The 65744-nt window shown below is 41.3% G+C and overlaps 3 protein-coding genes across 3 annotated transcripts in view; all 3 read right to left on the bottom strand.

Moving 5' to 3' along the window:
- Positions 1–139, bottom strand: part of LOC148144478 (scavenger receptor cysteine-rich type 1 protein M130-like) — a 25199-nt gene extending 25060 nt beyond the window's left edge. Inside the window, exon 1 of the mRNA XM_087975334.1 lies at positions 94–139. Within this exon, the coding sequence (XP_087831460.1) occupies positions 94–139 (46 nt within the window). The remainder of the gene's footprint in view (positions 1–93) is intronic.
- A 14821-nt stretch (positions 140–14960) lies between these two features.
- Positions 14961–45705, bottom strand: LOC148144477 (scavenger receptor cysteine-rich type 1 protein M130-like). The gene is made up of 15 exons (XM_087975333.1): positions 45574–45705; positions 43658–43730; positions 31546–31578; positions 30512–30826; positions 29644–29958; positions 26796–27110; positions 25148–25465; positions 21552–21869; positions 20053–20370; positions 19513–19830; positions 19361–19402; positions 19109–19225; positions 17639–17746; positions 16258–16371; positions 14961–15070 (listed from the first exon to the last, which is right to left on the bottom strand). The coding sequence occupies exons 1-15, from the start codon at positions 45703–45705 to the stop codon at positions 14961–14963; spliced, it is 2946 nt and encodes a 981-aa protein (XP_087831459.1).
- Positions 45706–51468: 5763 nt separating this feature from the next.
- The window catches only part of LOC122545632 (scavenger receptor cysteine-rich type 1 protein M130-like), a 78883-nt gene continuing 64607 nt past the window's right edge, over positions 51469–65744 (bottom strand). Inside the window, exons 14-23 of the mRNA XM_087975332.1 lie at positions 63818–64135; positions 60245–60562; positions 58722–59062; positions 58205–58535; positions 58053–58094; positions 57752–57868; positions 56296–56403; positions 54915–55028; positions 53594–53725; positions 51469–51521 (exon numbers count right to left, since the gene is read on the bottom strand). Of these exons, the coding sequence (XP_087831458.1) occupies positions 51469–51521; positions 53594–53725; positions 54915–55028; positions 56296–56403; positions 57752–57868; positions 58053–58094; positions 58205–58535; positions 58722–59062; positions 60245–60562; positions 63818–64135 (1874 nt within the window). The remainder of the gene's footprint in view (positions 51522–53593; positions 53726–54914; positions 55029–56295; positions 56404–57751; positions 57869–58052; positions 58095–58204; positions 58536–58721; positions 59063–60244; positions 60563–63817; positions 64136–65744) is intronic.

Genomic DNA, 65744 nt, shown 5'->3' with positions numbered 1-65744 from the left:
CATAGACTGATCATTATATTTTTGCCACATATATGTTGCCAATCATTGACCTATAAATGGTTGCGAAAATGTATTCAAGTGACCATAACTCACAGTTCAATAGCTGCAGAAGAAGTAACTTCACGAGGCTGACAAACATCGTCCCAGCTGGTGATTCCAGATCAAATCGGAACATTTGCTGAATGTTGATCACAGATACAGAGCAGCAGTTAACGTATCAAGTGACTCCTCTATTTCTGTAACAGTTAGTTCCTTCACCTTGTCCAGGGGCTCGTGTTTCTTTCCATCAACCAATAGATTTTGATGTGAGCAGACTATTGAGTAAACTCTGTCTTCTCCACCAATGAGAAATGATGTGACCATTAATGGGTACAATGAAACCGGGTTCCAAACACTAGTTCATCTTAACAGATCAATGACGTTTCAGATTTTGACTTGGAAGCGAGTCCCCACGCCGGAATCCATATCACAGAATCACACAACCACAGGAGGTTATTGGTCTCAGATTCTTTGAAGATACTCTGCAACTCAGCATCTCCACGAGAAGCTGGAGAAAGAGCTCAATTTCCATTTCTTCACTTTACACTCTTCAGGACTAAAAATGGAGACTAACAACTTCTGAGCTGAACCTCTCCCCTTCCTTTAGATTACAAGTAACCCATTTCCTCCTTTATATATTCCTGTCCTGTCGACATTGGTCTCAACACAGCAGACCCACATTAATCTCATTCCCCCAATCCTTCGCACCTATTCTGAGTCATAATTCTGTCTATTACTATAACTATCAGTCCGTTGTCTTATTCTCTGAGCACACAGACCACCTGTTTCAGTCTTTTCTCCTCCCCCGTCTGTGCACAGTATTAAAAACTGTCATTATCCTGAATAATCACATTTGATGCAAAATATTAACTCGCTTTGTGTGTCCACACATGCTGCTCAACTTGTTGTTTTCTTCAAATGTCAGTCTTGTTTCTTTATAAAATCAGCTTTCCGTCATTCTAAAAGTGTGAACCATTGAATTAACTTTTAGAAAAACTTTAAAAAGTCCCCAAAAATCTTATCTTAGTTTTACTACAGTTCGTAATTTCTATGTCTCTTCTGCAAACTTGTTCCCTCGTCTCCATCACTATACCTTCCAATATTTTACTCATCAGGATCATTCGATAGAATTTGTCCAACCCAGGTACGAGAGGAAATAATTGTTTTCTTTTGCTCTTCGTCTGCAAAATCTGCTCAAATTTCAAATCATGTTGATTTCCCTCCTTGGATGGTCAGCTCTTATGGGACGGATAAAGTGCAATACAACAATGTTTTGCAATTATTCAAATTTGCCAAATATCAAATTTCCTCTTGATATGCGAGAGGAAATAATTGTTTACTTTTCCACTTCCTCTGCAAAATCTGCTCAAATTTCAAATCATGTTGATTTCCCTCCTTGGATGGTCAGCTCTTATGGGACCGATACAGGGCAATACAAGTTATTCAAATTATTCAAGTTTGCCAAATATCAAATTTCCTCTCGATATGCCTCATCTTTCAAAATTGCAGGGCCTGACATCATGGCAACTGTGACTGTACATGTAGAGCATAGAACGTAGAATATCGAACATTACAGCGCAATACAGGCCCTTTTGGACCTCAATGTTGCGCCAACTTGTGGAATCAATCCGAAGCCGACCTGTGGAATTAATCTATCCTACAGTAGTCCATTTTCATCCATATGTCTGTCTAATGACCATTAAAATGCCCTTAAAGTTGGTGGGTCTGCTATAGTTACAGGTAGTGCATTCCACGCCACTGCGAATCTCTGAGGAGACTAAGTTATACAAAAATGCAACAAGTTTGTCACTTCATCAGAAAAAGTGAGGACTGTAGATTGTGGAGATCAGAGTCGAACAGTGTGGCGCTGTCTGTTCTATATTCGAGCAAGGGAGAAACAGGGATGTACAGGCTGTCCGGTTAATTGCAATATTCTGAACATGGTAGTGTCCACCATAAACAATGTGATAACAAGCATCAATTTGGGCAGACAAAATTGAAATTATTTATGGAAGAGAAGTCGTGGTTTGAGAACTCCACAATATTTTGATGGGGTAACTGTTATATTGAATATGGGAGAATCTGTCCATGTCGTATCGACGGCTCATTGAACACTTTTGATTAAATCGAGCGCAAGAGGTTGGTGTACAGAACTGAAGCCTCCGCTATCATATGTGACATACGGTCCAGGACAGAGAATTGTCTCACAGAGAAAAAAAGTTGTGCATTTTCAGTGAGAAGGAGGTGATAAACGGAGTGTATGGGCAATCGAAGGTGGGACATTAGCTATTTACAACGCACTTCAACGATTTTGGATGAGGGGATTAAATGTGACTTTGAGAGGTTTGCTGATCAGAACCATACTAACAGGCTTCAAGGCCTTCCGGACAAGTTGAGTCAAAGAGCAAATGCGTGAAAGATGCCGTCTAACTCGGATCAGTGTGAGGTTAACGACATTGGACAGAAAACAGGAGAGAATAGAACACCAGAGAGTAAAATAAATATTTAAAGGTATGTTAGTGATAATGAACAAAGAGAAACGGATGACCCGTTACCCCATTAACTAAAAACAAGGAAACAAGTCCGAGACTGAAAGGTAAGTGCTAATTTGACCTTCTTTGAAAAACGGGTTCAGTCCAAGAACAACGTTTTTTTAAAAAAAACTGCTTCTACAGAACATTGCAGAGACCGTTGAAGTATCATGTGCCGTTTTGATCGCCTTGCCTAAGATATCGTGCATTGCATTGGAATAGTTGCAGTAAAATCCACCAGACTGATTTCTCGCATACCAGATGTGTCCTCTAAGGAAACATTGCATTCATTGTGTCCACAATCATTGGTAAGGATCTCATGGAAACGCAAATAATTCTAACGGCCTTCACATGCAGGATGCAGGTTTGATGTTCATCTGGCTTATGGTATCGAGAAAAATGGGTCATGGTCTTGGGATACAAGTTTGCCATTTCGTAGGGTTGCACAGAGGTTTTGTCACTCAGGGAACTGTGAGTGGAATTCTCGAAAAGATTGGGATGTCATTGGTACATTCAAGAAAAAAAGCATCAGTTACCTACCAGCGTGAAAAACTGTGGAAGTTAAAAAGTAAAGTTAGAACATAGAACGTCGAACAATACAGCGCAGACCAGGCCCTTTGGTCCTCGGTGTTGCGTCAGCCGGTGAACTATTCTCAGTTCGTCCCCCTACACTATCACAAAATCATCCATGTGCTCATCTAAAGATTGTTTAAATCTCCGTAATGTTGCTGAGTTGACGACATTAGCAGGTAGGGCATTCCACGCCTTTACCACCCTCTGTGTAAAGAACCTGCCACTGGCATGTGTCTTAAACCTATCACCCCTCAATTAGTAGTTGATTCTTTCATTGCACTTTGTGACATGTGGAGCAGCAAGAGGGATAATTCAGATCTCCTAGTGTAATCAATTGTGGACGGAAATGCAGATCATGACCTGAACCTCAGACCATTTCCCTGTAACCAACTTCACAGTTCTGTTTAAAATTCTATCACTGGATACGGGCAGCGCTGTCTCTGCCAGCATTTATTACCCATTGCATTTTCCCCCTTGAGAAATTCGTCATGAACTAGGTTCTTGAAACTTTGAACACGAAATGCTGAAGTTAGACTGACAATGGCGTGAGGGAGGTATTTTCCAGGATTTTGACCCAACGACAAGGAAGAAATGTCGACATACATCCAAGTCAGGATAATGAATGGCATAGACGGGAACTTGTTCTGTTCCACATATCTGCCGGCCTTATTCTCTGGGTAGAATTTCTCGTGAGTTTGTAGACTGCTGTCTGAGGAGTCTTGGTGAATTTATTCAATGTCTTTTGAAAATAGTGTACATTGCTGTTACTGAGTGATGGTAGTGGATGTTTGTGGATGTGGTCACAGTCACTTGGCTGCTTTGTTCTGGATGCTGTCAAGGTTATTGAGTTTTGTTGGATCTGCACCAAGTCCGGCATTTGTGGAGTTTCCATCACTATGTTTCTCGGTCCACAGACGCAGCGAGACACGCTGAGATTTGCAGCATTTTCGGTGTTTGATGAAGAGCTAAGTTGCCCTGGTGGAACTCAGACTGGGAATCAGTGCGCAGTCTATTGCCATGTGGTACCTGTTTGACAGCATCGTTGATGACCCCTTCAAACACTGACTGAGAGTAAACGGGTTTAGACAATATTTGGCCTGGTTGGATTTGTCCTGAGGTTAACGCAGGAACACATGTGGCCTATTTCCCGCACTACCTTTGGACATGGAAAGTGCAGAGACATTGATATAAAGGTCATCATGTCAAATTATCCTTTTGCAGGTGAACACTCCTTACGGAAGTGTAGATCACAAAATACGTGAAACAAAATTGGATGATTACAGAATACAACATGAAGTTGTGGAAGTGTGTGTGTTATTTTCTCTCCCTGAAAGTCTGTGATCAATGTTGTTACAACAGCATCAGTGCTGTAACTCAGTTGTTTGTAATATACATAAGTGTTTTGAAAGAAACTGTAGGTGCTCTGATCAGTGACGTTCTGACCGTCACACTTATCATCAATACCGATTTAGAATCCACATCACTCCTTTACTACTATAAGGCCTGTCTCTGTCTTATGCTCTGCTTACTCTCCACATCTCTTTCCCTTGAGCATCTCAGATGAACTGCACATAAATCAGCATTATCCAGCCCTCTTCTGTGGACTCAAAACATTAAAATCATATTTGTCCCAAGATTCTGCAGTTCTTCTGTGTTCTTAATTCAGATTGCCAACACCATCAGAAACTTTGATCGTGTTACCATGGTTTGGAATCTGGGTACAGTTTAGCGTTATTAACTACATTCATTCACGTTATCAACAATTTCCATTTTATCCTGTGCTGTTTTGAACTATTCATCTACAAGACAGCGCCTGAGCCATGTCTCACAGATGTGCTGCAGAATTTCACATCATATATGGGTTGTGTTGCGATACAGGGCAAATTGCCAATCATCTGAAGAAATCTGATCTTTCAGACAGAGGCGAAATGCATGAACACGCATTTTGATATCATAAATGCCGGACATTACCAACGAATTGATTGCATCGAAGAGCCGTAGCATATTTTTACAAACCACGCAGAAGCATATTTTACAGCAGATAATAATTTGGAATTTGGCAAGATTCATGGAAGGTTCAGTGTATGAAAAGGCAGCTTCTCAGTCTGCAGAACCACAGAACCGTCACTGCGCGTCTTGCCTTTCTGTTCAAACAACAGGAAACACCTGGTACCGTGGTAAATTCTGTGCTCTAATGTTGTCGCCTGTTTCTCCTTTAAAATAAAAAATATCGGATGGAAAAAAACAGTAAATTCGGAATTAGAATAGACACTCAACAGAATCTCAATGGATGCGTCATCATGGAAGAGCACATCTCAGCTCCCGGCTCATGTCAACTGGGAATCTATAAATATGTTAACACCTTAAATCCTGAACGGTCGCACAAAATTTCTGTAATCTAGTTACTGGTAAACATACGTCTAACAGAGTGATTCAGCGTGACAGAAAAGATCAGTTTGAGATCCAATCAGTGCCTACAAACGTGAATTAGGATCCAAGACTGAGGCTACACGTTTGAAGACAGTCTGTCTGTCACAGAATCACTGAGTTGCAATCGCGTTACAGGCTGGAATGAGTTTGTTCGGCTAATCGTGTCTGTACTGGCTGTTCAAACACTCATGATTACCTAATGCCAGTATCCTGTCTTAATCGGATAATCTTGCAAATATTTGCTTCCATATTCATCTAATGCTGTGGCAAGTTTCAATCTGCATTCCCCAAGTTTCCAGGTAGTGCCTTCCATATCGTGACGTCCATCTTCGCTGCTTTTTCAGATCTCTAAACTATTGTTGTCACCTGCTTGTCCCATTTGTTTTCGGGAATGCTTTCTCCCAATCGACACTGTCCACATCTCTCAGGCAGGCAGGAGGAGATATGAAGCATGTGCAAGACTTAGAAATCATTACCATAGAGAAATGCAGAAGATATTAAGTTGCACTGAGTCGGAGCAGGGATAAAGCAATGGGAATTAGACAGAGAAAGACGTTGAGCACTGATGTCACAGAATTATATGATCACACCATAGAACATAGAACAGACCTCCAAAGGAGCTGTGCTTTCTGCCCAGTATGCTTGTGTCCACCATGATGCTGTTCTAAACTGATTCCATTTGCATGCATATGGTCTGCTTCTCTCTATCCTCTGCCTGTTCATTCAACTGTCTAAATACCATTGTTGATACCATAACTGTTCATGCTACCTCCCATGGTAACACATTCCAGGTACTACTATCTTTGAGGTTAGAAACCTGCCTCTGACTTTTCCTTCCACCTTTCTGCCTCTCAAAGTAAAATTGTGCCCACCAGTATTGTACATTTCCGCCCTACGGAGACTCTGATTATTCTCTTTGCCTCTCCCTCTCATAATTTTAAATACTTTAGTAATCTCCCCCTCAGCTTCTGATGCTCAAACGGAATAATCCACGTTTGTCCAACATCTCCTTGTGGCTAATACATTCCAATCCACCAACATTCTGTGAAACATCTTCTGCATGCTCTCCAAAGCTTCCACCTGCTTCCATTAGTGCAGCCTTCAAAACTGTGCATGAGCCTCCAAATTTTTCTTGGTCGATGCCTGATACATTTGCAGCGCGATTTGCCAACATTTACATTTACTGCCCCGACTGGAGAAGGAAAACATGCTGTATAACTTCTTTACTAACTTATCCACTTGTGTTGCATCTTTCAGGGAGATATGGACGTGAACCCTCTGTCAATCAATGCTATTCAGAGACCGACCATTAACAGTGCAGTTTCCACTTGCATTTAATTTCCAAAAATGCATCACCATCTCTTGCCAGGTAAAACGCTATCCATTGTTTCTCCAACCAAATGTCTAATTGATCCATGACTTGTTGTGACTTTTGACACCCTTCCTTACTGTGCAGAATCAGCCAATTTTTGTGTCGTCTGCAAACTTACTAATGATACCACCTACACTTTCATCCAAATTTTATACATGTGGTTAATCACCTGCAGACAGGGAAAAACACGGTTCTGCAACATCCTGTGTTTTCAATGGTCAATTCAATTTTACACCAAACTTTCCATATCACCATGGATTCCATGTCACTTACTTTTCTGAACCAATCTACAACGAGGGATTTATCAAATACTTTACCAAAATCCTTGACCTTCATTGACGTGTTTTCCTCTTGCTTTTGAGCTCCCACGTCCATCAAATTACACTTCTTTGGATCCACCTCCATCTGCTATTTCTCTGCCCAAATGTTCCATAGCCTGCTGTATGCTTTGACAAACTTCCTCACTACCCACATCTCCGGTAATTTTCATGTTTTCTGGAAATTTGCGAACCAGATCAGCTAAATGAATTTTACAAACAATGCAGGTCACAACAAGGATCGTTCTGCAAAGAGATATCTATCAGACCTACAGTCAGAAAACAGATATCAAAGTTGTACTTTCTGTCTCCTCCAACCAAGCCAATTTTTGATTTATCTTACAAACTCACAACCATGGAACCTATGTGGTTTTATCTGCTAGACGTACTGGAGATTATTCAATGCTTAAGTAAAGTCTTTGCCGGCAATAACATCTACTCACTACCCTCATCAATTATCTTCATCACCTGCTCACAAACTCAGTCAAATTTGTGAGTAACGGCATCCCACGTAAACCCATGGCTACTATCTCTAAATGCCCTTCTTTTAACAAATGTGAGCAAATGCCGTCCATATGAATCTTCTACAAGCAGTTAACTACCATGGATGAAAAACACAACTACATGTAATTCCCTGAATTAACAGTTTTGCTCTTTTTAACCAAACGAAACACATTGGCTATTCTCCAGTCTCCTGTGTCCTCTCTTGTGGCTAAAGAGATACAAGAATCTCTGACAAAGCCTCAGCAAATAGCCCAGCCACTAAATCCTTCAATATCCTGGGAACATATCTAAACTGATATTTCACATCACACCCGAAACCTCCTCACTCCTAATCTTGACATGACCCAGAATATCAACATATTCCTCCCTAAATTTGCCATCATCCATCTCGTTCTTACTTTGTGGATACGGATGCGAGATATTCCCTGAGGACCTGACTCCCTTCCTCCAGCTTTCGTCATAAAATCCCTCCTTTGTCCTTGAGTCTGTTCACACTGAACACTTGTTCTGAATGCACCAATACATCGCCCTGATCCGACTGGCCAACAACATTTTATGGTCTGTTTTAGCACTGATAATTCATCTGTTAATGTTTTTTCTGCTTCCTTCAACCCTCTCAAGGGTCTTGTTTGATTTCAATTTTCTAAACACTTGCTTCCTTTTCTCATTCTGACTAAACTTTTGATATCTCTTGTCATTTGCAATTTGCGAATCTTGCCGTCCTAACCTTTCTGCCTCACAGGAAGACTTTAATGCAGGTGCACTTAAAAAATTGAAAAGACATTTGGACAATTACATAACTAGGAAAAGTTCAGAGGGGCATGGGCCAACTGCAGGCAAATGGGACTGGTCGGCTTTGGGAAACTTGATCAGTTTTGACGAGTGGATCAAAAAGTCTGTTACCGTGATGTCTGACTGTATGATTCCACGTGATTCCGAATTCTGATCATTGACCTTTAAATGATTCCCACCTGACAAAATTACATTTCTCCTGAAACGAATTACTTAAACCTAATTTCTCCACTTACTGCCTGATGACGTTATCATTTTCCTTGACTTTTCTAAAACATGAACCAGAGGACCTGTCTGATCATTATTCGACCTACCTTAAACATACTGAACTTTGATCACTGTTTCCACATTGTCTTGCACTGAAACATTAATCGGAAACAGACAGAAATTGTTAAAAAAAACTCAACAGGTCTGGCAGTGTCGGTGGAGAGCAAGCATAGTTAACGTTTCGGGTTCACTGACCTCCTTCAGAATGGGCTTTGGCTCTGAAGCTGTTGATATATATGCTGGAGAATGTATGGGGACGGATGAATGAGAGAAAAATGGAGTGAGGTGTGACAATGAGAGATGAACATATTTGGATAGACAAAGGATTGATAAAAGGCTCGTTGGGAATGTTACTAAATTGGAAACGAAAGCAGAAAAGATTTACAATGCTGTAATCTAAACTGGATGGTTTGTGTTGCCAGGAATGGTTGGATAGGCTGGGACTGATTTCTCCTCGGATTGTAGGTGACTGATGGATGACATTGTAAAGCTTTACAAAATCACGATTGACATACATAACGTGAGTATCCAAGGCTTTTCAATCACCAAGGTGGGGGAAACCAAACACACAGCGCATAAGTTCAAGGTGAGAGGGGACTGATTTACAAGGGAACTGAGTGTAGCTTTTTCACATGATTCGTGTTTGGAATGAGCTGCCAGAGGAAGCGGGGGAGGCTTTTTGCATTTCTAATCCAAACAATGTGAATGGGATACCTTTATCCCAAGCATTTGGGTAACCCTGACAGTACGCTCTTAAACATGATCTACAGGGTCTGATGCCACCTTTCCAAGGCTCCCTTGGATTCAGGATGGCGCGCATTTAATTTAAAATGCTGAATGCAGAATGTATCCATGACTTCCTTAAATACCGCGGAGCAAAATTGGAGACTTGGTCTGACTGAATCTCCCTAGGTTACCCATACTGGGTAAAGAAAGGTACCAACTCCTCCACCACCCTTTTTGCCTTAACACACCAATGTGGAAATACCTCCGGAAATCTGATAGCCACATCCATTGCAGTGAGCAAGCAATGGTTCCCACTTCTGAATTTATGGAGAGGACATACACAATCAATCATAACCCACGTGACATGTTCTTGGAATCCGCGGGAATTGGCAGCAAATGCAATAGTTTGATTACTGCCTGTGGCTCACCCTACTGTGCACCTCTGAAATGTATGGCAAAGTATACACATCCTAAGATGGAAATGTGTTGCTGCAGGACTCCTGAAGAAGGGCTAATGCCCGAAACGTCGATTCTCCTGTTCCCTAGATGTTGCCTGACCTGCTGCGCTTCTCTAGCAACACATTTCCATCTCTGATCTCCAGCATCTGCAGACCTCATTTTCTCTATACACATCCTTATGCAGTCCAGGTCAACAGAAGTGCTTTGGTACCATAGCCTGTGTCTTGATCACACGAGGTGACCACCTACTGGTAATTCATTGCTCCCCATAATATTTTCCGAGTTACTCAGGGAGAGAGGAAGAGGGACAGGGCAGACAGGAACACGACAAAGGGAAAGAGTGAGAGACAGTGAGGGATCAGAAGGAGGAGAGGAAGGGATAAAGCGTAGGGGTGAGGGTGTGGAGAACGGGAGACAAGTAGAGAGATATGGAGCAGGGGACAGATGAAGGAAGAACGAGGTGAGAGTGGGACAGGGAGAGGGAGAGAGAGAGATGGAGGAGTGAGGAGGAGAGAAGAAGAAGGTAGAGAGACAAAGAGAGAAGAGAAATGTTTCTGTCCCAATTACTACCTTGTTTTAAAACTGATATAACACCACCCTCTGCTGGTCTGTCAACGCCACTGCATAGGAGTGCTGCAGCGTGAAAGCCATCAAGCATACCATCAGAGAGACAGAAAGAGAGCGACCAACTCACAGCAGCATAGAGATACAGAAAGACAACCATCTATATTGACGCGCACACCGGTACACACTGACGCTCATACGCTCCGCACAGATGCAGGCACACAGACATGCACACACTAGTGAGATGATTGCAATTGTACTTCAGGTTCCCTCAGAGTGAAATATGTTTATGTTGAGAAACCGATGAGTTTCTTCTGCAATGTCGAATTCATTTATCTATGGGCTGTTTCCTGACATTGTACACCTTAAATCGAACATTTGCTGGCAACTGTATTCGGGGACCTCCCAGTGAATTGTTTTAACAAGGAGAAATGATAAATATTCTTGCACTTTGTGCAATTTACATATCTATGTAATTTATAGAGTCAGATTCTAAGTGATGGAAGAATTTAATATCTGAAGGGGTCAGGCCAACACTGGGTCTGTTCATCTCCTTCTGCTCATATCAAAGAGGCAAGATCGATTGAACAAAATTTCTACAAGCGCAGGTTTGAAGAAGAAAGTGTGTTGCTGGAAAAGCGCAGCAGGTCAGGCAGCATACAAGAATGATTCCTGAAGAAGGGTTCATGCCCGAAGCGTCGATTCTCCTGCTCCTCGAATGCTGCCTGCCCTGCTGCGCTTTTCCAGCAACACACTTTCAGCTCTGATCTCCAGCATCTGCAGACCTCACTTTCTCCTTGAAGAATAATGTATCATTGTAACCTGGGAAATTCACAGGCTTGAATGCTTTATCCAAGAAAAAATATCTGCCGCTTATGGACTGGTATTGGTTGGCATTGTCTCACTTGGAATACAAGCGGAGGACGGGGTTAGGGGAGGGGGTAGAGAGAGGAAGCGAGAGAACTTCCAAGCCTTTGACTCTCGCATTTTTTAGTTTATTGTTTCGTTCAAACTTCCATCCCGGATAAAGTGTATCTCATTGCAGGCAGGTACAGACACACTGGTACAAACACAACAAAATGCAAAGACACACATATGGAAACTCGCATCAACATGGCCATCAGTGTTATATCATTTTGAACAAAAGGGATGACTGAGAGAAAGTGGGGAATGGTTTAAGCCTATTTCAACAGATTCAACATCTAAAATAAACAGAGACTCCACTGCACAGAGACACAGTCACAGATATCGTCTCTGAATGTGTTCTCTTTTTTTTTATCTCTGTCTCTACTTTTCGGTTCTGTCTTTCTAACCCACCACTCCCTGCTTGTTTACACCTTAAAATATTACCCTACACATTTCTCACTCTCACACATGCCGTGCCTCAATTCATAGCCTTCCGAAGTTTCCTCCTTTCTGCCCGTTCAAAATTAACACCTCGCCTCCACCCCCACCCCGCGACAAAATTGTGCTTCCACAACTTTGTCACCTTCGCAACTTTGGCGATCCACACCAAACATGCCCCTCCAAACAGAGCATGCATCACACCCTTTGCAGTGTCCCACACCTGCACGCTGTTCTTTCAGTGGTAGCTTCAACAAAGCCTCCATGTCATTTCGGTGGAGTGGCAGCCAGAACTGTGTGTCATCTTCCAAATGTGGCCGAATTAAAGTTCGACAACACACAACCTGACTGCATAAAAATTATACCACGTATTTTCCGACTAATGCAGGAAACCTTGTCATGTGCCTCCTTGCTTACCTTACCCACCTGCGTTGCTACCTTTATAGAAAAGCAGATTGGAAGCCACGATCCTTCTGTCTGTTAACTTTCCAAGTTCCCTTCCATTTCCTGTGTACTTCCCTCCTGCAATCGGCTTTCCAACGTACTGGCCGAAGCACAAATATTCTCATATTCAGAGATGCAGTTGCACAAGCACAGCTAATTACAACCACTCTCACTTACTCACTGACACTCACACACATACACTTGGCACTGACATCAAAAACGGACTCAGAATCCCAAAACAAACTTGCAATCACTGCATTTTTATTGATGAATTGTGTCCTACATTTTGCACATCACTTTCAGAAATATTCCCAGTTCATGGACAGACCATTTCATTCAATAAATAGCAAAACAGCACTTCATAGAATTCTTTGGCTTGACAAGTTTAAAAGCATCCTTCTTCGGTATGAGAAAGCAAAGCAATTTCACATGGAATTTCCTCAATACCTCATTGACAAGCCACAGGACCATCGTCCACTATTGTGATTTCAAACATTCACACTGAGAAATGAATTACGTAATATATGCACACATAAAAAATAACTTCGATGCACTCTGTTTATACCCACTTTTAACTCATTAAAACACACAGCATGCAATTTTTCAGATATATTTCAAATGTATATATATGCAAATATATACATTTGAATGCCAAAGTACATGCTGCTGAATTACAACCAGTTGCAGTTTATAGTGAGAAAAGTATTTTGGAGATTCAAAACGATAGTCGGTGACTTCTCCCAATATTGGGACGTCCCATGTTGAAATCGCTTCTAAAATCTACCTGAAATGATAAAGAAAATAATTTGAGTCCACGCGTTGAAGTCGCCTCTGGCTCTATTTACAGCACATAAATCTACCAATCCCAAGCTGAAACTCTCACTCCATGGAGTAGGGACAAGACTAATTCTGCCTCAGGAAGGTCAGACTGATGACGGGCCATATTTGGAAGGCACATTGACATGTTTCTCTATCTGTGTGTTTAGCTGATGCAAACGACAGCCTGGAAATTACTCTGAAGATTGGCAGAGATATGTGCAGCAAGTGATCACTGGGCCAATATTTATTCTACAATCAACAAGCTCACTGAAAATATTATAAATGATCATCGCCTCTGGTTTGTGAGAATATTGGCTGGGCAATATCCTAAATGATAGTAGTTATGAAATGTTCAAAAGTATATCATTGGCCATGCACGATTTTGCAGGTGAGATGTTGATTGAAAGTGCAAGATAAACAAATATCTATGGTTTCTTTCGCACTCCTAAAACAATTTAATAGATCTCTGTCAAACAATAAAAGTTGCTTTCTTCATTAATTTAAACAATCCTCACGAATGTATTCAATGTTGACCTGAAAAATAAATGTCAAGTTTCCCATGATGATTTTCAACATTACATAGTGCACAAGATATTCCAGAATTTTGCAGAAAGCCGAGACATCCCATTCTCTCCTCTGCATCAGAAACATTGGAACTCAGAGGGAAACGTTGCAATTGTGGGTTTGATATGAACGTTGTAAAAGTTTGGATCGCACATCCAGTGTATGTCAACAGTGAAGGCGCCACCGATATGCGAGTTATCAGGGGATGTCAGATGTATTTTCTGATAGGACAACAGAGGTAACATGGCAACGGCTGTATCATAGTTCTATCGAATCATGCAGTGCAGGGAAGCTCATTTGGACAATCGTAAACAGAAGCAAACAGCGAGAATTGCTAGAAAAACCCAGCATGTCTGGACACATGTTTGGAAGACATCAAAGTTAAAGTTACAGGCCCGGTGACCCATCTTCAAAGAAACGTAGGAACGTGGTTGTCAGTGTGGTGACTGTTACATGTTACAGGAGAGTACTCACAACAGTAATTAAACAACTCTCTGTGAAAAAGGAGAGAAAGTGAAGAATAATGGAAGCGGATAACTGGGAATACAAGGAACATTGGAGCAGTTCGTCTTTTCCAAAAGGCCATTCGAAAACACTAAAATGGTTAAGCAGCTGATCAGATAGTCTGGGTTTCAAAGGCAACCGTGAGTTATTGGCATTTTTAATGTTCAGCTTAAGGAGACGTATTCTTCTTCGGGAATGGGTGTGAGTGCAGTTCCTGAAAACAACCACATCAAACGCAAGTCTCTTTGCACATTACAAGTAAAGGTCCTAGGCTCTGTATTCCCTGTGAGCTACAAGAACTAAACCATTCAAACTGTTGAGCACGTAAAACCCCATCTTTCATATCCTCCATACAGCCAGTTGATGACACATTGAAACAGCAATTTTGTAGATTTGTAATTACAAAATTAGGTGAACATCAGCGATTCGAAGAACTGACAAAACGCAGTGTATGATGAATCGCATCGAATTCATTTTTTAAAGACGGTTCTTCATGCTGTTGAAATAAAAATCGTTTTCCAATAATACATTGCTTTCTCAGTGACAAGGTGTGGAAATGAGGCACAGGTTTGGACGTTGTTCTTGGATTTTCAGTAAATATAATATTATCATGGAATGGAAAGGAATTATGGCAGTGTGAATGCATAGAAAGGTGGTTAAAGATGTGAGTATCTGTTATTCAACTCACCGAGTGAACAAAGACCACTGTCATCATCTGTAAGTGTGAGGGTGTTCATCAGGATCACTGTCCAATTGTAACTTTCCATCATGACAGTCTGCATCTTCAGTCTCAACATCGTCATACTCACCACGAATTCGACCTGGAGAGAAAGATGAGCATCACTGATACAAATTGAAATACACAACAACGATAACTCGAAAACGAGACGAATGTCTCAGATAAGGCCAGTGCTGGAAACTGAGACCAGAAGAGTTAGGTCATAATTCTGAAGTTACGGAATGAGCAGAGTTGGTACAAGTTGTGATTGTTTTCTGTGGAAATGAGAAGGTGAAAGGTTATCTGATTGAATTATTCAAGATAATAACCCGGATAAGACAGGGAACATAAAGTAAACTACTTCAACTGATTAGACTATTTTAGCTCGAGGTGTTATACACAGAATTAATGCCAGACCGTTCAGGGAAGATGTCAAGAAAGGTAAAGCTGTACAGGGTTTGGAAATATATTTCCTAAAAATTAGCTGATGTCTGATCAATTCTTAATTTTAAATGTGGCCGAGATCATTGTTGATCAAAGGTATTTATGGACATGCTTCAAAGGCAGGGAGCTGGATTTAGGCCACACCATAGTTTGGAATTGTCTCATTGAAAGGAGGAAGAGTTACGAAGGGCTGAGAGACCTATCGCTGTATCTATCTTGCAATTTATTGACTTGGAGCTGAGCATGCAGAGTTGCTGGCATGCCTGCGATGAGTCATGAAATGATGACGACAGTAGTTGGGGAAGACAGGAGGAACATTTCTCTTTGGTGGAGAGATCAAAGATCAGGGATCATACATTTCAGAGAAGTGATGGGAGAAGTAAACAGGAAATCTTCGACTCTCTGCCAGGAAGGGTGATAGAGGCAAAACACGCTCAAAAAAGTATTCAGTGATGCACTTGCAATGTCAAGACATACAAGGCTGTGGGCCAAGGTGTGCTGGAAAAATGCGATTAGAATGATAACCTGGTTCTTTTTGTAGTGTTCAGCTGAAGGAGACGTATTCTTCTTCGGGAATGGGTGTGAGTCCAGTTCCTGAAAGCAAATACATCGAACGAACGTCTCTTTGCACATTACAAGTAGAGGTCATGGGCTCTATAATCTCTGTGAGCAACAAAACAGCCGGACAGTCCATGCCCATGATCATGTGGTATCAAAACAGCGATTTTCACTTTAACCAACATTCCAGTGATCACACTACCTTCTGAGGGTTGCGATCGTTAAGTTTTGGACAGCATAGAGGGTGTAGGACGAAAATTAATTGACAGAAAGTGATGCTATACACACCTGGAATGCTGTTGGATTTCACCTCAAGATTTTCAGATCCGGGATTATTGTCAGTCAAGTTGTGGCTGGTGTAGTATTCAATGCGATTGAGTGAGTCAATGGAAGCATAAATTACTAAAAATAAAAATGGAGAGTTATTTTCAAACTCGAATTCCAAGAGAAGCCATGACCAATAAGATTTAGAATGAGGCAAATATTCTTCAACCAGAGGCTTGCGAATCGATGGAACACAGATGGCTTTTGAGGCCAATCAGTGTGTATTTAAAACAGAAATACAAAGGTTATTGGTTAATAAGGGGATAAAAACATCCAAGGAGAAGGCAAATCAAAGTGGTTGAGAACCACATCAGCCCTTATTGAATGGCAGAATAGACTCGATGAGCCAAATGATCTAATCCTGATCCTGTATGTCGTAGACTTATGGACTGTAGTTGAAGGTTTAATGTTATTAATTGTAGGGTGACAACAGAAAGTATTGTTCTTTAATCGTGCCTGTAGAAATATCTGGAATAATGTCAAGTGAACCCACTGCGGGAAGGAATATGATATAAGATCTAAGAGCAGGAGTACTCCATCTGACCGTTGCAGCCAGTTCCGCCGTTCAATAAGATCATAACTGATCTTTTCGTGGCTTCAGTTCGACTTACTCACGATTTTAACGTTCAAAACATTATTCACCCCAGTTCTAAAGACATCTGATGAGGCAGGGAATTCCATAAATTCTCAATCCTGTGGGTGAAAATGTTCCTCCTCAATTTAGTCCAAAATCTGCTATCTGTACTTTTCAGGCCATGTCCGTTCAAATAATAGTCATGTATAATTTTATTCCAACCAAAATGGATAATTTCACATTTATCATCTACCAGACATTTTCTTTCCATTCATTTATACTGTATCTGAACACCTGAAAAGTTTCAGAGTCATATGCACACTTTCAGCACCACTCATCTTCTGTGATTCACCATATTTGTTTATACATTGATTCCTCAATTTTGCTTCCGCTCTTTGGTGCTGTGTAATCCATACTTACTGCAAAAGTTATATTATTTTAAAATCAATGCCGAATTGATTAGTTGTCCAGCCATCTGAAGCGGTCAGGGTGGAACCAGGGTAGAAGTGAAATTGATAGTTTTGTTTGCATTTTCAAATACATGCCAGAAATAATCTATCAGGAATGTAGGCCAGTGGGAATTATCATATTGAAATTCTTCATCTCACGAAATGCGGACAGAGACACAGTTAATGAGATAGCTTCCCACACACGACGACTGTGTTTTAACTAATAATCATGTTCATTCAGTCATTGATCATGGAAGACTGCAAATTAAATGGAAGCTATACTTATCCAGTCATGATTCACGATACAATAGGAAATATATACCTGGTCCATGTTTGTGATCCGTCCTCTTGCCAGGGGGAATATTCTCAATTTCTTCATAAATTCCTTGGTACAAACCAAGGCGTGAGCCTCTGCCACCAAGGTAAAGTTCTGTTGAATAAACAATAGACTGGTCAGCATTTGTAGCTGAACACTCGCAGAAACAAGGTGTTTATATCTGAAGAACCAGGGGAGAGAAGAACGAGTTCACACAATGCTGTAGATTAGAATCTTCACACAACGTTAACTGATCGCTGAAGGGAGAACATATTGGAAAAACAAGTGAACAGGCCATGATTAATTTCCATGTCACATCAGTTACCGAACCTAGTATGTTAAGCAGAAAGAGCGAGACGTTCTTGTTGGTATAAATTTGGGTATTTTGTTCTAATTTTGCCGATTCAAATATCTATTCAAGAAAATTCTCAGCTCGCAATGGTGCATGTGATTGAAAATGTTGAGTGCAGAAAATGAAACTCTTTAATGCAATGAAAAAACGAAAATGCTAATAACCTATATTTTTAAAAAAGACTTGATACCATTGAGGAGATTACAAATTAATGTTCAACATACCGTGGTGCTAACAAACAAGGTTGATAATAATGTTGTTAGAATTGGACTACTTTCATTAAACAATTGCATAATTATGACAATTAGTTGAAAATCAAAACGTGAGACGAATGAAATAAGGTGCACCTTGATGACATTGATCGTGATAGACTAAGTGCATAGTTTTTATGGCTATATGTAAAGGAAAATTAAGAGCATGTGAAAGGATAGAAAATGATTGTTATTAGTGTTGTTTGTCATTGCCAACTCGTGGAAAATGGTTCCAAAGCAAACGCTTTTAAATTATTGTGCAAAGTACAGAAGTATCATTTGCTCAGTCAAGGGAAGCCAATTGTTGCCGAACTGGAAGTTCCCTTAAAAGGACCCTTAATCCTCTCAATGATCTTGGGTTGTGGTAGCAGCACCCAGACACTGAAGAAACATAAATAACAGTAACTAATGAAGAAATATTTAGAGGCAGTCTGCAAATAACTCAATGAAACGGAGACATATTGCTGCCATCATTGACCTGCTCTGGAATGTCATGTATATGTTAACTGAAAGATAAGAAAGTGCAGTCATTATATTTCTTTCCCAATGATAATGACTGGAGCAACTCCACATTATAAGTTAATTCAGTTTCTCTCCAAATATATTGAGCGACTTGATGCATACTTCACACAGTTAAAATATTCTTTTAACTGCTATTTACAGATTTGATGCATTTATCTGAGTGTTTATTAAAACTTAGCGTTTCATTGGGCAAAGTCCCTCGAAGAAAACAAACAGCCAAGAATCGTGCCGCACAATCGTGACCATCTCAGTCAAATGCTCGAAAAGTGCAATAAAAACGTACAGCCCCGAGAACATATGCAACAGTGAAAGTGACGCAGTGTTAGCTCAGTCGGTAGATATCATGCTTACCTTTCATTTGCAATTTTCTCTGCATGACCAACAGTAATGCGACCAACTCACAGATTAACAAGCCTCCCAAAGATGAACAGACGACAACAGGCATGGAAATAGACGGGCTTTCCTGCCCTTAAAGGAGGGAGTACAAATGGGTTTAGCATAGTTAAGGTCTGCCATGGAAAATTGTAAATAATCATCATTAAGGAAACAATGGCACTGGCGAACGCGAACACAAATACTAATAATAGTATCAGTCATAAATACCCGCAGGTGGAGGTGAAGGGGAGACCGTCACCAACTCGGATCCTGTGGAACAGAAAGTACGAATAATTATAAAGGGCAATGTAACTTAGGAAATCAAATAGTTGCCCTGATTTTTAACATTAATGGTGCACGTCAGTCAGCATCAATCTTACCAGAACACTTTACACTGGCAATTTCCTTGTGGTTGCACTTGCTTTTAGCTGGAGCTGCGGAGAGACAGTCCAACAGAGAGAATTCTCTTCCCTTACACTTCACATCATTCTGCCAGATAACATCTTTCTCCTGGGAGAGAGCGGCCTCATCTCGGGCTGATAGAGCGAAGCCACATCCCAGCTCTCTGCAGACAACATTAGCATCAGTTATATCCCAGGAATTGCCACACAACGTTCCCCAGCGTTGATCGCACATGATTTCCACTCTGCCAGAACAGTTGCTGCTTCCTCCATGCAGGTGCACACTGTCTTGCGTATCTGTGGTACAGAACCGATTATTATTGAATGCAGTACAAAGCAGAATCTCCAAGAATTCGCACATAGAGAAAGAAGACGCACCTAATTGTTTATGGCAGGAAGTTGAACTGAGGGACTGCTCCTTTGTCACATTGCTCTCTGTTGGAAGGAGAAAGATGCTCAGTCTATCGGGAATTCATGCTTGAAATGACACCCGAACATTGAGAAGGCTTGTCATGTTACCTGAACAAACTACACCAGCATCTTCCCGGTGTTGACAGTCGTGTTGACCCCACGGATCTGTGTGACATTGCCACAGTGTCGACTCGTGAGACAGACACTCCATCTCATCGAGCCAAATAGTTCCCGTTCCTGCTCCGAATGATTGAGCGTCGTATTCAACATTCTGGAACTCACCACAGTGCAGCTGTTTACAAATCACTTTGGCAACGTGTGGATCCAATGTGTCTGAACACACTGTTCCCCAGGTCCCATTGTAGAACACCTCCACTCTTCCCTCACAGCGATGCTTTCCATTCACCAGCCGCAGCTCCTTGTGTCCTGTTCAAACAATAACAGATGTCCAGATTGTTAGATTGTCCATATCGCTGGTGTGTCCTGTGATTGCCGAAACGAGCAGGATGCATGATATGAACAAAGGGAATTGCTGGAGAAACTCAACAGAATCTGTGAAGAGAGAAAGCACAGACAAATCTTCAGGTCCAGTAACGCGTATTCTGAATTGAGGAAGCGTCACTGGACATGAAACGTTGTCTCTTTGTCTCGACGGATGCTGCTAGACATATGAGTTTTTCCAGAAATTTTCCTTTTTTGTTTTAGATTCGCTGCATCCGCGGATCGTTGTGTTCAGTTTTCTTCATGACACATATTGCAATGAAAAAAGGAGTGAGCCAAATGTGTATCGTGCATGGAGTTTAGAAGGACTTGACCAAGGCACTACTAGAATCTGGCGAACTGTTTGGGAACCCGAAATGGTCGAGAAGCAGAAACTGACAGAAAACAGAAAGCCTGTGTTAAAAGTAAATTGTCCACTTTGCAGAAGTGACGATCCACTGGAACTGGTTCTGATATCATGGCTGTTCAATTATATATATATAGATATATATGCAATCAATTTTAATTTTGTATCACCAGGGAAGTTTCAAACTGCTCAGTTGGAAGCAAATTACGGAATATTTTTACTGTTCTGAAAAATCATGAAAAACGCAAGTGCACATTAATAAACAGGCAGTACAGGTCAGAGACAATTGGACAGGAGCTGTGTCTGATGCAGTGAAGTCTGCTCGGAAACATAAAGAAAAAAAATCACTCCTTAATTTTCGAGTCACAAATAGTTCGATAGACACACGAACAGGTCTCATATTTCTGGTGGCTCGATACAAAAGTAAAGATCATAAATTTGGAATTAATTTTTAGCAAACCCTTTATGACAATCAGGACAATATTGGCATCCACTTGGAGTAGTGACAACAGATCAAAAATGACACTTTTCAGACAAACGCGTCTTGTATCAATAGAATGTGAAAAAAACTGACAGAAAAGCAAGTTAGATTAGAGAAACGAATTGTTCTTTCACTTTTTGTGTACATGCAAGTGTCAGAGATCGTTTCTTTAAATTACTGCCGCTGCTCTACATTCCTTCGAATTCAGTGAACATATGTCAGCATGACGTCTCACCTACAACATTCGAGCAAAGTAAAAGCATTGAAGAATGGCCTCACCTGAGCACATAATTCTCACATCCTCTTCATGAGAACAGTCGTCTTGGTGACCCAATGGTACTGAAGGACATTCCCAGAGAAATGACTCGTTTCCAAAACACTTCACATCCTTCCACCAAATGTGGCCTGAGCCCGGTCCAGAGGAGGAAGGGGGTGTCATATCCAGTGCTTTTCCACAACCCAGTTGTTTACAAACGACTTCAGCGTCTACCACATCCCATGAATCATCACAAACTGAGCCCCATATTCCATTGTAGTAAATCTCCACTCGACCAGCACAAGGGCTTCCACCATCTGACAACCTTAACTGAAAGTGCTCTGTGAAATAATTACACATTCAATGCACATTCCCTTCATCACTCAGGGCAACATAGTGTATAGATACAGGAAAGAGCGTTTCAAATGTTCTCATGAGAAGTACTTATTGTGCTGAAACATAATTTCTTACAAAATTAATCGATCAAGTGTAACCTTTTAGCAAGAATGTACAGCACATAAATGTTTCAAAATATCTTATTGCACCTGGTACTGCCAGGTTCAGTTTCCCTTTCTATGTTGAACATTCCGTTAAATATTTTGCAAACAGTTGCATTTGTGCTTTCTCTATCCAGTCACTCCGTTTATGTCTGTCCATGCGTGACTTTGTCTAATGCTCACCCTATTTTATAGTGCACATAACTGTACGTTCGTCCAATATAAATACCGTCTCAGCTTTCATTCATCAGCGCACATGGGAATACTCTCTCTTACAAGAATATAACTGAAAGACAACATATATTGGAGTGACAGCAATAGCACTTTGAGTAGTTGTAGAAGTATAAATACTGAAAGGGGACGAAAAGTCATTTCAGGTTATTATCACGTGTACTTAGATACAAAGGTCCAGAACTAATTCACAGAATCACAGATTTAAGAAGTCTTCAGCACAATGAGAAAGAACCTTGGGCCCACCAATTCTGCTTCTGTCAAAAACAAGCTCCAAAATATTTTAATCTCATTTCCCGGCACTTGGGTTCGTCCTTAACTCCTTCGCATCACAAGTGCACATCTAAATATATCTTAGATTTCACTAACGTTTCTGCCTCGACCAAACTTACAGGCAGTGAGTTCCAGACTACTCCGCTGCCCCAAGTGGATGAAAAAGAATATCCTCAGGTCCCTCTGAACCTTCTGTCCATCACCTGAACTCTATGCCACAAGGTAAGCAATTGCATAACAAAGGGGAAAGATTCCTTCTTGCTTATTATACACCTCAATCCTGCCCATACTCAGTCGCCTCTGTTCAAAGGAAAAGAATCCTAATCTGGCCAAGTTGACTTCATAGCTACATTTTGTTCATCTCAAGAAAATCTCTCATACGTTTCCCCCAACATTGTCTCCATTACTGTCAAATCCATCCTCTGATGTGGATTCCTTAACTGCTCACAGTTTTCTGCTCTGGTCTAAATCATGCTTCTTGCAGTTTGAGAATAAACTTGTTCGCCCTTAAAACACTGTCTTCTGCTTCTAACGAACCATTTTATGATCTTTATAGAGGAAAAGTGAAGCTTCCATCAGGTCAACAGCATAACACCTGTTTGTAAGTTATTCTGCACAATGGAACTTTTGTGACAACTTGTGCGCTGGACCTGACACGAGAGGAGACCTTCCCTGAGCTCATTGCTTGCAAACCGCTTTTCTAATTGATGGCAAGTCACACAGTTGCTTATATCTACCGCACAGCAGTCCCCTAACTTTAGTTCCAATGCTGTTGCAATGTCCCCGGTTGTAATTCGAGATGAGTACTTTACATACAAACACCAGGAAGCCATTGCCTCGACATTTCAATGATCATGAAAGCGTTCTTTCAGGGTCTCATCACCATCCCGAGATACATGACGCACAACGACTCCCAAAGCAATCTATAATTGCAGTGCAGCTACTTCGCATGTGAAACATCTCAAGACATTTGTTTTGTATGGAATCCGTCTCTCGTGCATTATCTACAAAATTCAAACTGCGCTTTCAGTCTCTGCAATGCTGCACGAGATCAGAAGTTTCTCAGAAAAGATAAAAAGCTCTACTAATTGAAAGAAAAGCGGTTATTTCAAGTAATGGAGTCCGAGACTTGTCCAGCACAGAAACAAACCCTTCAGTCCAACTCCTCCATGTCAATCATATATTCTAAATTAATCCACTCCCATTTGACAACATTCCGCGCACATATCTCTAAACACTTCTTATTTATTCACAAATCCAGATGCCTTTTAAATGTTGTAACTGTACTATCCTCCACCACCTCACTGTCAAGATATTTCATACGTACAACCTCTTTTGTGACAAACATTGTCCCTCAGTTCCATTAGAAATCTTTTCCTCTTACTTGTAACCTCTGCCCTCCAGATTCGGATTTCACTATCCTGGGGACAATGCCTTGTCTATTCACCTTATGCATGCCCCTCCTGATATAATAAACTTCTGTCAGGTAGCCCTTCAGCCTCCGACCATTCAGGGAAAAACGACCCAGTCTGTTTATCTTCTCCCTATAAGTCAATCCTTCCAACTCTGCTAACATCACTGCAAATCTTTTCTGAATCCTTTCAGGTTTCCCAGCATTGTTCTTCTAAAAGGGTGGCCAGAATGATACACATAATTCCAAAAGTGGCCAGCCAATGTACAGCCACAGCATGACTTTAGAACTCTTGTATTCAGTGGCACGGATCAATGAATGTAAGAGTACCAATCACCTTCTTCACTGCACTGTCTCTCCTTGCCTCCATTTTCAGTGCACTTGGAGTCTGCACACCGAGGTCTCATTGTCTGGCAACAATCCCCAGGACCTTAGCATTAAAAGTATAATTTGTGCACGTGTGTCAACTGTACTTTTGGGTTAAGAAACTGTAATTAGATTCCTGATTAGATTAGATTTCTTAGAGTGTGGAAACAGGCCTTTCGGCCCAACAAGTCCACACCGACGCTCTGAAGAGCAACCCACCCACACTCATTCCCCTACATTTACCCCTTCACCTAACACTACAGGCAATTTAACATGGCTAATTCACCTATACTGCATATCTTTGGACTGTGAGAGGAAACCGGAGCACCCGGAGGAAACTCACGCAGAAACGGGGAAAATGTGCAAACTCCACTCAGACAGTTCCCTGAGGCGGGAATTGAACCCGGGTTTCTGGCGCTGTGAGGCAGCAGTGCTATCCACTGTCCCAGCCTGCCGCCCTTCAGATTAGATTAGATAAGATTAGATTCCCTATATTATGGAAAGTGGTCCTTTGGACCAACCAGTCCACACCGACCCTGCGACGTTTAACCCACCCAGACCCATTTCCCTCTGACTAATGCAAATACTACTCTGCACAATTTAGCATAGCCGATTCACCTGACCTGCCACGTAATGCTTGTATCTCACAACAAAATGGTGTCAATTTCTCATATTCATCCATCCGCACCCGCCGCCCACCTCAGATCTGCTGATATCCGAGCGATGAATAAATGGTTTGAGTGACACGGACAAGCAAGTAGTGTACATTCTCAATTTACTCAGCAGATGAATATTTAGCTTGATATATCTGAGCTGGTTTAAATGTGAAGAGTCTACTTACCTGAACAGAGGACCCCTACGCTACTGCCTTCGATGTCAGACGAATTCAATGTGTTGGAGATCCTGCAGTCCTGGAGCTGTGATTCATGTCCATGACATTGGACAACATGTACCCACGAATCACCATCACTCTCCCCGTACTTTGAAGAATTATATATTTCTAAGGCATAACCGCATCCCAGCTGTCTGCAGACAACGTTGGCATCATTCTGATCCCACACGGTGTCATGCACCCCGCCCCAGCTTCCATGAGAGTAAACTTCAACTCGGCCATCACAGCGGCTTTCTCCATTCACTAGTCTTAACGCCCAATTTTCATCTGTAAAATAAGAGTTACTGAGAACAGCGATTGAAATGAACACAGATATTCGAGAACTGACAATCACAGGAAAATGTATGATTTGCAATCATAAAGATATTTTGTCCATTTACTTTTTCAAATACTTTCATCATGTCATTACATTTCTTCTGTCAACAAAATTGAGAGAGGCGTGGAAATGAAAGTGCTGCTATTCTGGCTTTCTTTGAAAATAAAGTCTCGTCTTTAGCGAGCGGCCTCATCCATTCAGGCCGACTGTCAGTCTGCAGATGCTACTCGTATGCTTTGACCATTTATATGTTGCCACTACTCTCATGGTTGACTGCAGAGCATGTTGCACTGAGCAAATGACCCGCAACATGACTGAGACAACGGTCAAGAAGATAATGGAAATTGAGGAACAAGTCTGTTTGAGAATTATGACATTCAAAACACTTATGAAAATTTGGGATAGCACATAAATTTTAAAACGTGATGCTGTCACTCACTAACGTAACTGCCAATATTCTCCATTTTCTTTTGAAAATTGTCTCCACGCTATGGATACATCAAAATCTTTTATTAGAAGGTATGAATACATCTGAGTTCTGCGGCGACATTTGTGCAGATTCTGATATTCCCTGCCAGGAGTTGAGGGCAGAATGTCATGTCGTAAAAATGTTGACACGTGTAATGCAGATGCTTTATACATTCTCTGGGGAATGTTGGAAAATGTATGCTCTGGAATTGGAGCCCAGTTTCAGCTCGTGAACAGGGAAACTATGAAGAAATATTGAAAACAAAACTCATGCAGCCCCTAATGTTTGTCAGGAAATCAAATCTGGTTTCCACATTTGATCTGCCCGACAAGGTCTTCAGGCTCATAAAAGAGTCACAAAATTATAACTAAAGGCCTGTAAACCAACTTAGTTAAAATGAAACCAGGCATCAGCACAAATCCTGGCCTCACCAGTCACATCTCCGTTCCCTGATAGACTAAGTATTAGAATAATAATCATTCAAATGTTCGTGAAATATTCCAAAGCTAACAGTCAAACGATCATCAATTCTCCTAACAACTCATCTCGCTAATAATTTTCCTTATGGAAGGACATCTGCTGGTCTAACCTTAACTGACTGACATATGACTGCGGATTATTAACCATATAGTTGAAAGGTAATGACTTCCTGAAGTTAACTAGTGCACCAGTTAAACTGAGATTAATCAGAAAAGGCCGACAGGCCATGGACTCAACAATGACATTCAATTAAGGTATAAATAAAATAATTCCAAACTTTAAGTACACAGAAACACTGTTTAGCAAAAGAACAATTGCTGTAAAGGACACACCCGAGCAGATGACGTTGGCCATATTTCCATGTAAACAGTTGAAGCTTTCCCCATGTGAAACTGGACAATTCCACAATCGTCGCTCGTTTCCATGGCATTCATAGTTTTCCTTCCACACTGGTCGGGCTCCCCTCCCAAATCGAGCATCTCTCGGGATCGACTTTACAGTCCCGCAAAAAAGGTGTTCACAGACCACATTGGCGTCTTGTAAGTCAAAGTAATCACCGCACAGCGTTCCCCACTGCTCTCCATGCAGGACCTCCACTCGCCCAGAGCACCTGTTCTCCCCACCAACCAATCGGGGACCATTGTTTCCTGTTTTGGATCAAATAAACAAACAAACGTTTGCAAATATCCACGCACTTGTTCGAGATTCAAAAGAGAAAATAAATCGAATCTCATCCTCCATTGCCCAATACAACACATGACAGTTACAATGTCTTCAAAATAATTACGATTATTTCATGAAACTCTTTCCACTATTCCCATTTAAAGGGTATTCCCAAGATAGTGATTATGATCATTTACCTCAGTCCTGGAAAACCTATGAAACGAGGGTGTAAAGGTTGACTTGATGCAGTCCATAGTTTGATAACAGCAGTGTACTTTTGGTCCCGATTGCTCGTGCAGGTTAGATTGACTTTTGCAATCATGCAGTAATGCTTAACTCAATTTATAATGAATACGTGGCTGCATTCTTGTTAGAGAGATGTGGTTGATGGTGATTTAACCTGATGGTCACTATTCATCAGCCGAGGGTTGAGCTCAGAAGGTGAGGACCATCATGGCAACTTCAGATTGTGGGGGTAATGAACCAACGCTGATGGCATTACCTTATATCAAAGACCAGTCATTCAGCCCACTGAGGTAGCCGATTCCATCAGGGTGTTACAATACAGTGCAGCTAACGAGGCGAATGTATTAAATAATTATTTTTGAAGGCAATTTCTGAAACATGGGCAGCAAATGAGTTTACAAGTTTGAGGCAATTGAGATAATTATAATGTTAAAGGTTTTTTTGTACTTTAAGATTGAACCCGGGTCTCTGGCGCTGCGAGGCAGCAGTGCTAACCACTGTGCACAGTGGTTAGCACTGTTGCCTCACAGCGCCAGAGACCCGGGTTCAATTCCCGCCTCAGGCGACTGACTGTGTGGAGTTTGCACATTCTCCCCGTGTCTGCGTGGGTTTCCTCCTGGTGCTCCGGTTTCCTCCCACAGTCCAAAGATGTGCAGGGTCAGGTGAATTGGCCATGCTAAATTGCCTGTAGTGTTGGGTAAGGGGTAAATGTAGGGGTATGGGTGGGTAGCGCTTCGGCGGGTCGGTGTGGACTTGGTGGGCCGAAGGGCCTGTTTCCACATTGTAATGTAATCTAATCTAATCAAGATGTTGAGCGTCCAGGTGACCAAATCATGACCAGTGCATCAGATGCTGGCTGCAATATGCATGTTTCAAAAATATTAACCTTTATTCTCCCATCGAACCTACAGTAATGAAATCAATTATAACCTGTGAAAGTGTACCGTTTGGTAGAATGTGACATGGACTTCCCCGAATTTGCATTGAGATGCAGAGTAACACTTCATAATTAGCCCCTGGTACCATGCATCAATGTTTTCAAACCATTATTCATGACATCTCCCAATTTCATTAGAGCATGCAAAGAGAGCAGAACAGACAAGTAAGTGACAGATGAAACTTTAAGCAAAGAAGTTTGAGGCTGTATATTTTGGCAGCCTGGAAAATGACGTACAACGTGCATTTCGATGTTTTCACCTTTTCCCTCTTCATGTTGTGAATAAGTGCACTTTGACAGAAGTGCTGGAGCTTCAAAAGCTGAGATACATCAAGTTGACAGAATACTTGGTAGAGTAGTCAGCAATGCAACTTAAATTTAAATTTAAGAATAGAAGAATTTAAGGCAGAAAGAGAGAAATAATTCCTTTGCGTTTGGGAAGATGGGAAAACATTGTTTATAATTATGTGGAACACATAATTCACAAAGTGTGCCCTGGCTCTTGAAGAGATGCATGCTCGACTAATGCGTATTAGTCATGTTATGGATTGTATTGAAGCAATGGAGCTGGAACTGATAAAGCTGTACGAAAATATTACTTGATGAACAAAGCAGCAAACGAAAGAATTTACTGGACCTGCCAATTGATCATCGAAAGAGAAACGATTTGGGACAACAGGTGCACAGTATTGCATATTGGAATGTAATGAATCAGACTGTTGACAAAGTGCATATTCCATGCAAAATACAACGTATTACGAAGGCAAGATAAATTTACAGCAACGTGAAAGTGAAGAGATTGGGAAGGGACAATTAAGTAAGGGACAGAACGGTGAATAAATTACCATGATAATATCTATCAGCCAACGAGTGTTTGTGAGCTGGAACCTTTTGCTGAAAAGGTTGTTGGCAAGTGATATCTTCAATGATGCCATCCAGTCTGTTAGCATTGTTAAAAAATACTGACCCGATTATGGGTCACGGAGATTCAGAAAATAAACAATTGTCTTGTCATCACTTTAATTGTCTGAAGTTCACGTCAATGTATCTGTTTCGACCAACGATTCATATTATCCTACATGAGTGACGTTTAGTCAACGTCAACACTAAAGTGTATTGACTGTGGACAGTTGAAGAAATGTCTTTCCCAACCCAAGCACAAATGTTTTAAAACGTTTGGATTTCGAATAATTTCGTGCATATTTTACCTCATCACTCTTGTGCCACGGAACATGAGAATCTTGAGGATTAGTTGAGTCAGGAATGCCAGCGACATTACTCTTACACACATTAAGCGGAAATGTGTCATTTTCTTTAGGTAAGCTTGTACTCACCTGAACATATCAGGGTGACATTGTTGTGTCCAGTGCAATCCTGGTGCGTGGTTGAAGACCGAGGGCACGTCCCCAGCTGAGTCTCATTGCCCATACATTTAAACACCTCAGTAGCCGTGAGAACAGCACTGCCTCCAGAATGCATCGAGCTTGAAACAGACACTGCGACTCCACAACGAAGCTGCGCACAGGCAACATTGGCGGTTTTCAAATCCCATTCAAGCCCACACATTGTTTTCCAGGTGTCACCGAACTGGACCTCCAGTCTGCCAAAGCATTGGGAATTTTGTGGTAACAACCTCGGAGCTCTGTGATCTGAGAGTTTTTTTTAAAAAGCGCAGAATCAGAGCAATTTATGGCAACAGCGACTTAGATTATTTTCTGATAAACATTAATGTGATTAATTTTAGGCCTGGTACATCTGGAAATAAATTGTTCCTGCAGTCAGTTTGCTGCCCTGTCGATCTCATTCATGTTCACCCACAACCCCGACCCTCATCTAATCTGACAGAAAGCGACTTTCAACCTGGAGATAAATGGCACAAAGTGATTCTGCCAGCCAACTCAATGTCGAACCTCAGTATGCATTGGGTTGAAAATGTGATAATTCCTGCAGCGCAGTTCTCTCAATGTGGCTTCAAATGACATCATAATCGACATCTATCCTGCCCCTTCACCGGAGTGGAAACGGTAACAGGAATTCTTCAAATATTCACAAATTATATTGTAACACCGAATAAATTGGGGGTTTCGTTAGTATCATGTTAATAATATTTGGATAGTTGTCGTTGTATTATCATATCCCTTTCTGGTTCCAGACAGCACTGACTTGTGATAAACCTGCACAGAAATGGCAATAGATTTTTACCTGAACAGACGACACCAGCATCATTGTCGTGTGACAAGCTGTAGTGACCCCATTGCTGTGATTGACACTCCTTCAGAGCGCGCTCGGTCCCGCTGCACTCAACTTTCCAGGTCACAATGGGTCCGGATCCTTGTCCAAAGTGAGCCCCGCCCGGGGCAGAGACCGCGGTCCCACAGTCCAGCTTCCGACACACAACTGCAGCATCCGGCAGGTCCCATTTATAATCATGCACAGTTCCCCACTGCCCCTTGTAGTGAATCTCCACTCGGCCAGCGCAAGGACTGCCCCCATTCTCAAGTCTCAGCCTCACTGTCTCTGTAAATATAGAAGTGGTCACCAACGTGAACACTGCTTAATTGTAAAATATCGAATCATCGCCTGCATTCCCGGCTCACAACGCAACGGGAGTGAGGGCATGGCAAAAATGCAGGCTATCGCAATATAACTCAGGATACGTAATGTGGATGGAGAAGGGCGAATGGTCATTTGAAAAAAAATGATGCCGACTCACAGAGAGCGAGGGTCAGAGATCAATTTCTATGGAAACATATCCTCTAAAGTGGCCAACGTGAGTACATTTTTATTTCTCATTCATGGGATGTGGGCACACTGAATAGCGAGAAAAACACTCTGATCCGCCCTGCAAACATCTGAAAATGAAACAGCATTTCGGTCTCCCAGGGCCAGAGATATTGTGGGATGTCCAGTCATGTGAGCATGATGTCACTGCTCAATTGTGAGTGAAATAATTTATATAAATTTCCGCCAGCAGCACTGCGTGTGTAGGTGCATCTTCACAGTATCTCCATGTGTTGTCTCTCTATCTGAGAACGGCAGTGTGCGGAGGAACTGAGTTTTCACACTCTGCTCCCCTGAAATAAGAAACCTTCAGGAATAATGCATCCCCATTAGTTATGAACACACAGCTGTTCAACTTGCACATTAAGGCAAGGAGATCATCAGCACAAGTTAGTGTTTGAACGGAATCATCAGAATACAGGTTTTGCCTCGAAATGACAAAAAAGTGCAATTACCTTTACTCTCGGCCTGAGTGTCCACACGTCTGCCTGAAATAGCGGGATGAAAATTAAAGTGTTACAATTCAATTTAACACGTAGAAATAAATTAAACAAATGCAACAAATGCGGGCAATAATTATCGTTAGTTTGCCAAATAATCCTATTTTACACAGAGGATGGTGTGAGTAGGGAATAAGCTGCGAGTGGAAGTGATTGAGGTGGGAACATTAATAACGTGTCAAAGAGGTTCGGACAATCACATGGATAGGGACAGTAGAGAAGGATATGAGTCAAGTGCAGAGAAATAGGTTTTGTGTGGATTGACATTTTGGTTGACATGGAACAGTTTGGGGCAAAGGGTCTGTCTCCGTGCTATGACTCTATATGATATCTGGAAATTTCATATCCTCATTTCATGCAATGCTGATAAAAGCAGGAAATATAATTACTGCAATTATCAATTATTGTCTGTTTTCTTCTAAAGTTAACCGAATTGTTTCCACACACAGAGACACGCTGCCAACTCTCTGACTGGTCTACTCGTCACTTGTTTTGAATCTCAGAATAATTTCTATAAAACTTTCAAGCAATCAGACAACACGGGTCATCTGTCCATGTGTTAATACATGGTCGCTCACTTGATTTATTCAATCCCTGCTGTACAACCTCTCTCATTACCTGCATTCATCGACTTGACTGATCGTTCACCTCTTTATCATTCGTATGCAATATCCTTACAATGTAATGCTAAATCCTTATTGTTTTTTAATGTAATTTGGTTGCAGAAAATGAACAGGAAAATTTTAAAACAATGTCTTGCAGGTTGGCCCGTTCATCAGACGTTTGATGTTCCTTACTAACTGGAGAGTTTTAGAAAACAACAAATCCGGATCAGATCAGTGACACCATTGTGAACTCTCTCACTGATGGGAGAACTGATGCAAACTAAATCTACTGAAAGACTTTTCGTCGCGATTTCAGACAGATGTAACTATGGAATAAACTTGTCTGGTTTTGAACACGTATGTTGTCCTTTTGAACTACTTTTGAGAACATTTACTGTCTCACATGAAACACTACAGAGGACATAACTTTCAGCGTTGAATCAAGTGAGAGTCGGTACAATTAGTGTCCTACACTTTTCACACCGATAAAAGAACATAAGAACTCGGAGCAAGAGTGGGCCATCTGGCCCATCAAGGCTGCGCCGCCATTCAATGAGATCCTTTCGTGGATTCAGTTAGACTTACCCGCCTATCCTCCACAGCCCATAATTCCTGTACTGTTCAATAATCCATGTATCTTTGTTTTAAATGCATCCAACAAGGTAGCCTCAACTCCTTCACTAGGCAGGGAATTCCACAGATTCACAACAGAATTGGTGAAAAAGTTACTCTTCACCTCAGTCTGAAATCTCATTCTCCCTATTTTAAGGCGACGTTCCCGGGTTCTAGTTTGACCCGCCAGTGGAATAAACCTCCACGCTGCTATCATATCTACTCCCTTCATAATTGTATAAGTTTCTGTAGGATTCACCACTCATTCTTCTAAATTCCAATGAGCGTAGTCCTCGTCTTCTCAAGCTCTCCTCACAGGCCAAACCTGTATTCTCCAGAATCAATGCTGTGAACCTTCTCCGCTATCTCTCTAGTGCCAGTACATTACTCCTCTAACACTGAATACTGCCTACTTCAAACTGAATCGCTGTATTGAGAAAGAAGTCAAGTTGATTTTCAGTCTGCTTCAGCCGGACATGAGGGACATGAACGTCACTTCGTAACTGTAATGTTTATTTAGATTTCAATAAATAGTCATTTGTTTGACTGATATTTTGTAATTTAATTAAATGTCAATCAAGGCAGGGAATATAAAGAAACAAAATTACTGATAGCAGCAAAAATGCAGAATACCTGCCCTTTTTGAACGCGAATTAAAACTGAACACATGTTAATTACTAAATTTAGAAACTAAACAATGCATTCACCTCCCATTTGATATGACTTTACTCATTCATTTAAAAAAAAAGTATCAATTCGACTTTACAGTCTACCCGAGTAGTAGAATTATGTCGAGAATAAAGAATTAATGTCTTAGTAAAATTGAAAACCATGAGTTGAACATGGGAGCCTGGAAGTGATCCTTGTATTTCTTCTTGTCTAATATCGAATTTATAAAACAGCAATAATGGATTAAGAAGTCCGCTATCCATTACTTCTGCAGGAGGTGAATATTGAAGTGGTTTATGCAACTTACAATTTCATATTTCATGCACTTCCCTCGTTGTTCAACAAAGATCTACAAAACATAATGATGGAGCCGATCACCATCTCGTGCTTTGTCATCTGATCCAAGAATGTTGTTACTTCTAGATTAGTAAATATGAGATTAAGCAATCCACTTTGTCCCACTGTTTCACAAATTGAGAAGTTTCAAAGCGCGAGATGAAACAAAATAGTGTGCAAGTGATGCAGAACCAGAGTAAAATTACTTCTCTTTCAAATCTATTGTCTCATCTTAGGAGCCACTGAGACTGTTGATCTCGAAGGTACAAAAAGTTAACTCAGAAATCTTTCTTTCAATGGTTCTCAGCAACCTCCGGAAATTTAGTTTGGCATCGGGCCCCAATCAGGTCTCCTTCAAGTGCTTTTAATAAAATTATATGCAACAGCGTCAGGACTTCTGCCTCTGGTCGTCAAACTCACAACATAAACCATTTCACAAATTAACTTTTTGTACCTTCGAGATCAACAGTCTCAGTGGCTCCTAAGATGAGACAATAGATTTGAAAGAGAAGTAATTTTACTCTGGTTCTGCATCACTTGTACACTATTTTGTTTCATCTCGCGCTTTGAAACTTCTCAATTTGTGAAAAGTGGGACAAATTGGATTGCTTAATCTCATATTTACTAAACTAGAAGTAACAACATTCTTGGATCAGATGACAAAATAATTGAGACACCAGGCTGCTGGCAGAAAAGAAAAGTGCATATGGAAAATCTGAAACAAATATGAAGAATGCTGGAGGAACGCAACACATGTGTAGAGAGGAACAGTGTTAAAGTTGCGACACTGTTGGGACTCCTTATTTTCTATCCTTATGTCCTGAGTGATCATATCAGACTCGAAACATTATCTGTGTTTCACTCTTCATTAATGTTGACAGATCTCCTGAGTTTATACAAACTTTTCCAAGTTTCTTTAAGGTATGAAGCTGTTATGCATACTGCACAAAATTCATGTTAATAAATGTATAATCAACCTCCTTTCTTCATATATCAGCTAATAAAATAATGTTGAAAGTATTCACACATATAGAATGTGAAACCAAGTCTGAACGACTTCAACAGTGTTGATATGCATGTCTTTTTTTATCTTCTGCCATATACCTTAGGACAAAACAGACAGCAACTAAAATTTAAAGGAGATAATACCAGTTTGATCTTCTGGATATAAAATGCAATCCACTCTCAGTGTCACTGCACCCATTATATGGGTGTAAATGGATTGACCAAATACAGCACGTCAACAAAATCTAGGCACACTAGTTACTCTAACCCAACATTTCGATCTCGAGAGACTGATTTAACCTCTGCGATCTGCTTTATGGAAATAATCCACAACATGCCGACGTAAGCACGTAATTTATTAATATACATGTAAATATATTGGAGAGCCAACGAGAGAAGAATGAGAAAAAAGGCTTCAATACCTTGGATAATTCATGATGCTGGATAAGTAGGAGTAAATTTTCCAGAGAATGAGAAGCCAAACTTACCGCAAAGCAATACACCTCCGTGTACATGAACTCTCTTAACATACTACGCCAAAGCATTTACAGAATCTTGTTTAACTTAGACACCCTACAGTGTGGAAACAGGCCAAATGGCCCAACAAGTCCATGCTAACCCTCCGAAGAGTAACCCAACCAGACCCATTCCCCTCTGATGAATTCACCGAGCGCAGTGTGGGCAACGTGGCATGGTCTGCACATCATTGGACTGTGGGAGGAAACCGGAGCACCTGGATACACAGGGACAATGCATAAACAGGGACAATGTGCAAACTCCACATAGACATCGCCCGAGGCTGGAATCAACTCAGCCACCATGCCACTCCATATAATGATCTGAACTGGGATGTCCATCCTTTCACTACAAGTCCAGAACAGGAGCCAGATTTACAGTATTATTCACTTTCTGACTCCTGAAGAGTAATAACTGCGAGCAATGCACAAGCCAGCGCTATGAACAGACATTCGCTACTTACATTGCTGCAATAAACTGTAATACACTTTCAAAAGCTGGAAGGCACTTGGCACAAAGAAATCGGCTTCATTTACAGCCCTTCCATTAGCTGAAGAACTTAAAGCATTCACCACCAAGATTCAGCCACCAAAGTTGCGCCATCAATGTTAATTGCAAGAACTCAGCTAAACTCCTTCCCTAACTGAACAAAACTGCAGCCACACTACCGAACAAGGTGCACAGATAATTAAAAGCACCGGCACCTGCAAATTCCCATCCTGATTGGGATGGCGACATTGTTCCTTCACTGATATTTGGTCAAGATCTGCAATTCTCTCCTCACATATGATGATGTACCGAGCCTCAACTAATACAGTGGACCATGAGATCAGGTGACCGCCACCTGGTAGGATTTTCTGTAACATTGACCAAACCAGACATTCCCACAGTTTTGAACAAATAGAAAAAGTGTCGTGACATAAATATCCTAATAATGATTTCCACCTCTCCCATTTGTCACTAAGAATAAGAAAATTGTGATGTTAAACAATATTGAGGTAAACATGTTAATTCCACATCAAATAGTGGAAAAAATCTCGAATGCGGTGAACGTGAATTTAGTAACATATGTAAAAATCACAACTCCAGATTACAGTCGAGACAGTTTATTTGGAAGCACTAGCTTGTGGAGTGCCGCTCCTCTATCAGCACAACGACATGATGAAGGAGCAGCGCTCTGAAGGGTAGTGCTTCCAAATAAACCCCGTTGGACTCTAACATAATGTTGTGTGATTTTTAACTTTGTCCACCCCAAACCAACACTGGCTCCTCCACATTAAAGTAACCTCGGTCCACAAATAATATCACAAAACGGTCAGGCAGACCATAGGTATAATCTGAGAGTATCATCCCTTTGTGCATGAGTTTAATTAATGGTGACATAGTGCTGACTGGTGTTTTACTGACACCATATTCACTGTTAGCCCAGAGTCTGGTGCACCCAAATGTAACAGACAACCGTTACAGCTGGTCAGATTTTGTTGAGAAGATTGAGATTGCTTTCTTCTTGGCTTGCCTTCAGTGATAACACCGTTAGCAAAACAAAAAATCAAAACAAGATTAGACGCCTAAACTACCTCCATATTTCTATTCAGATCATGTTGAAAAGTAAGTCCAGTACAACTGTCATCAGAGAATGGGTACAACTCTCACCGGAGAATAGGAGATATGTGTAAAGTGAGTTCAAGTTTTCGACGAGCTAACTCTGCCAACAAAATGATATTACTGTAAGCCCTGCCTCAATTTGCAGCTCTCTTGCTCGACACAGAAAGGTAATTGCTCAAACCCGTTTTAACCGGTTTGAGCATAAATTAGCGCTGAAGGAGCAGTTGATGCACGTATCTTAGAGTCCTAGACACTCTGTGGGAAAAGAAGAGGATGAACCCTGTCGGGTTGTTCCCTCAGCAGACTGTCCAAGTCATTTGGCAGAATGCTTCATCACCAGAACGTTCTAACAAGCACGAAGACGTCGCTTGGCTTGTGGTGAGAACGGCACAAACTGCGAGATCCCTCATGTACACCTGGCCAGTTTGCGACTACCCACACTGCTCTCTAAGTGGATGCAGAGTTTGGAAGGGTGGCAGTGGACACGGGAAGTGACCGTAAAACATATCTTTCTGGAATTGCCCTTTGCAAACGATGTCTGGAGAAAGATGCTGTCAATCCTTTCGAGGATTTTCACAAGCAGCTCTTTGACTCAGGACACTGCTCTCCGATCAGTTGCCCATGATACACACCGACACTGAAACAAACATCAACTGCGCCTGGAAGAGCATCAACTCGCTGAAAGATGTTCTTTGGTTTGCATGAAACTCTTTGGTATTCCAGAGCAAGCGTTTGACCCCGACGGAGAGTTGCAGACTGGCACATTCCAAGGTGCAGGACTGTGTGTTTAGGAATGCATTAAATGTTGAGGCAGCTGCCGCCAAGGCAGTGGAGAAAGACCACTGTCTGAGGTCTTACTGCTGAAGGTATATGGGGGTCCGTTCAGTTATCAGACCCCTCGATGTCTCAAGTATATATAAATACAATCTTGTCCAAGTAAGACATGCCTTTAGTGTGTTGCTGGATAGAGTCAAATTCCAGTGTTTGTTTGTCCTTCAACCAGGACTGTACAGAAATAGGAGAGAATTAGGATTGTAGATGCTGAAGATCAAAGTCTAAAAGGGTGGTGGTGGAAAAGCACAACTGGCTGGGCAGAATCCGAAGAGCTGGAGAATCGACGTTTGAAGCATAAGATCTTTATCCTGATGAAGATTTTATGCTCGAAACGTCGAACCTCCTGTTCCTTGTATGCTGCCTTACCAGATCTGCTTTTCCAGCACCACAGTTTTTGACTACTGTACAGAAGTGACCTGTTTCAGTGACTATGTATGCATGTAAAGGTATTTATATGAACAAAGTTTTTAAATGGAGACAGGAAAAAAGAAGACATCGTTCTGTAAAAATCATCCTACAGAATGTCTTCAACAACTTCCCCGGTCCAGGAAGAAGAGCTATTGATATTGCGCTGGCCAGTGGCAATCATTCAACTAAATTCACTGAATAACAAAACTGGTGAACAAAAGAAGGTCAAAGGAACTGTGCATGTTGGAAATCAGAACCAAAGGAGAAATTGCTGGAAATACTTCGCAGATCTGGCAACACTTGCAGACAGAAAGCAGCGTGAATGTTTCGCTTTGGTTATTTGAAGATGACCAGTTGACTGTGCCCTTTATTAGAGAGACAATTCTAACAGATTTCATGGAATAAATTGCCTGCCAAGTCTCCAAAATCGCAGAACTGTCTGAACAATAAAATATAACCAATTAGCGCACAGCGCCTTTGTTCCACTGAGGATGCGAACAGCTAACTGCGACCTTTATCACAGCAATGTTTCTTACACTTTCCTCGGAGTAACTTGTCCGTCACGTTTTCAAAATTGCAGAACTGTCTCAACAACAAAATGTACCAAATTGGCCCAGAGTTCCTTTGTTTCACTGACATTGTCACCAGCGCTATATAAATGTTTCAGTATCGAGAAAGTTTTCGAATATAAAGAGAAGGAATACGAACTAAAATCAGTGGCACATCAAGCTCCGAGAAATGCAAAAATATTCAGTTTCTATTTTACACTCTCCCAAATATTGACGAATAAATTAGGTACATATTGTTCACCAGGTTTCCCGACTACACACACTGTTGAAGCAGCGATGGGCACTGTTTCCAAACACACCCGAATTCTCTGAGCAGGTTTTCAACTCTGAGCTGTACACAAACTCCGAATAAGTGCAACATTGGGGGTTATTGGGGGTTGTGGTTGGGGAGCTCTGAAGCCTCAGAAACAGTTCCATAAAAAGTCAGAAAATAATGAAGACAAAATAGTTTTCATTCCCTATCATGCCAATATTTTATCTCGCATAGACTGATCATTATATTTTTGCCACATATATGTTGCCAATCATTGACCTATAAATGGTTGCGAAAATGTATTCAAGAGACTATAACTCACAGTTCAATAGCTGCAGAAGAAGTAAGTTCACGAGGGTTACAAACATCGTCCCAGCTGGTGGTTCCAGATCAAATCGGAACATTTGCTGAATGCTGTTTCACAGATACTGAGCAGCAATTAACATATCAAGTGACTCCTCGATTTCTGTAACAGTTGGTTCCTTCACCACGACTTGTCCAGGGGCCCGTCTTTCTTTCCATCAACCAATAGATTTTAATGTGTGCCGACTATGAAGTAAACTCTGTCTTCTCCACCAATGAGAAATGATGTGACCATTAATGGGTACAATGAAACCGGGTTCCAAACACTAGTTCATCTTAACAGATCAATGACGTTTCAGATTTTGACTTGGAAGCGAGTCCCCACGCCGGAATCCATATCACAGAATCACACAACCACAGGAGGTTATTGGTCTCAGATTCATTGAAAATACTTTGCAACTCAGCAGCTCCACGAGCAGCTGGAGAAAGAGCTCGATTTCCATGTTTTCACTTTACACTCTTCAGGACTAAAAATGCAGACTAACAACTTCAGAGCTGAACCTCTACCCTTCCTTTACATTACAAGTAACCCCTTTCCTCCCTTATATATTCCTGTCCTGTCGACATTGGTCTCAGCACAGCAGACCCACATTAATCTCATTCCCCCAATCCTTAGCACCTATTCTGAGTCATAATTCTGTCTATTACTATAACTATCAGTCCGTTGTTTATCCTCTGAGCACACAGACCACCCGTTTCAGTCTCTTCTCCTCCCCCGTCTATGCACACTATTAAAAACTGTCATTATCCAGAATAATCACATTTGATTCAAAATATTAACTCGCATTGTGTGTCCACAGATGCTGCTCAACTTGTTGTTTTCTTCAAATGTCGGTCTTGTTTCTTTATAAAATCAGCTTTCCGTTATTCTAAAAGTTTTAACCATTGAATTAACTTTTAGAAAAATTTTAAAAAGTCCCCAAAAACCTTATCTTATTTTTACTACAGTTCGTAATTTCTATGTCTCTTCTGCAAACTTGTTCCTTCGTCTCCATCACTATACCTTCCAATATATAACTCATCAGTGTCATTCGGTAGAATTTGTCCAACCAAGTTGCAGAGGAAATAATGGTTTTCTTTTCCGCTTCCTATGCAAAATCTGCTCAAATTTCAAATCATGTTGATTTCCCTCCTTGGATGGTCAGCTCTTATGGGACGGATACAGTGCAATACAGCAATTTTTCAAATTATTCAAGTTTGCCAAATATCAAATTTCCTCTTCATATGCCTTATCTTTCAAACTTGCAGGGCCTGACATCATGGCAACTGTGAGTGTACATGTAGAGCATAGAACGTAGAATACCGAACATTACAGCGCAATACAGGCCCTATAATGAACAAAGAGAAACGGATGACCCGGTACCCTATTAACTAAAAACAAGCAAACAAGTCCGAGACTGAAAGGTAAGTGCTAATTTGACCTTCTTTGAAAAACGGGTTCAGTCCAAGAGCAACGTTTTTTTAAAAAAAACTGCTTCTACTGAACATTGCAGAGACCGTTGAAGTATCATGTGCCGTTTTGATCGCCTTGCCTAAGATATAGTGCATTGCATTGGAATAGTTGCAGTAAAATCCACCAGACTGATTTCTCGCATACCAGATGTGTCCTCTAAGGAAACATTGCATTCATTGTGTCCACAATCATTGGTAAGGATCTCATTGAAACGCAAATAATTCTAACGGCCTTCACATGCAGGATGCAGGTTTGATGTTCATCTGGCTTATGGTATCGAGAAAAATGGGTCATGGTTTTGGGATACAGGTTTGCCATTTCGTCGGGTTGCACAGAGATTTTGTCACTAAGGGAACTGTGAGTGGAATTCTCGAAAAGATTGGGATGTCATTGGTACATTCAAGAAAAAAAGCATCAGTTACCTACCAGCGTGAAAACTGTGGAAGTTAAAAGGTAAAGTTAGAACATAGAACGTCGAACAATACAGCGCAGACCAGGCCCTTTGGTCCTCGGTGTTGCGTCAACCGGTGAACTATTCTCAGTTCGTCCCCCAACACTATCACAAAATCATCCATGTGCTCATCTAAAGATTGTTTAAATCTCCGTAATGTTGCTGAGTTGACGACATTAGCAGGTAGGGCATTCCACGCCTTTACCACCCTCTGTGTAAAGAACCTGCCACTGGCATGTGTCTTAAACCTATCACCCCTCAATTAGTAGTTGACTCTTTCATTGCACTTTGTGACATGTGGAGCAGCAAGAGGGATAATTCAGATCTCCTCGTGTAATCAATTGTGGAATTGAATGCAGATCATGATCTGAACCTCAAACCATTTCCCTGTAACCAATTCTGTTTAAAATTCTATCACTGGACACGGGCAGCGCTGTCTCTGCCAGCATTTATTACCCATTGCATTTTCCCCCTTGAGAAATTCGTCATGAACTAGGTTCTTGAAACTTTGAACACGAAATGCTGAAGTTAGACTGACAATGGCGTGAGGGAGGTATTTTCCAGGATTTTGACCCAACGACAAGGAAGAAATGTCGACAAACATCCAAGTCAGGATAATGAATGGCATAGTTGGGAACTTGTTCTGTTCCACATATCTGCCGGCCTTATTCTCTGGGTAGAATTTCTCGTGAGTTTGTAGACAGCTATCTGAGGAGTCTTGGTGAATTTATTCAATGTCTTTTGAAAATAGTGTACATTGCTGTTACTGAGTGATGGTAGTGGTTGTTTGTGGATGTGGTCACAGTCACTTGGCTGCTTTGTTCTGGATGCTGTCAAGGTTATTGAGTTTTGTTGGAGCTGCACCAAGTCCGGCATTTGTGGAGTTTCCATCACTATGATTCTCGGTCCACAGACGCAGCGAGACACGCTGAGATTTGCAGCATTTTCGGTATTTGATTAAGAGCTAAGTTGCCCTGGTGGAACTCAGACTGGGAATCAGTGCGCAGTCTATTGCCATGTGGTACCTGTTTGACAGCATCGTTGATGACCCCTTCAATCACAAGACTGCTGAATGAGAGTAAACGGGTTTAAACAATATTTGCTGGAAATGTGTTGCTGGAAAAGCGCAGCAGGTCAGGCAGCATCCAGGGAACAGGAGAATCGACGTTTCGGGCATAAGCCCTTCATCAGGCCATAAGCCCTTCCTGAAGAAGGGCTTATGCCCGAAACGTCGATTCTCCTGTTCCCTGGATGCTGACTGACCTGCTGCGCTTTTCCAGCAACACATTTCCAGCTCTGATCTCCAGCATCTGCAGACCTCACTTTCTCCTTAAACAATATTTGGCCTGGTTGGATTTGTCCTGTGGTTAACGCAGGAACACATGTGGCCTATTTCCCGCACTACCTTTGGACATGAAAAGTGCAGAGACATTGATATAAAGGTCATCATGTCAAATTATCCTTTTGCAGGTGACCACTCCTTACGGAAGTGTAGATCACAAAATACGTGAAACAAAATTGGATGATCACAGAATACAAAATGAAGTTGTGGAAGTGTGTGTGTTATTTTCTCTCCCTGATAGTCTGTGATCAATGTTATTGCAACAGCATCAGTGCTGTAACTCAGTTGTTTGTAATATACATAAGTGTTTTGAAAGAAACTGTAGGTGCTCAGATCAGTGACGTCCTGACCGTCACACTTATCATCAAGACCAGTTTAGAATCCATATCACTCCTTTACGACTATAAGGCCTGTCTCTGTCTTATGCTCTGCTTACTCTCCACATCTCTTTCCCTTGAGCATCTCAGATGAACTGCACATAAATCAGCATTATCCAGCCCTCTTCAGGGGACTCGAAACATTAAAATCATATTTGTCCCAAGTTTCTGCAGTTCTTCTGTGTTCTTAATTCAGATTGCCAACACCATCAGAACTTTGATCGTGTTACCATGGTTTCGAAACTGGGTACAGTTTAGCGTTATTGACGACATTCATTCACGTTATCAACAATTTCCATTTTGTCCTATGCTGTTTTGAACTATTCATCTACAAAACAGCGCCTGAACCATGTCTCACAGATGTCCTGCAGAATTTCACATCATATATGGGTTGTGTTGCGATACTGGGCAAACTGCCAATCATCTGAAGAAATCTGATCTTTCAGACAGAGGCGAAATGCATGAACACGCATTTTGATATCATAAATGCCGGTCATTACCAACGAATTGATTGCATCGAAGAGCCGTAGCATATTGTTAGAAAACACGCAGAAACATATTTTACAGCAGATCATAATTTGGAATTTGTCCAGATTCATGGAAGGTTCAGTGTATGAAAAGGCAGCTTCTCAGTCTGCAGAACATCAGAACCGTCACTGCGCGTCTTGCCTTTCTGTTCAAACAACAGGAAACACCTGGTTCCGTGGCAAATTCTGTGCTCTAATGTTGTCGCCTGTTTCTCCTTTAAAATAAAAAAAATCAGATGGAAAAAAGCAGTAAATTCGGAATTAGAATAGACACTCAACAGAATCTCAATGGGTACTTCATATGGAAGAGCACATCTCAGCTCCAGGCTCACGTCAACTGGGAATCTATAAATATGTTAACACCTTAAATCCTGAACGGTCGCACAAAATTTCTGTAATCTAGTTACTGGTAAACAAACGTCGAACAGAATGATTCAGCGTGACAGAAACGATCAGTTTGAGATTCAATCAGTGCGAACAAACGTGAATTAGGATCCAAGACTGAGGCTATACGTTTGAAGACAGTCTGTCTGTCACAGAATCACTGAGTTGCAATAGCGTTACAGACTGGGATGAGTTTGTTCGGCCAATCGTGTCTGTACTGGCTGTTCAAACACTCATGATTACCTAATGCCAGTATCCTGTCTTAATCGGATAATCTTCCAAATATTTGCTTCCATATTCATCTAATGCTGTGGCAAGTTTCAATCTGCATTCCCCAAATTTCCAGGCATTGCCTTCCATATCCTGACGTCCATCTTCGCTGCTTTTGCAGATCTCGAAACTATTGTTGTCACCTGCTTGTCCCATTTGTTTTCGGGAATGCTTTCTCCCAATCTACTCTGTCCAGATCTCTCAGGCAAGCAGGAGGAGATATGAAGCATGTGCAAGACTTAGAAATCATTACCACAGAGAAATGCAGAAGATATAAAGTTGCACTGAGTCGGAGCAGGGATAAAGCAATGGGAATTAGACAGAGAAAGACGTTGAGCACTGATGTCACAGAATTATATGATCACACCATAGAACATAGAACAGACCTCCAAAGGAGCTGGGCTTTCTGCCCAATATGCTTGTGTCCACCATGATGCTGTTCTGAACTGATTCCATTTGCATGCATATGGTCTGCTTCTCTCTATCCTCTACCTGTTCATTCAACTGTCTAAACACCATTGTTGATACCATAACTGTTCATGCCACCTCCCATGGTAACACATTCCAGGTACTACTAGCTTTGACGTTAAAAACTCACTTTTCCTTCCACCTTTCTGCCTCTCAACGTAAAATTGTGCCCACCAGTATTGTACATTTCCGCCCTACGGAGACTCTGATTATTCTCTTTGCCTCTCCCTCTCATAATTTTAAATACTTCAGTAATCTCCCCCTCAGCTTCTGATGCTCAAACGGAATAATCCACGTTTGTCCAACATCTCCTTGTGGTTAATACATTCCAATCCACCAACATTCTGTGAAACATCTTCTGCATGCTCTCCAAAGCTTCCACCTGCTTCCAGTAGTGCAGCCTTCAAAACTGTGCATGGGCCTCCAAATTTTGCTTGATCGATATATTTTCAGGGCGATTTGCCAACATTTACATTTACTGCCCCGACTGGAGAAGTATAACTGTCTAACTTCTTTACTAACTTATCCACTTGTGTTGCATCTTTCAGGGAGATATGGACGTGAACCCTTTGTCAATCAATGATATTCAGAGACCGACCATTAACAGTGCAGTTTCCACTTGCATTTAATTTCCAAAAATGCATCACCATCTCTTGCCAGGTTAAACGCTATCCATTGTTTCTCTAACCAAATGCCTAATTGATCTATGACTTGTTGTGACTTTTGACTCCCTTCCTTACTGTGCAGAATCAGCCAATTTTTGTGTCGTCTGCAAACTTACTAATGATACCACCTACACTTTCATCCAAATTTTATACATGTGGTTAATGACCTGCAGACAGGGAAAAACACGGTTCTGTGTCATCCTGTGCTTTCAATGGTTAATTCAATTTTACACCAAACTTTCCATATCAGCATGGATTCCATATCACTTACTTTTATGAACCAATCTACGATGAGGAATTTATCAGATACTTTACCAAAATCCTTGACCTTCATTGACGTGTTTTCCTCTTGCTTGTGAGCTCCCACGTCCATCAAATTACACTTATTTGGATCCAACTCCATCTGCTATTTCTCTGCTCAAATTTCCAAATGCTCCATAGCCTGCTGTATGCTTTGACAGACTTTCTCACTACCCACATCTCCGGTAATTTTCATGTTTTCTGGAAATTTTCTAACCAGATCAGCTAAATGAATTTTACAAACAATGCAGGTCACAACAAGGATCGTTCTGCAAAGAGATATCTCTCAGATCTCCAGTCAGAAAACAGCTATCAAAGTTGTACTTTCGGTCTCCTCCAACCAAGCCAATTTTTGATTTATCTTACAAACTCACAACCATGAAACCCATGTGGTTTTATCTGCAAGACATACTGGATATTATTCAATGCTTAAGTAAAATCTTTGCCGGCAACAACATCCACTCACTACCCTCACCAATTATCTTCATCACTTGCTCACAAAACTCAGTCAAATTTGTGAGTCACGGCATCCCACGTAAACCCGTGGCTACTATCTCTAATATGCGTTTTTTTTTTACCAAATGTGAGCAAATCCCGTGCCTATGAATCTTCTCCAAGCAGTTACCTACCATGGATGAAAGACACAGCTACATGTAATTCCCTGAATTAACAGCGTTGCTCTTTTTAACCAAAAGGAACTCGTTGGCTCTTCTCCAGTCTCCTGTAGCCTTTCTTGTGGCTAAAGACATACAACATATTCCTCCCTAAAATTCCCATCGTCCATCTCATTCTCCGTTGTGGATACAGATGCGAGATATTCACTGAGGACCTGACTCCCTTCCTCTCGCTTTCATCATAAATTCACTCTTTTGTCCTTGAGTCTGTTCACACTGAACACTTGCTCTTAATGCAACAATAACATCGCCCTGATCCTACTGGCCAACAACATTTTATGGTCTGTTTTAGCACTGATAATTCATCTGTTAATGTTTTTTTTTTTGCTTCGTTCAAACCTCTCAAGGGTCTTGTTTGATTTCAATTTTCTAAACACTTGCTTCCTTTTCTCATTCTGACTAAACTTTTGATATCTCTTGTCATTTGCAATTTCCGAATCTTGCCGTCCTATCCTTTCTGCCTCACAGGAAGACGTTGACGCAGGTGCAGTTAAAAAATTGAAAAGGCATTTGGACAGTTACATAACTAGGAAAAGTTCAGAGGGGCATGGGCCAACTGCAGGCAAATGGGACTGATCTACTTTGGGAAACTTGATCAGTTTTGACGAGTGGATCAAAAAGTCTGTTACCGTGATGTCCGACTGTATGATTCCACGTGATTCCGAATTCTGATCATTGACCTTTAAATGATTCCCACCTGACAAAATTAGATTGCCCCTGAAAAGAATCACTTAAACATAATTTCTCCAGTTATTGCCTGATGACGTTATCATTTCCCTTGCCCTGTACTAAAACATTTACCAGGGGACCTGTATGATCATTATTCTACCTACCTTAAACATACTGAACTTTGGTCACTGTTCCCAAATTGTCCTGCACGGAAACATTCATCGGAAACAGACAGAAATTGTTTAAAAAATACTCAACATGTCTGGCAGTATCTGTGGAGAGCAAGCATAGTTAACGTTCTGGGTTCACTGACCTCCTTCAGAATGGGCTTTGGCTCTGAAGCTATTGATATATATGCTGGACAAGGTATGGGGACCGATGAATGAGTGAAAAATGGAGGGAGGTGGGACAAGGAGAGATGAAAATATTTGGATAGACAAATGATTGGTCAAAGGCTCTTTGAGAATGTTCTCATCACCACCTTGTTCTCCGGAATGAATCTCTCGCAGGTTTGCTATTATAACTTAGCGAAGCTCAGTGCAAGCTGGAGGAACAACACGTCATTTTCCTTCTGGGAACTCCGCACCCTTCTGGGCTCAAAAGTGTGTACATACGTGTTTGAGAAGGTGCTGGGGTCGAGCCTGCCTTCTTGAACTGCTGCAGTCCATGTGCTGTAGGGTAGACCCACAATGTCCCTTCGGGAGGAATTTCCAGGATTCTGACCAATTCACAAGGAAGAAAAAGCCGATATGTTTCTATGTCGAGATGGTGAGGGGCTCGGAGGGAAACCTGCAGGGATTGGTGTTCCCCCATATGCTGCTCCTTATCCTTCAAGTCCCCTCCAAGTCGCACGCCTTGCCTTCTCATGGACGTAACTAGGGACAGCATGACAGATGTCGAGACAGGACGTGTTTTGGATAATTCAGGGTGTCTACTACCCCATTCTGACTGTCGTTGGCATTCCTGGTATGTATCTGGTGAGGACACACCATCTCGTGAGGCCACTTTTGATGTACCACACTCAATTCTGCTAGCCCTGCTTAAGGAAGGATGTTATTAAATTGGAAAAGAAAGCAGAAAAGATTTACAATGCTGTAATCTAAACTGGATGGTTTGTGTTGCCAGGAATGGTTGGATAGGCTGGGACTGATTTCTCCCCGGATTGTAGGTGACTGATGGATGACATTGTAAAGCTTTACAAAATCACGATTGACATACATAACGTGAGTATCCAAGGCTTTTCATTCACCAGGGTGGGGGAAACCAAACACACAGGGCATAAGTTCAAGGTGAGAGGGGACAGATTTACAAGGGAACTGAGTGTAGCTTTTTCACATGATTCGTGTTTGGAATGAGCTGCCAGAGAAAGCGGGGGAGGCTTTCTGCATTTCTAATCCAAACAATCTGAATGGGATACCTTTATCCCAAGCATTTGGGTAACCCTGACAGTACGCTCTTAAACATAATCTACGGGGTCTGATGCCACCTTTCCAAGGCTCCCTTGGATTCAGGATGGTATGCATTTAATTTTAAGTGCTGCATGCAGAATGTATACATGACTTCCTTAAATACCGCGGAGAAAAATTTGAGACTTGTTCTGACTGAATCTCTCTGGTTTACCCATACTGGGTAAACAAAGGTACCAACTCCTCCACCACCCTTTTTGCCTTATCACACCAATATGGAAATACCTCCGGAAATCTGGTAGCCACATCCATTAGAGTGAGCAAGCAATGGTTCCCACTTCTGGTTTTACGGAGAGGACATACACAATCAATCATAACCCACGTGACGTGTTTTTGGAATACTCGGCAATTGGCAGCAAATGCACTGGTTTGATTACTGCCTGTGGCTCACCCTACTATGCACCTTTTAAATGTATGGCAAAGTGTACACATCGTTGTGCAGTCCAGGCCAACAGAAGTGCTTTGGTATCATAGCCTGTGCCTTGATCACACGAGGTGACCTCCTCCTGGTAATTCATTGCTACCTATAATATTTTCCGAGTTACTTAGGGAGAGAGGAAGATGGACAGGGCAGACAGGAACACGACAAAGGGAAAGAGTGAGAGACAGTGAGGGATCAGAAGGAGGAGAAGAAGGGATAAAGCGTAGGGGAGAGGGTGTGGAGAACGGGAGACATGTAGAGAGATATGGAGCAGGGGACAGATGAAGGAAGAACGAGGTGAGAGTGGGACAGCGAGAGGGAGAGAGAGAGATGGAGGAGTGAGGAGGAGAGAAGAAGAAGGCAGAGAGAGAAAGAGAGAAGAGAAATGTCTCTGTCCCAATTACTAGCTTGTGTTAAAACTGATATAACGCCACCCTCTGCTGGACTGCCAACGCCACTGCATAGGAGAAGCTGCAGCGTGAAAGCCATCAAGCGTACCATCAGAGAGAGAGAAAGAGAGCGGCCAACTCAAAGCAGCATACAGATACAGAAAGACAACCATCTATATTGACACGCACACCGGTACACACTGACGCACATACGCTTCGCACAGATGCAGGCACACAGACATGCACACACAAGTGAGATGATTGCAATTGTACTTCAGGTTCCCTCAGCGTGAAAGATGTTTATGTTGAGAAACCGATGAGTTTCTTCTGCAATGTCGAATTGATTTATTTTGGGCTGTTTCCTGACATTGTACACCTTAAATCGAACATTTGCTGCCAACTGTATTCGGGCACCTTCCAGTGAATTGTTTTTATGAGGAGAAATGATGAATATTCTTGCACTTTGTGCAATTTACATATCTATGTAATTTATTGACTCAGATTCTAAGTGATGGTAGAATTTAATATCTGAAGGGGTCAGGCCAACACTGGGTCTGTTCATCTCCTTCTGCTCATATCACAGGGGCAAGGTCGATTGAACAAAATTCCTACAAGCACAGGTTTGAAGAAGAAAGTGTGTTGCTGGAAAAGCGCAGCAGGTCAGGCAGCATCCAAGAATGATTCCTGAAGAAGGGCTCATGCCTGAAACGTCGATTCTCCTGCTCCTCGGATGCTGCCTGACCTGCTGCGCTTTTCCTGCAACACATTTTCAGCTCTGATCTGCAGCATCTGCAGTCCTCACTTTCTCCTTGAAGAATAAAGTATCATTGTAACCTGGGAAATTCACAGGCTTGACTGCTTTATCCAAGAAAAAATACCTGCCACTTATGGACTGGTATGGGTTGGCATTGTCTCACTTGGAATGCAAGAAGAGGACGGGGTTGGCGGAGGGGGTAGAGAGAGGAAGAGAGAGAACTTCCAAGCCTTTTACTCTCGCATTTTTTAGTTTATTGTTTCATTCAAACTTCCCTCCCGGATAAAGTGTATCTCATTGCAGGCAGGTGCAGATACACTGGTACAAACACAACAAAATGCAAAGACACACATATGGAAACTCGCATCAACATGGCCATCAGTGTTATATCACTTTGAACAAAAGGGATGACTGAGAGAAAGTGTGGAATGGTTTAACCCTATTTCAACAGATTCAACATCTATAATAAAGAGACTCTACTGCACAGAGACACAGTCACAGATATCGTCTCTGGATGTGTTCTCTTTTTTTTATCTATGTCTCTACATTTCAGTTCTGTCTTTCTCACCCACCACTCCCTGCTTGTTTATGCCTTAAAATATCACCCTACACATTTCTCACTCTCACACATGCCGTGCCTCAATTCATAGCCTTCCGAAGTTTCCTCCTTTCTGCCCGTTCAAAATTAACACCTCGCCCCCACCCCTACCCCGCGACAAAATTGCGCTTCCACAACTTTGTCACCTTCGCAACTTTGGCGATCCACGCCAAGCATGCCCCTCCAAACAGAGCATGCATCACACCCTTTGCAGTGTCCCACACCTGCACGCTGTTCTTTCAGTGGTAGCTTCAACAAAGCCTCCATGTCACTTCGGTGGAGTGGCAGCCAGAACTGTGTGTCATCTTCCAAAGGTGGCCGAATTAAAGTTCGACAACACACAACCTGACTGCATAAAAATTATACCACGTATTTTCCGACTAATGCAGGAAACCTTGTCATGTGCCTCCTTGCTTACCTTACCCACCTGCGTTGCTACCTTTACACAAAAGCAGATTGTAAGCCACGATCCTTCTGTATGTTAATTTTCCAAGTTCCCTTCCATTTCCTGTGTACTTCCCTCCTGCAATCGGCTTTCCAACGTACTGGCCGAAGCACAAATATTCTCATATTCAGAGATGCAGTTGCACAAGCACAGCTAATTACAACCACTCTCACTTACTCACTGACACTCACACACATACACTCGGCACTGACATCAACAAACGGACTCAGAATCCCAAAACAAACTTGCAATCACTGCATTTTTATTGATGAATTGTGTCCTACATTTTGCACATCACTTTCAGAAATATTCCCAGTTCATGGACAGAACATTTCATTCAATAAACAGCAAAACAGCACTTCATAGAATTCTTTGGCTTGACAAGTTGAAAAGCCTCCTTCATTCGGTATGAGAAAGCAAAGCAATTTCACATGGAATTTCCTCAATACCTCATTGACAGGCCACAGGACCATCGTCCACTATTGTGACTTCAAAAATCCACACTGAGAAATGAATTACATAATGTATGCACACATAAAAAATAACTTCGATGCAGACGGTTTATACCCACTTTTAACTCATTAAAACACACAACATGCAATTTTTCAGATATATTTCAAATGTATATATATGCAAATATATACATTTCAATGCCAAAGTACATGCTGCTGAATTACAACCAGTTGCAGCTTATATTGAGAAAAATATTTTGGAGATTCAAAACGATAGTCGGCGACTTCTCGCAATATTAGGACGTCCCATGTTGAAATCGCTTCTAAACTCTACCTGAAATGATAAAGAAAATAATTTGAGTCCACGCATTCAAGTCGCCTCTGGCTCGATTCACAGCACATGAATCTACCAATCCCTAGCTGAAACTCTCACTCCATAGAGTAGGGACAAGACTAATTCTGCCTCAGCAAGGTCAGACTGATGACGGGCCATATTTGGAAGTCACATTGACATGTTTATCTATCTGTGTGTTTAGCTGATGCAAACGACAGCCTGGAAATTACTCTGAAGATTAGAGAGATATGTGCAGCAAGTGATCACTGGGCCAATATTTATTCTACAATCAACAAGTTCACTCAAAATATTATATAATGATCATCGCCTCTGGTTTGTGCGAATATTGGCTGGGCAATATCCTAAATGATAGTAGTTATGAAATGTTCAAAAGTATATCATTGGCCATGCACGATTTTGCAGGTGAGATGTTGATTGAAATTGCAAGATAAACAAATATCTATGGTTTCTTTCGCACTCCTAAAACAATTTAATAGATCTCTGTGAAACAATAAAATGCTTTCTTCATTAATTTAAACAATCCTCACGAAAGTATTCAATGTTTAACTCAAAAATAAATGTCAAGTTTTCCATGATGATTTTCAACATTACATAGTGCTCAAGATATTTCAGAATTTTGCTGAAAGCCAAGGCATCCCATTCTTTCCTCTGCATCAGAAACATTGGAACTCAGAGGGAAACGTCGCAATTATGGGTTTGATGCGAACGTTGTAAAAGTTTGGATCGCACATCCAGTGTATGTCAACAGTGAAGGCGCCACCGATATGCGAGTTATCAGGGGAAGTCAGATGTATTTTCTGATTGGACAACAGAGGTAACATGGCAACGGCTGTATCATAGTTCTATCGAATCATGCAGTGCAGGGAAGCTCATTTGCCCATTCGTAAACAGAAACAAACAACGGGAATTGCTTGAAAAAACCCAGCATGTCTGGACACATGTTTGGAGCACATCAAAGTTAAAGTTACAGGCCCAGTGACCCTTCTTCAAAGAAACACAGGAGCTTGGTTGTTAGTGTGGTGACTGTTACATGTTACAGGAGGGTTCTCACAACAGTAATTAAACAACTCTCTGTGAAAAAGGAGAGAAGGTGAAGAATAATGAAAGCGGATAACTGGGAATACAAGGAACATTGGAGCAGTTTTTCTTTTCCAAAATGCCATTCGAAACACTAAAATGGTTAAGCAGCTGATCAGCTAGTCTGGGTTTCAAAGGCAACCGTGAGTTATTGGCATTTTTAATGTTCAGCTTAAGGAGACGTATTCTTCTTCGGGAATGGGTGTGAGTGCAGCTCCTGAAAACAGCCACATCAAACGCACATCTCTTTGCACATTACAAGTAAAGGTCCGAGGCTCTGTATTCCCTGTGAGCTACAAGAACTAAATCATTCAAACTGTTGAGCACATAAAACCCCATCTTTCATATTCTCCATACAGCCAGTTGATGACGCATTGAAACAGCAATTTTATAGATTTGTAATTACAAAATTGGGTGAAGATCAGCGATTCGAAGAACTGACAAAACGCAGTGTATAATGAATAGCATCGAATTCATTTTTTAAAGACGGTTCTTCATGCTATTGAAATAAAAATCGTTCTCCAATAATACATTGCTTTCTCAGTGACAAGGTGTGGAAATGAGGCACAGGTTTGGACGTTGTTCTTGGATTTTCAGCAAATATAATATTATCATGGAATGGAAAGGAATTATGGCAGTGTGAATGCACAGAAAGGTGGTTAAAGATGTGAGTATCTGTTATTCAACTCACCGAGTGAACAAAGACCACTGTCATCATCTGTAAGTGTGAGGGGTTCATCAGGATCACTGTCCAATTGTAACTTTCCATCATGACAGTCTGCATCTTCAGTCTCAACATCGTCATACTCACCACGAATTCGACCTGGAGAGAAAGATGAGCATCACTGATACAAATTGAAATACACAACAACGATAACTAGAAAACGAGACGAATGTATCAGATAAGGCAAGTGCTGGAAACTGAGACCAGAAGAGTTAGGTCAAAATTCTGAAGTTACGGAATGAGCAGAGTTGGTGCAAATTAGGATTGCTTTCTCTGGAAATGAGAAGGTGAAATGTTATCTGATTGAATTATTCAAAATAATAACCCGGATAAGATAGGCAACATAAAGTAAACTACTTCAACTGATTAGACTATTTTAGCTCGAGGTGTTATACACAGAATTAATGCCAGACCGTTCAGAGAAGATGTCAAGAAAGGATAAAGCTGTACAGGGTTTGGAAATATATTTCCCAAAAATTAGCGCATGTCTGATCAATTCTTAATTTTATATGTGGCCGAGATTATTGTTGATCAAAGGTATTTATGGACATGCTTCAAAGGCAGGGAGCTGGATTTAGGCCACACTATAGTGTGGAATTATCTCATTGAAAGGAGGAAGAGTTACGAAGGGCTGAGAGACCTACCGCTGTATCTATCTTGCAATTGATTGACTTGGAGCTGAGCATGCAGAGTCGCTGGCATGCCTGCGATGAGTCATGAAATGATGACGACTGTAGTTGGGGAAGACAAGAAGGAACATCTCTCTATGGTGGAGAGATCAATGACCAAAGGCCATACATTTCAGAGAAGTGATAGGAGAAGTAAACAGGAAATCTACGACTCTCTGCCAGGAAGGGTGAGAGAGGCAAAACACGCTCAAAAAAGTATTCAGTGATGCACTTGCAATGTCAAGACATACAAGGCTGTGGGCCAAGGTGTGCTGTAAAAATGCGATTAGAATGATAACCTGGTTGTTTTTGTAATGTTCAGCTTAAGGAGACGTATTCTTCTTCGGGATTGGGTGTGAGTGCAGTTCCTGAAAGCAACGACATCGAACGCACATCTCTTTGAACATTACAAGTAGAGGTCATAGGCTCTATAATCTCTGTGAGCAACAAGACAGCCGGACAGATCATGCCCATGATCATGTGGTATCAAAACAGCGATTTTCTCTTTAACCAACATTCCAGTGGTCACACTACCTTGTGAGGGTTGCAATCGTTAAGTTTTGGACAGCTTAGAGGGTGTAGGACGAAAATTAATTGACAGAAAGTGATGCTATACACACCTGGAATGCTGTTGGATTTCACCTCAAGATTTTCAGATCCGGGATTATTGTCGGTCAAGTTGTGGCTGGTGTAGTATTCAATGCGATTGAGTGAGTCAATGGAAGCATAAATTACTAAAAATAAAAATGGAGAGTTATTTTCAAACTCGAATTCCAAGAGAAGCCATGACCAATAAGATTTAGAATGAGGCAAATATTCTTCAACCAGAGGCTTGCGAATCTATGGAACACAGATGGCTATTGAGGCCAATCAGTGTGTATTTAAAACAGAAATACAAAGGTTATTGGTTAATAAGGGGATAAAAACATCCAAGGAGAAGGCAAATCAAAGTGGTTGAGAACCACATCAGCCCTTATTGAATGGCAGAATAGACTCGATGAGCCAAATGATCTAATCCTGATCCTGTATGTCGTAGACTTATGAACTGTAGTTGAAGGTTTTATGTTATTAATTGTAGGGTGACAACAGAAAGTATTGTTCTTTAATCGTGCCTGTATAAATATCTGGAATAATGTCAAGTGAACCCACTGCGGGAAGGAATATGATAAAAGAACTAAGAGCAGGAGTACTCCATCTGACCGTTCCAGCCAGTTCCGCCGTTCAATAAGATCATAACTGACCTTTTCGTGGCTTCAGTTCGACTTACTCACGATTTTAACGTTCAAAACATTATTCACCCCAGTTCTAAAAACATCTGATGAGGCAGGGAATTCCATAAATTCTCAATCCTGTGGGTGAAAATGTTCCTCCTCAATTTGGTCCTAAATCTGCTATCTGTACTTTTCAGGCCATGTCCGTTCAAATAATAGTCATTTCTAATTTTATTCCAACCAAAATGGATAATTTAACATTTATCATCTACCAGACATTTTCTTTCCATTCATTTACACTGTATCTGAACACCTGCAAAGTTTCAGAGTCATATGCACACTTTCAGCACCACTCATCTTCTGTGATTCATCATATTTGTTTATACATTGATTCCTCAATTTTGCTTCCGCTCTTTGGTGCTGTGTAATCCATACTTACTGCAAAAGTTATATTATTTTAAAATCAATGACGAATTGATTAGTTGTCCACCCATCTGAAGGGGTCAGAGTGGAACCAGGGTAGAAGTGAAATTGATAGTTCTGTTTGCATTTTCAAATACATGCCAGAAATAATCTATCAGGAATGTAGGCCAGTGGGAATTATCATATTGAAATTCTTCATCTCACGAAATGCGGACAGAGACACAGTTAATGAGATAGCTTCCCACTCACGACGACTGTGTTTTAATTATTAATCATGTTCATTCAGTCATTGATCATGGAAGACTGCAAATTAAATGGAAGCTATACTTATCCAGTCATGATTCACTATACAATAGGAAATATATACCTGGTCCATGTTTGTGATCCGTCCTCTTTCCAGGGGGAATATTCTCAATTTCTTCATAAATTCCTTGGTACAAACCAAGGCGTGAGCCTGTGCCACCAAGGTTAAGTTCTGTTGAATAAACAATAGACTGGTCAGCATTTGTAGCTGAACACTCGCAGAAACAAGGTGTTTATATCTGAAGAACCAGGGGAGAGAAGAACGAGTTCGCACAATGCTGTAGATTAGAATCTTCACACAACGTTAACTGATCGCTGAAGGGAGAACATATTGGAAAAACAAGTGAACAGGCCATGATTAATTTCCATGTCACATCAGTTCCCGAACCTAGTATGTTAAACAGAAAGAGGGAGATGTTCTTGTTGGTATAAATTTGGGTATTTTGTTCTAATTTTGCTGATTCAAATATCTATTCAAGAAAATTCTCAGCTCGCAATGGTGCATGTGAGTGAAGATGTTGAGTGCAGAAAATGAAACTCTTTAATGCAATGAAAAAACGAAAATGCTAATAACCTATATTTTTTAAAAAAACTTGATACCATTAAGGAGATTACAAATTAATGTTCAACATACCGTGGTCCTAACAAACAAGATTGATAATAATGTTGTTAGAATTGGACTACTTTCATTAAACAATTGCATAATTATGACAATTAGTTAAAAACCAAAACGTGAGACGAATGAAATAAGGTGAACCTTGATGACATTGATCGTGATAGACTAAGTGCCTAGTTTTTCTGGCTATATGGAAAGGAAAATTAAGAGCATGTGAAAGGATAGAAAATGATTGTTATTAGTGTTGATTTTCATTGCTAACTCGTGGAAAATGGTCCCCAAGCAAACGCTTTTAAATTATTGTGCAAAGTATAGAAGTATCATTTGCTCAGTCAAGGGAAGCCAATTGTTGCCTAACTGGAAGTTCCCTTAAAAGGACCCTTAATCCTCTCAATGATCTTGGGTTGTGGTAGCAGCACCCAGACACTCAAGAACCATAAATAATAGTAACTAATGAAGAAATATTTAGAGGCAGTCTGCAAATAACTCAATGAAACGGAGAAATATTGCTGCCATCATTGACCTGCTCTGGAATGTCATGTATATGTTAACTGAAAGATAAGAAAGTGCAGTCATTATATTTCTTTCCCAATGATGACTGTAGCAACTTCACATTATACGTTAATTCAGTTTCTCTCCAAATATATTGATGCATACTTCACACAGTTCGAATATTCTTTTAACTGCTATTTACAGTTTTGATGCATTTATCTGAGTGTTTATTAAAACTTCGCGCTTCATTTGGCAAAGTCCCTCGAAGAAAACAGACAGCCAAGAAGTGCCGCACAATCGTGACCATCTCAGTCAAATGCTCGAAAAGTGCAATAAAAACGTACAGCCCCGAGAACGTATGCAACAGTGAAAGTGACGCAGTGTTATCTCAGTTGGTAGATATGATGCTTACCTTTCATTTGCAATTTTCTCTGCATGACCACCAGTAATGCGATTAACTCACAGATTAACAAGACTCCCAAAGATGAACAGACGACAACAGGCATGGAAATAGACAGACTTTCCTGCCCTTAAAGGAGGGAGTACAAACGGGTTTAGCACAGTTAAGGTCTGCCATGGAAAATTGTAAATAATCATCATTAAGGAAACAATGACACTAGCTTCCAAATCGTGAAAATGCCAACAGCATCAATGTCACTTTTCAGGAAAGTAACGCGAACACAAATACTAATAATAATATCAGTCATAAATACCCGCAGGTGGAGGTAAAGGTGAGGCCGTCACCAACTCGGATCCTGTGGAACAGAAAGTACGAATAATTATGAAGGGCAATGTAACTTAGGAAATCAAATAGTTGCCCAGATTTTTAACATTAATGGCGCACGTCAGTCAGCATCAATCTTACCAGAACACTTTACACTGGCAATTTCCTTGTGGTTACACTTGCTTTTAGCTGGAGCTGCGGAGAGACAGTCCAACAGAGAGAATTCTCTTCCCTTACACTTCACATCATTCTGCCAGATAACATCTTTCTCCTGGGAGAGAGCGGCCTCATCTCGGGCTGATAGAGCGAAGCCACATCCCAGCTCTCTGCAGACAACATTAGCATCAGTTATATCCCAGGAATTGCCACACAACGTTCCCCAGCGTTTATCGCACATGATTTCCACTCTTCCAGAACAGTTGCTGCTTCCTCCATGCAAGTGCACACTGTCTTGCGTATCTGTGGTACAGAACTGATTATTATTGAATGCAGTACAAAGCAGAATCTCCAAGAATTCGCACATAGAGAACGAAGACGCACCTAATTGTTGATGGCAGTAAGTTGAACTGAGGGTCTGCTCCTTTGTCACATTGCTCTCTGTTGGAAGGAGAAAGATGCTCAGTCTATTGGAAATTCATGTTTGAAATGACACCCGAACATTGAGAAGGCTTGTCATGTTACCTGAACAAACTACACCAGCATCTTCCCGGTGTTGACAGTCGTGTTGACCCCACGGATCTGTGTGACATTGCCACAGTGTCGACTCGTGTGACAGACACTCCATCTCATCGAGCCAAATAGTTCCCGTTCCTGCTCCGAATGATTGAGCGTCGTATTCAACATTCTGGAACTCACCACAGTGAAGCTGTTTACAAATCACTTTGGCAACGTGTGGATCCAAAGTGTCTGAACACACTGTTCCCCAGGTCCCATTGTAGAACACCTCTACTCTTCCCTCACAGCGATGCTTTCCATTCACCAGCCGCAGCTCCTTGTGTTCTGTTCAAACAATAACAGATATCCAGATTGTTAGATTGTTCATATCGCTGGTGTGTCCTGTGATTGCCGAAACGAGCAGGATGCATGATATGAACAAAGGGAATTGCTGGAGAAACTCAACAGAATCTGTGAAGAGAGAAAGCACAGACAAATCTTCAGGTCCAGTAACGCGTATTCTGAATAGAGGAGGCGTCACTGGACATGAAACGTTGTCTCTTTGTCTCGACGGATGCTGCGAGACATATGAGATTTTCCAGAAATTTTCCTTTTTGTTTTAAATTCGCAGCATCCGCGGACCGTTGTGTTCAGTTTTCTTCATGACACATATTGCAATGAAAAAAGGAATGAGCCAAATGTGTATCGTGCATGGAGTTGAGAAGGACTTGACCAAGACACGACTAGAATCTGGCGAACTGTTTGAGAACCCGAAATGGTCGAGAAGCAGAAACTGACAGAAAACAGAAAGCCTGTGTTAAAAGTAAATTGTCCACTTTGCAGAAGTGACGGTCCACTGGAACTGGTTCTGATATCATGGCTGTTCAATTATATACATATATATAGATATATATGCAATCAATTTTAATTTTGTATCACCAGGGAAGTTTCAAACTGCTCAGTTGGAAGCAAATTACGGAATATTTTTACTGTTCTGAAAAATCATGAAAAACGCAAGTGCACAGTAATAAACAGGCAGTACAGGTCAGATACAATTGTACAGGAGCTGTGTCTGATACAGTGAAGTCTGCTCGGAAACACAAAGAAAAAAAACTCCCTTCATTTTCGAGTCACAAATAGTTCGATAGACACACGAACAGGTCTCATATTACTGGTGGCCCGATACAAAAGTAAAGATCATAAATTTGGAATTAAGTTTTAGTAAACCCTTTCTGACAATCAGGACAATATTGGCATCCACTTGGAGTAGTGACAACAGATCAAAAATGACACTTTTCATGACAAACGCGTCTTGTATCAATAGAAGATGAAAAAACTGACAGAAAAGCAAGTTAGATTAGAGAAACGAATTGTTCTTTCACTTTTTGTGTACATGTAAGTGTCAGAGATCGTTTCTTTAAATTACTGCCGCTGCTCTACATTCCTTCGAATTCAGTGAACATACGTCAGCATGACGTCTCACTTGCAACATTCGAGCAAACTAATAGCATTAAAGAATGGCCTCACCCGAGCACATAATTCTCACATCCTCTTTATGAGAACAGTCGTCTTGGTGACCCAATGGTACTGAAGGACATTCCCAGAGAAATGATTCGTTTCCAAAACACTTCACATCTTTCCACCAAATGTGGCCTGAGCCCGGTCCAGAGGAGGAAGGGGGTGTCATATCCAGTGCTTTTCCACAACCCAGTTGTTTACAAACGACTTTAGCGTCTACCACATCCCATGAATCATCACAAACTGAGCCCCATATTCCATTGTAGTAAATCTCCACTCGACCAGCACAAGGGCTTCCACCATCTGACAGCCTTACCTGAAAGTGCTCTGTGAAACAATTACACATTCAATGCACATTCCCTTCATCACTCAGGGCAACATAGTACATAGATACAGGAAAGAGCGTTTTAAATGTTCTCACGAGAAGTATTTATTGTGCTTAAACATAATTTCTTACAAAACTGTTAGATCAAGTGTAACCTTTTAGCAAGAATGTACAGCACATGAATGTTTCAAAATATCTTATTGCACCTGGTACTGCCAGGTTCAGTTTCCCTTTCTATATTGAATATTCTGTGAAATATTTTGCAAACAGTTGCATTTGTGCTTTCTCTTCCTGCCACTCCGTTTATGTCTGTCCATGCGTTACTTTGTCTAATGCTCACCCTATTTTATAGTGCACATAACAGTACGTTCGTCCAATATAAATACCGTCTCAGCTTTCATTCATCAGCGCACATGAGAATACTATACCTTACGAGAATATAACTGAAAGACAACATATATATTAGCATGACAGCAATAGCACTTTGAGTGTTGTAAAAGTGTAAATACTGAAAGGGGGCGAAAAGTCATTTCAGGTTATTATCACGTGTACTTAGATACAAAGGTCCAGAACTAATTCACAGAATCACAGATTTAAGAAGTCTTCAGCACAGAGAAAGAACCTTCGGCCCACCAATTCTGCTTCTGTCAAAAACAAGCTCCTAAATATTTTATGCTCATTTCCCAGCACTTGGGTTCGTCCTTAACTCCTTCGCATCACAAGTGCACATCTAAATATATCTTAGATTTCACTAACGTTTCTGCCTCTACCAAACTTACAAGCAGTGAGTTCCAGACTACTCCGCTGCCCCAAGTGGATGAAAAAGAGTATCCTCAGGTCCCTCTGAACCTTCTGTCCATCACCTTAACTCTATGCCACATGGTAAGCAATTGCATAACATAGGGGAAAGATTTCTTGTTGCTTATTATACACCTCAATCCCGCCCATACTCATTCGCCTCTGTTCAAAGGAAATGAATCCAAATCTGGCCAAGTTGTCTTCATAGCTAAATGTTGTTCATCTCAAGAAAATCTCTCATACGTTTCCCCCTGCATTGTCTCCATGACTGTCAAATGCATCCTCTGATGTGGATTCCTTAACTGCACACAGTTTTCTGCTCTGGTCTAAATCATGCTTCTTGCAGTTTGAGAATAAACTTGTTCGCCCTTAAAACACTGTCTTCAACTTCTAACGAACCATTTTATGATCTTTATAGAGGAAAAGTGAAGCTTCCAACACGTCAACAGCATAACAGCTGTTTGTAATTTATTCTGCACAATGGGATTTTTGACAACTTGTGCGCTGGACCTGACACGAGAGGAGACCTTCCCTGAGCTCACTGCTTGCAAACTGCTTTTCTGATTGATCACAAGTCACACAGTTGCTTATATCTTCCGCACAGCATTCCAATGTTGTTGCAATGTCCCCGGTTGTAATTCGAGATGAGTACTTTACACACATTCACCAAGAAGCCATTGCCTAGACATTTCAATGAGCATGAAAGCGTTCCTTCAGGGTCTCATCACCATCCCGAGATACATAACGCACAACGACTCCCAAAATATTATATAATTCCAGTGCGGCGACTTCGCATGTGAAACATCTCAAGACATTTGTTTTGTATGGAATCCATCTCTCGTGCATTATCTACAAAATTCAAACTGCGCTTTCAGTTTCTGCAATGCTGCACAAGATCAAAAGTTTCTCAGAGAAGATAAAAAGCTCTACTAATTGAAAGAAATGCGGTCATTTCAAGTAATGGAGTCCTAGAGATGTCCAGCACAGAAACAAACCCTTCAGTCCAACTCCTCCATGTCAATCACGTATTCTAAATTAATCCACTCCTATTTGACAACATTCCGCACACATATCTCTAAACCCTTCCTATTTATTCACAAATCCAGATGACTTTTAAATGTTGTAACTCTGCTATCCTCCAACACCTCACTGTCAAGATATTTCATACGTACAACCTCTTTTGTGACAAACCTTGTCCCTCAGTTCCATTAGAAATCTTTTCGCCTTACTTTTAACCTCTGCCCTCCAGATTCGGATTTCACTATCCTGGGGACAATGCCTTGACTATTCAACTTATGCATGCCCCTCCTGATATAATAAACTTCTGTCAGGTCTCCCTTCAGCCTCTGACCATCCAGGGAAAAACGCCCCAGTCTGTTTATCTTCTCCCAAAAAGTCAATCCTTCCAACTCTGGTAACATCACTGCAAATCTTTTCTGAATTCTTTCAAGTTTCCCAGCATTGTTCTTCTAAAAGGGTGGCCAGAATGATACACATAAGTCCAAAAGTGGCCAACCAATGTACAGCCACAGCATGACTTTCGAACTCTTGTATTCAGTGGCACGGATCAATTAATGTAAGAGTACCAATCACCTTCTTCACTGCACTGACTCTCCATGCCTCCATTTTCGATGCACTTCGAGTCTGCACACCGAGGTCTCATTGTTTGGCAACAATCCCCAGGACCTTACCATTAAAAGTATAATTTGTGCACGTGTGTCAACTGTACTTTTGGGTTAAGAAACTGTAATTAGATTCCTGATTAGATTAGATTTCTTAGAGTGTGGAAACAGGCCCTTCGGCCCAACAAGTCCACACCGACCCTCTGAAGAGCAACCCACCCACACTCATTCCCCTACATTTACCCCTTCACCTAACACTACAGGCAATTTAACATGGCTAATTCACCTATACTGCATATCTTTGGACTGTGAGAGGAAACCAGAGCACCCGGAGGAAACTCACGCAGAAACGGGGAGAATGTGCAAACTCCACTCAGACAGTTTCCTGAGGCGGGAATTAAACCCGGGTTTCTGGCGCTGTGAGGCAGCAGTGCTATCCACTGTCCCAGCCTGCCGCCCCTTAAGATTAGATTAGATTAGATTCCCTACATTGTGGAAAGTGACCCTTTGGACCAACCAGTCCACACCGACCCTCCGACGTTTAACGCACCCAAACCCATTTCCCTCTGACTAATGCAAATAACACTCTGTGCAATTTAGCATAGCCAATTCACCTGACCTGCCACGTAATGCTTGTATCTCACAACAAAATGGTGTCAATTTCTCATATTCATCCATCTGCAACCGCCGCCCACCTCAGATCTGCTTTCATCCCAGAGATGAATAAATGGTTTCAGTGGCACTGACAAGCAAGTGGTGTACATTCTCAATTTACTCAGCAGATGAATATTTGTCTTGATATATCTGAGCCGGTTTAAATGGGAAGAGTCTACTTACCTGAACAGAGGACCCCTACGCTACTGCCTTCGATGTCAGACGAATTCAATGTGTTGGAGATCCTGCACTCCTGGAGCTGTGATTCATGTCCATGACATTGGACAACATGTACCCACGCATCACCATCACTCTCCCCGTACTTTGAAGAATTATATATTTCTAAGGCATAACCGCATCCCAGCTGTCTGCAGACAACGTTGGCATCATTCTGATCCCACACGGTGTCATGCACTCCGCCCCAGCTTCCATGAGAGTAAACTTCAACTCGGCCATCACAGCGGCTTTCTCCATTCACTAGTCTTAGCGCCCAATTTTCATCTGTAAAATAAGAGTTACTGAGAACAGCGATTGAAATGAACACAGATATTCGAGAACTGACAATCACAGGAAAATGTATGATTTGCAATCATAAAGATATTTTGTCCATTTACTTTTTCAAATACTTTCATCATGTCATTACATTTCTTCTGAAAAAAAATTGAGAGCGGCGTGGAAATAAAAGTGCTGCTCTTCTGGCTTTCGTTGAAAATAAAGTCTCGTCTTTAGCGAGCGACCACATCCATTCAGGCCGACTGTCAGTCTGCAGATGCTACTCGTATGCTTTGACCATTTATATGTTGCCACTACTCTCATGGTTGACGGCAGAGCATGTTGCACTGAGCAAATGACCCGCAACATGACTGAGACAACGGTTAAGATGATAATGGAGACGGAGGAACAAGTCTGTTTGAGAATTATGACATTCAAACCACTTGTGAACATTTGCGATAGCTCATAAATTTTAAAACGTGATGCTGTCACTCACTAATGTAACTGCCAATGTTCTCCATTTTCTTTTGAACATTGTCTCCACGCTATTGATACGTCAACATCTTTTCTTTGAAGGTATGAATACATCTGATTTCTGTGGCGCCATTTGTGCAGATTCTGATATTCACTGCCAGGAGTTGAGGGCAGAATGTCATGTCGTAAAAATGTTGACACGAGTAATTCAGATGCTTTATGCATTCTCTGGGGGAATGTTGGAAAATGTATGCTTTGGAATTGGAGCCCAGTTTCAGCTCGTGAACAGGGAAACTATGAAGAAATATTGAAAACACAACTCATGCAGCCCCTAATGTTTGTCAGGAAATCAAATCTGGTTTCCACATTTGATCTGCCCGACAAGGTCTTCAGGCTCATAAAAGAGTGACAAAATCATAACTAAAAGCCTGTAAAACCAACTTAGTTAAAATGAAATCAGGCATCAGCACCAATCCTGGCCTCACCAGTCACATCTCCGTTCCCTGAAAGACTAAGTATCAGAATAATAATCGTTAAAATGTTCGTGAAATATTCCAAATCTGAAACAGTACAGAGAGTTTAGAAGCACGAACACAATTAGTAACCCAGGCAGAATGGATGCATCTTTGGAGAGACAGGGGATTGACATTTGAAGAATGCGGCAGTTATATGCAAAGATTTAGGAAATTAATTATCACCTTGGATGGCATTCAGAATTTTTTTAAAAACATAATGTACATTTAATACAAAATAGCTTCCGAAAACTCAAGTGTCGTATCTCAGAACATCATTGTGCCAAATCAAACATGGCCTCTTGATTTGCAAAGTGGAGGTAGAAATTAAGACCTGGTGGTGCTGAGAGTGCCCGAAATTCCAGAATGGCAGCTGGTAAAGATCAAACTGAGTTAATAGTCTGGAACGGAAAGTTAGTCTTAGCGATGGTGACAGTCAAACGATCATCAATTCTCCTAACAACTCATCTGGCTAATACTTTTCCTTATGGAAGGACATCTTCCGGTCTAACCTTTTCTGACTGACATATGACTGCGGATTATTAACCATATAGTTGAAAGGTAATGACTTCCTGAAGTGAACTAGTGCACCAGTTAAACCGAGATTAATCACAAAAGGCCAACAGGCCATG

Source organism: Chiloscyllium plagiosum, unplaced genomic scaffold (genome assembly GCF_037043375.1).
Source record: "Chiloscyllium plagiosum isolate Xiang-an unplaced genomic scaffold, Cpla_swu_hap1 HiC_scaffold_27, whole genome shotgun sequence".
Lineage (NCBI taxonomy): Eukaryota > Metazoa > Chordata > Chondrichthyes > Orectolobiformes > Hemiscylliidae > Chiloscyllium > Chiloscyllium plagiosum.
This window is presented reverse-complemented; position numbering and strand designations above follow the sequence as displayed.

Bases quoted from the DNA above. Each gene is read 5' to 3' on its own strand.
- LOC148144477 (XM_087975333.1), bottom strand. From the start codon at position 45,705: ATGGAGTTGGATCCAAATAAGTGTAATTTGATGGACGTGGGAGCTCAC. The intron at 19,831-20,052 runs GTAACATGACAA...TCTGTACCACAG, and splicing joins TGCTGGTGTAGTTTGTTCAG to ATACGCAAGACAGTGTGCAC. The intron at 19,226-19,360 runs GTATTTATGACT...CCCTCCTTTAAG, and splicing joins CCCTTCACCTCCACCTGCGG to GGCAGGAAAGCCCGTCTATT.